Below are 72,089 nucleotides of genomic sequence, written 5' to 3'. Positions count from 1 at the left end.
TTTATGTAATGATGAATAATTATTATTTGTTCCATGGATGATTATTTTACATTGATTATCAAGTACGTGACTTGTTCGTGAAACTCTTTGTTGACAATGATATGATTCTAAATTATCCCTAGTTTGTGTCATTATGTGGGACAACAACGACGTTGAGACTAGCACATGCATTAATTGATGATCATGTTTCACGGATCATGGATATGGAGATATCAGATTAATGATGTGGACACATGTTGGTGAACATGGTGTTGGATTGACCCACTCCAAGACAATGTTGGGATTGTTATTTTGTATGTGCCATCAGTTGTTCTTGAGTGTTATATCTACTGGATCCTTAGACCTGAGATCGCCATTGTTTCTCACTATGTGTAGTGGTGCATCTTGGGGCTGCTAAACACTACTCCATAACTGGGTAGTTACAAAAGTAGCTTACAGGTGTGTCATGAAACATGGAATGGGATGTGAGCGGATCAAGATGGAATTTGCCCCTCCTAGATAACGGGAGAGATATCTCTGGGCCCCTTGAGATAGTTGGATTTGAAAGTGCATGGTCATGCCAAAGTGATTAAAGAGTTAATCATTATGACTAAAGGTTAGTAACTAATAGAATCCACTATTAGATCGAGAGAATGGTCGAGCTATCACAAAGGTGGCACGTATCTCGCCTTGAGCTTGACTGGTATCGTGTGGCAAAGGGATCGGTGTATGAGTATATCTAAGGTTCGGCCGATATGATCTTTATGTGTATTTGTGAGTCACTATGCTCTGCTAGGTGCCGCTATTGACTTGTGATTCGGAAATGATTTTTGATCACGACCACCCACACATGAACCTAACGGGTCACACACTTAAAGGGTTTGGAATGTTGGAAAGCTTGCCTGTATGATTGTCTCTAGTGCAAGTGGGAGATTGTTGGTGACATGCCCAAGAGCCCATCATCACAATACAGTTTAAAGGCCCAAGAGGATATTGATCCAAGAGGGATTAGGGTTACTGATGGGCCTATGAGATAGAAGCCCATTAATACGCCCTATATATACGAGGGAGGGGTTAGGGGGCGACAGACACCTGTGAGCCGCGCCACCTCCCTAGCCGCCACCCCCCGTCTCTCTCGGCCGCCGCCCTTGCCGTGCGTGTGGTGCTAGCACACCGACGCCCGGCATTTCATCCCCGTACGTGTGGATTCCGTGGAGGCGCTGCTGTGACTGCTGCGCTGATCGGCTGCTGGGATCAAGTACGAGGAGCTTGGTTCGTGGGACGTGATCGACTAGTTCCTCTACATCGATGCGCGACTTCTTCCGCTGCGCTGCGCGTCTAGTGGTAACGATCTATGATCTACTCGCAAGTATCTTGGGTATATGCGGTAGTGATGCTAGCGTAGCCTACCCGTTTCCCAACACTTCCTTGATAGCATCACTCGATTAGAAGTATATCGAGCATCCCACTGGAGAAGATAGGTGGTGTCATGGTTCTTCTAATCTTGTTGCCTCCAGCTTTGGTCAACTTCAAATCATCATCTTTTGTGTACACAACCTTCCAATCATCCTTTGACATCATCATCACCTTCTTTGTCGGTTGCTACTGCCTCTGTCCTCGTTGAATTCCCCTTCATCCAGTGCAGAACATGTACCAATCTTCTCCTCCATTGCAAGGTGCATCAAATTATCTTTCCAACAAGTGGTTATTCACCCCAATTAGACTCCGGATAAAGAAGTTATGCTCGTTTTATTAAGGCGCTGCAATCTGTCCAGAAGGATTTCAGAACGCGCAGCGTTGAAAGATTTTACCATAACTCTTCACACCGATCTCCAAAGTTGATGGTTCTTGATCCGTTGGAAAGAAGACTTGATGGATCTTCAAAATAATCTATTATTTGCTCATGTTACTTCTCTGATCTTGGACGAAAAACTCATCACAACAGTAACACTTCATAGATGATGATGATCGCACGATTTTCTTCGCGGGCATGCTTCATACCTATTGCTTGAACAAACAATTCTTCCCAAAAACACCAGTCTTTAAAATCAATTGACACAGCGGCGTACCTTATTTATCATCTTTTGCTTTGGGGAGTGGGGACTCGATAGCGGATGCTGGACCACTAACAAAAGTTAGCACCTACCACTAAAGAGCGAATCTTGATGTTGTTGCCGTCATGTCGATGTGGACATTGTCGATGTTCCATGTCGAGGCTCGTCGATCATCTTGTTGCCGATTGTTGAAATTTGTCGAAGTGGATTATGGACTTCTCAAAGTCCAAGTTTGGTGTCTAACTTTTTCCACCTGCTTTCAAGGACACAAACAAGAAAACAAGGGTATATGCAATAATAAAAATTAGGGTTAGTCCAAAAAACTAGATGGATTGCCCTAGGGTTCGAGTTATTGATCCCCGGCAACGGCGCCAGAAAAGCTTGTTGACACTCCTTAGAGCCCCAATTTACGTACCGCAAGCGCACGGATCATGGTAGCTTTTCCCTTAGAGTACTCCCCCAAGGTTTATCAATCTGTGGATCGGAAGCGAACCGACTAGGGTTTACCATCTAATCTATCGAACCTATCCTAAACATGAAGCGAAGATTGCATATAAACTGAACAATTGATAGATATGAATGAAGCATAAGTGTTCATCACACCCACAACCGAAGATGAGATAACACAACCAAGGAGCTAGGGCCTATCGTCTCTAGGTACAGTTCTAGTCAAAAAGGTGATCAAAACATAGATTGCATCTCAACTAAAGGTACACGAAATCATCTCATCATGTCGTCGCTAGAATTTTTCCCTCCGCCATGCTGTCACCACACCGGGGTAATCAACCAACTAGCTATAACACGCTACCTCAACGTATCCGCAAGATATAGACTAATCACCACGAATAGATCTAATCTTACTGTGAATATATGGATGCATCACATATGAGAAAGAAAGCATGCATTGAAGTAGACCAAAGTTGAGACAACTAGAATAAAGAGTAGATTGATATCACCATTGTGTGTGTACATACCCCGACGAATGTTGGGGGTGACTCCCGAACTCCACCATGGCACAACCTCGCAGGGAGGCCATGGCGGCTAGGGGTGGCCTAAGCCATCTCCTAGGTACCCTCGAAGACTCGCGACGGCCGTCAGCCTCCTCCAGTCTTGGCCCTAGGTTTTCGTCGAGTTCTGGGTGGATTGATGCTCCGAGTTGAATAAGGTGAGAGCTATTTATAAGCCGAGGAAGCCACCGGTCGAAGGAGAGGCCGAACTGCCTCAGAAACAGGCTAGGCCGGCCGGCCCCATGGGCCTAGGCCGGCTAGCCAGCCTACCCCCTTTCGGGCTCGCCTCGATCTCATCTTTTGCGTGTAGACTCCTCGCATCTTCTAGAGTTTATGTCCTTCACGATTGCACCCCTTTGGACGTCGTTATCTTGGAGATATCTTCGAGGAAAGGATAGGATGGGGAATCCTTACTTAAATCTTCATTTGCTTTGCTTAATCCCGAAGTATCTTGATCTCATCTTTGTGGGCTCGGTCCTTTGGGCTCTCTTGGAGGATGGATGTGCTTGAATGGGCTTCGAATCAACATGGGCTTTGGTCCTCCCTTTGGGCTTTGGCCTTCGTCTTTCTCCGTGTTAGCGCTCGATCATGGGCCTCGTCATTTCATGCTCCAAAATAGGCCAAAAACCTGCAAAAACGAAGTTCCTCCAAAATATATGTGCAAACGTGAAAATGACCAATAATTAGGCCAGGGTTAGGACGGTTAGTGATTTTGATATTAAATTCATGCCATTATCAAGGATAAACAAGGGATAAAAGGGGTACTTAAGGAGCGCCAACACCAACACCTCAAGAAATATTTCCTGAGCATGTGGGAAGGCGAATAACAAGAGCCGATGAAATCCATCTGGCTATATTATAAAAGGCCAACACGTTGAGTTGAAATCCATCACCTCCAGGAACAGTGTGGGGAGCTGATATGTTGCCATCACCTCAAGGGACAGTGAGGAAAGCCGATGCGTTTCCATCACCTCTAGGAACAGTAACATTAAGGAAAGCTGATGCGTTGCCATCACCTCCAGCATATAAAAAAGAGCAGGATCTATTCTATCGACCAATTGTTGAGACCATCGGGAAGCTACAGGAGATCACCAACAAATTGCCGATGCCGCCAACACTGCTGATATCGGTATGACGAGCAAACTTTATTTCTTACTGCAAAATACTTGGGAATTTTGAATTTAAATAGCTTAGCTCCTCAGTGATATGCTAAATTCCTACTAGAGCCATATATACACATTAAAAACCTTTATACATATGCTGCTTGTGTTTGCATTGAGCATTGTCAAATTCTTTGTGATCCTTGTGAGATTCGCTTCATATTTTTAAGATCAGGATCACGTACACTCCACATACACTAGAAGTTACGCAAGTATATGCCTTCCATCCATAAAAATGCTCCATTCCTTTTTTGACAGAACTCTTTATATTCATCATGTAGAAAGATTTGGGCTATGTAAAAAAAAAGAAGAAAAAAATATAAATGTCCGTGCCCCAAAAAGCATGAGAAGAAAAAAAGAAGAAAGAAAAATGAAAGACAGCTCATATCTCAGCAAAAGATAAAAGGGAGAGTTCTGCAAAAGGGGGATGCGAGTTCCAGCCACAAAAATTCCACACACATGCACATCTTGATCTGATTGTATGACTTGCTTTCTCTATTGGATCCGGTCTTTGACTTTGCAACATGTGCGGCCCGAGTATGCTACCTCTTCATTCCCTACCCTGAACTCCACAAAAAGCCATACTAGAGATAGGGAGAAAGGAGGCAATATAATGCTTTGGTGAGAAATCATACACATTGAGCGATTTGAGAGAATCATTTGAGGAGTGAACTTATTTTCTATTCAAAAGATCCAAGTTATTTAGCAGGAGGAGTAAAGTCGATTCGTCTCTTTGCGTCGGCTATCAGTAAAGCATCAGCTATCAGAAGAGCAGCATCAGAAGAGCCGAGACGCTGAGTCCATCATGCAGATTGAGGCGTCGACTATGCAAAGTTTCAAAGCATTCATACTTTGAAACATTGGGGGCATGTGTTATCACCATAAATTAACAGGGTTAATTAATGGGCCGCGAGCAAGTTGGGCTTAAAGCAGGAATTAAAGAAGGCTTGTGAATCGGCTCCTGCGTGAGTGTTTGGGCCATGTGGGCCATGTATCTTTTAGTTCAGTTTGGGTTAGAGATAGAGTCCGATTTGGACACGTTGGTTTAGATTATTTTCCAAGTCTCCAGACTATAAATATGTACCCTATGATATTCGAAAAAAAGGGAGAATGTCATCACGTCTCGCAACAACAATTCTCGGCGCACCGCCACCCCTAATCCTAGGGTTTCATCCAAGTAAGCACCATGCTGCCCTGATCACTTCTTGTGATCAGGGCAGCATTGTTCTTACTTTTACCTTTGTATTACTCGTACTAAAGCGTTTTTGATGGAGAGTAGTGCTAGTTATCCTGGTATTCGTAGCATGACCTTTAGTAGATCTATCATTCTCTTGTTGTTTATCATCTATGAATATCATGTTATCTCTGTGTGATCACAGAATTAGTCGCGTAGTGATAACACCCTGCTTCTTTTTTATCAAGTAGATCTAATCTGTTATGGTTTGTTCTTATACTTAAGAATCGGCTTAATATCTGCTAGGTTAGGCCTTGCAAACGGGTTGGACGATCCGGCGACATATTAGATGCTTTGCCTTGATCTTAATAGGGATTGATCCGGAAATCGGCTTTCGCTTATTCTTAGGCCTCTTTTCTGGTTAAAGTTTGGTTATCTATTACGCTCGTTAGGCCTAACTACGTGTAGGATGTTCCGATCTAGCAGTGAAGCTTTTACTATCGTGGATTGGTTTAACTAGATCTAATTGAAGTAGTTTTTGCAGTTATTTGCTTTATCTATTAATATCCAGATATGCAGTTCTGATCTGACACCGGGACTTGATCGGCTCTTTAAAGCCGATGCAAGAGTCTTCCTGGGGAGCCGACCACGGCTCGGACTAATGTTTACACGTGTTTGTGCATGTAGGCAAATCGTCGAAAGCACGTTTGCACCTTCCTAATTGGGTATAGGTCAGGTGGCACACCCTGCATCTCCGGAAGCGTCGGCCCGTGCCAGGATCTGTGCCATTGACCGAGGGACTGGTGCCAGCCAGCGCCCCGGCAGCCTCCCGGCTCTTCGTGTTGCCTGTCGCTACTCGCCGGTGGGTTTTGACCGACAACACATACACATCTCACATTCCATTCAACTAGTTCAACTCAAAATTATATAACATGGCCATTTATTCCAAACTTTATGTTAAGATGGTGTACAGGCTACAAACATCACAACCTGCTCCATGCAGCTGTGCTACAACAAGTGGTGTTCCCTTTCCAGGTGATCTCGCACCACTCTCAGTTTACACAATTCTACTTCTAGAAAGTCAGACCCAAAAGTTTCGACGATCTAAAAATCATCGTGGTTACCAACTGAAGACTCACTACTGAGGAAAAGGTCATTGGTCTAAGCTTCAGGTTTTGGATCTCCATGCTCAGAGTCAAGGTTAGAAACTCCTTCAATTTCTTCTGGATCTTCTTCTTCATTTCCTGCAGGCTAGTTCGGAACATCAGGTGGCATCGGATGTTCTTGGAGGTACTCGATATAAGCATAAGCATCTTCAAGCTCCGAAGTGAGGTCCTGAGCCTGTTCCTGAAGGAACTCTATCACTGTGTTGCGCTGATTGATAACGGCATCACTTTCGACAATTTGATCCTCTCGATGGCCTATCGTCTCCTCATGTTGAGCTATCACCTCGTCCTGATCAGTAACTACTGCCTGAAGCTCTTCCGCCTGAGTGATTTGCCTATCCAACTTGCTATGAGTAACCTGCGCCTCACTAGCCAAGTGGATAAACCGCAGCGCTGTAACTCCTGGTGGCGAAGCTGGGCGTTCATGAATCTGACTATCGTACGCATCGTATCTCCCGCTGAGTCTCCAAGTAGGTGTGCACAATGCTCCACCCTAAAAGACCACTCAGGATTGTAGTAATCTACGGCGGGGAAAAGGCCGATAGGGTACTCTGGCACTTCATTTGGATGCTGCTTGCAAAAAGTGGTGATAGCCTCTAAAGCGGCAGCTTCGATAGTGTCAGTGAAGCGGTACCCATATGCCTCAACCTCTTTGGGCTGCCAGTGAGCTCGGAAACGGTGCTGGGGTATGGTCATATTCACAGTACAATGGGTAACTCCCTCTGCTATGTAAGTGTAGCAGTCGTACTATGGCGGCTCCGTGTAACAAAAGAGCTGGAGAGATTCCCACAAAAGGCGAGGAAAACCCTACCAGTGGAGTCCGTTGGTGTGGATGTGGCCCGCACCATCCGAAAGAGTGCGCAGAACATCAGCCATCTGAAACAAAATTCAAATGGTAAGATGTCGCCAAAAAGGGACACAACAGTTGTAGGGTATGACTCATTGAAACATAAAGTTTCAAAAGAAGCAAAAATGATCAAACTATAAATAAAACTAGTTGATCATTTAAACATTCCTTGAATGAGAATCAAGGATGCAAAACTCGATCTACGCACAAGTGGTTTACCTCTCCTAAAGTCAACTAAATCTAGGTTTTAGAACAAGGCACTCACCAAGTTTTTATCAACTAATCAAAACAAGCACTCTAAAAAGATAACTAGCTCAAAGTTTGCAAGTTTGAAAATAATGCATGCACGAGCTATCGTCCTCACAACCAAAATAACTGCCAAATATCTTTGGCCTTACGTAATTAGTTTCAGTGGCACAAGTACGTCTCTCCCTATATTATCTAGTCGGCAGATCCTAACCGCTCTTAACTTATAGAACTATGGTAAGCATACCTGCAGAAGCACATAGCATATATATAACTAATAGCCACCTTATAATACCCATAAAACATCACCCTAGGGCTTTACGATCTAAGCATAATCCTTAAAAAGTTCAGCATAGTTTTGTAAAAACTTTGTCGAGCACATCTTTTAGTCGAAGTCTTTTTAAGATTGGTTGTATCGTCCTGTGTATACTTGCCTACTCTGATACCAGCTATGGCAGAACCAGCCTGAATTACACTAGATCAAGTGCACTATACATCTTAATCGGTGAAATCCTTGGTCTGTCGGGTAATATCCTGATATAACCACTGAATATCCGATCGAAACACAAGTATATATCCCGCACGAAGGCGAGTTGGAGATACAACAATTCCATAATATTTTACATCACATAGATAAGAGGTGTAATTTACAACAAAGTTTTGAAGCTAGTAAATTAAAGTTCTAGCTTTTTACAACTTATTTGAAAGAAAAGAGATATACTTTAGAAGTTCTACGACAGTAAAGAAGCACAACTATATATAAACATCGAAAAGTAGATGCCATGATAATCGCGATCATGACATCATTCCTCTGAGTCATGGCTGGTCGAAGATGGTTCCCATTCCATAGACTAGCCAGAAGGCAGAACACTAGGCCAAGATAGACTAGTGTTCGGGCCTTCCAAGGTCATCCCTGAAAACAAAATCACCAAAAGCCTGAGTATACTAATACTCAGCAAGACTGACCTGATACAATAGCCCTTTATTTAGATATGCTAGCTCAAAAGGCTCTGGGTTTACTTTTGCTGAAAAGCCACAAAGAGTAGGTCCTTAATTCAAATTTTAGCTTTCAAATTCTAGTTGTTTTATCCATTCTATGTATGCACTTATTTAAGCAATCATGGTAGAAGAATTAACTTCATCCAACCGTATTTAGAATCCATCTTGTTCTTTTTCTTACTCTATGTAGCAAAGGGATTAAGTAGTCTCAATCATCGTGAGAAGCGGTCGATTCTGAATCGAATTCCAACCTTGCAAGGATAAATCTAGCACACACGCTTGGAATACCATCAAGTCACTCCCAAGCAACCATTTACTTCTCATTCCGGTTCATGGATCAAGTCCACTCTCCCCAACTACAGAGAATCCCACATCTTTGTAGTCGCGGTGTTGCAACATAATTTAATATATAAACCTATCTTTAAGAGAGAGTGGAAGGTATGTCCACTTGCCGGGCCGATCAGTTACTAGGCTTGCCGCATACCATATTTACGGCATGTGGCTAGTACTTTCAAACGCTTAACCATCGCTACTACACACTGCTGCCTTAATAATTTATCAACACAGACGGATTACTAATGAAGCGGTTGACCAAATCCGTCCATGGTCCTTATAGTGATTGTAGGAAAGTAAACAGTCAACTCCTATAAATCTTGCGAGTGACAGTAAATCACTCCACTTTTACCGATCCTATTAGCATAGCATCTAGTCGGACTCTGTTTCTAGTGTTCAAACAATAGGTACCTAAGATTATGCATCTAGGTTTTTATTCAACTCCAATAACTTAAATGCACAAATAGATAGTAATAAATTGCATAAAATAATAGGATTATGCACCGGGGCTTGCCTGTATTAATGTCTATAAAGTCAGTAGACTTTGGATCTTCCGAATCTGAGTTCGGGGCTTCAGTTAGTTCAACAATATTAGCCTGGGCTTCAGAAGAATCCCCATCTGGTTCCTGATTGAGTTCGTATGTTCCGTCTGCTAATGGAGTGATCTCTATATGAATGCATTAGTTGGAAACAAAAGTAAGGTACTATACTTGAGTATAGCTTTCCTTCACAAAAAAGATTACAACTTTTCTCAATCAAACAATCCAATTCATCCATGTCAAATACTTTAACATAGCATGGAGAAAGGTTTTTGAAATAAACCAAAGAAAAGATTTGAATAAATAAGAACATAAGCAAAACCTAGTAAAGTGAGTTTTTAGAAACACAAACTAGAACTTACTAAAGGTTTTAGAAAAAAATATATAGAGCTAGACATGGTCTATGGAACACATGGTTCAAGGTTTGCAAAAGGAATAATTCTAAAGCATAAAATAAAAAGAACTAGGTCAAACACCTATTTTTAAAACTTGATACAAAAGGTTTCAAAACAAACCCATAGCACTATCTTGTAGAGCTATTCACAAAGAAACAAACAAAATTGATTTTTCATTTTTTTGATTTTTGTACAATTTACTATGAATTTTTAAAGCTCACAAAGAAAAGAACTTGAATTCTTACAAAAAGGCCCTTGGAAACAATTTAATCATTGCATAAAGGCCCTTGGCCGGCCCAAAACAGGGGAAGGGCATGGGCAGGCGGTGCCGGCGAGATCCCGGCGGCTCCTGTCACTGGCGGTGAGGGCTCAGGTGGGGAAAAGAGAGAGGAGCTCGAACCGCACCTGTAGGTACCTAGGATTGAGGTCGGAGTGGCCGAGAGGTGGGCTGCTGGCGAGGAGGTGCGGGCGGAGGCGGGTGAGCTTGCCGCGAGGATGCTCAGGTGGAGGAACGGTGGGGTTGAAGGCCTGGCGAGCTTCACTAAGGCACGATGAAGGTTGCTAGGGGGTGGTGGGGGTTGGGGCAGTGCTGTAGCAGTGGATCGGGGGTTCGCTGGAGTTGGAGGGGAAGGAGCGGCGGGTATGCCGGAATTGGAGATGGTCGGGGCTATTTATAGCCCGATGTGGAGGGGAATTAGCACGAGAGGAGGTCCAAGAGGTGATCTTGGCCGAGAAAAAGGCAAAATCGGCCACGGCGGCGCACACCCACGGGCAGTCGGCGAGGTAACGGCGTGCGGCGGCGTGGCGCGCATGCGGGAGGCCAGCAAGGTCGGCGCGGATGGCGACCGAGAGCGGTGCTCGATGCGTGGAGCAGCGAGGCGGCTAGAGAAGGCGGCACCAAAAGCAGCGCCGTGGTTTCTAGCTCGCCGGAAATGGGACATCCGGCGGCGGGAGCTCTGGGCGGTGTGGCAGCAGGAGGAAGGGGGTGCGCGGCACTGGGTGGGGTCAGGGAAGGGCAAGAAGACCGATTGGTACTCCAGAGGCGGCGGGGTGAAACTGCTGTAGAAGAAACCGGCAGCGGCAGCCGAGATGGCGGCGACGGGCGGCACTCCCCTGTTTTCTAGTAGAGAAGAGGAAGAAGAAGACTAGCAAGGGTGGTTTTGTAATTTCCAAAATCTCAAGGGCTTATCTGAAAAATAAAATTTTCCACTGATCTAGGGCTCAAATGAAAATGTGCCCAACATGAAAGTTGTTCAATTTTTCAAGATCTAATAGCATATTTGCAAGAAGGCCCTTAACAAAGTTGAAATCACTCCCTAGGTCAGAACCTTTTGCACAGAAGGACTTATAATTTTTCAAAATTACCAAAATACCCTTACTTTGTACTGCAAAATTTTCAACCACCAACAAGAATAAACATATCATTCACACTCCAAACTTTATTTTAATGGCTAGACACCTGAAGTGTCACACAAACTGCCGTTGGGACATCTTATAACGATATAGCGACGACTCGTACTGCCGTTGGGATATCTTTTAACGATATAGTGATGAATCGTACTGCTGTTGGGATATCCTATAAGTATATAGCTGCGACTTCAAGTGATGTTGTGATATCATCCAAGGATATAGCAACAGCTGCAACTGGCATTGTGATAACCACCAATGATATAGCAATAGTTGCAAGTGGTGTTGTGATAACCTCTAAGGATATAGCAACAGCTGCAACTAGCGTTGTGATATCCTCTACAGATATAGCAACTCCGGTTCCTGGCGTTGTTATATCCTCTAAGGGTATAGCGATGACTATAACTGGCATTGTGATAATCTCTATGGATATAACAACCACTCTTCCTGGCGTTGTGATATTGTCTAAGGATATAGCGATGACTAGAACCAGCGTTGTTCTATCCTCTAAGCGTATAGAGACAACTTCAATTGGCGTTGTGACATCCTCTGAGGATATAGCAACGGGTGACAAATCGTTGTTATATCTTTTTTTGACTGAAAAATCGTTGCTATATCTTACAAGGATATTGCAACAACATATGAGTTATTTCCGCACCTGGATATTGCTGCAATATATGCTATTGGATCTGAAATCTTCCATTGCACTAGTGCTTGATTGCATCTAACCTACGTGGTTGCAAAATCAATTATAGCAACCCTCGCACTGGTTAGCGCAACGACCAAGCTTGTTGCTTCAACAACACATTGCCACGCCGAACGTCGTTGCAACAAGCGTGCATTATCCCAACTGAACACAATCCGATGAGATAGGCTATTGCCACTCAAGTATTTGCGACGCCCAGATTCTTTTCCCAACGACCCCAAATTTGTTGCGTTTACTTGATACTGCAACGAAAGTGGGCTTATTACGACAATTTTGGGGCGTTGCCTAACGTGTATTTTCTAGTAGTGCCATGGGATGGCAGGAACAGTAATTCCTGAGAAGTCGCAAGGCCCATCACCGCCCGGGTCAATTGAGCTAGCTCACCAGTCGCGGCCTGGTCACTTAGTCATTTTTTTCAGGGATTCGTCCCAAGAAAAGAGGCATTTCAAAAACCAAGCACAGATCCGAGTGTGCTACGATATCCTTAGAACCTTTTATTTCTTCCAAATTTGGAAAATTTGGATTCAAGGCTCGGGGGCTACTGGGTACATGTCATCAGGGATTTATTTTTCAAAAATATTTTGAAAGGTAATTTGGCTGATTTCAGGAATCCAAAATTGATCCTCAGCCTGATTCTCCGATTCAGCCTAAGGCTTGGGGGCTACTCCATATGGAGTGTGACTACTCGTCGCACCCCATACATAAAGATCTTTGAAGATTTGAAGACCACTCGGGCAGGAGCACCTCGCAGCCTCAGCACAGCTCGTGAAGTACTCGGTGGATGCATGTAACACCCTAATTTAAATGTTAGCATTTATTAATAAATTTAATTGGCTTTAATTAAATTTCTAAGGTTTATTGTGTTTAGATTAGCATTTAATCTAATTTTGTCCCTTAAGTAATTAAAATTTTATCATAGGTTTAAATTTTGGTGTTGCATTCATGCTGGTGCATAGTTTTAATTATTTGAGTGTGGTTTGAATTCAAATTTGTATTTGAATTCAAACTTTGTTTGAATTAGAAATAAAAAAAGGAAAGAAATAGAAGAGAGCCCAGCCCAAAACCCTCTCCAAAACCATAGCCTTCCCCGGCCCACTCTCTTTCCCGCTCGGCCCAGCACACCCCGCGCCGGCCCAGTTCGCAGCCACCCAGCCCGGTCCACCCCGCCTCCCTCCGCAGTCAAGCATCGCTCGGCCCTCCTCGTCACGCCTGGCCCACCTGCCCGTGCCCTGGCTCGCTCGCGCTCGCCTGTCTGCAGCCACATGCTCGCTGACCCGCAGGCCCGCGCGTCAGCATCAGCGCTCCCTCTCCAGCGAGCTCAAGCCGCCCCGACGCCATGACCCCACCTGGCAGGCAGCCGCACGACGCGCACCCCGTCCCTGTCAGTGGCCCCCTCGAGTCAGTCTCATCTCAGCCCGCGCACGTCGCGCGCGTCGCCCTCCATTTCTCTGACCAGACGGGCCCGCTGTCAGCTCTTTCCTCTTCCCCTGCCCGTTTTCCTCGCCGGACTCTCTGCTCCGCCCGCGCCGCGCCTCGCTGCCCCATGGGCCATCCTGGGCCTCGCAGGGCCACTCGCCAGCCGCGCACCCCCTTCTGGAAGCTTCTCCCGAGCTCGGTTCATCCCAAATCGTGGGACGAGATCCGTTTCCCCCGCGCGGTAACAACCCGCCACGATCCTCGCCGGGATCACGCCGCGGGCACGCACGAACAGGCCACGCCGCCGCCCTATAAGTAGGATCCCCGGCCCCTTCCGAACCCTAGTCTCGCCCCGCAGCCACCACCGCACCCTAGCCCCACCTGCGCCGCAACTCCGCCGGAGCAGAACCCTGCGCCGCCGTGGACTCACCACACCGCCGCACCCCAACGCCTGCAAACCACCGCCGCGACTTCACCCATGCACCAGGGAGCTTCTCGCGGCCACCATCGTCGACCACGACCTCTGCAGCGCCGGAATCACACCTGAGAACCGCCGCCGGTGAGCACCTCCGCCACCCCGATTCATCGCCACCAGTGGCTCTCAGCCCATCCTGACCCCCATGACGTCTTCACAGCACGACGCCGCACCTGCCCATGGAGATCCGAAGCCCAGGGCACCCACGCATCGACCCGTCACCGAACGCCGCCGTGACTCGCCGCCGGACCTCCTGCACGACCCCCACGCTCGATTCGAAGCGCACTCGGAGCGCGTATGAACCGACTGATTTTGATCCAACGGCCTAGAAAACACCCGATCCCGAGTCAACTGAGGAAATAACGGTCAGCGCTGCTACTTTTTCATAAGAGCCCCTCAGTTTCTTGGTTTTTAACCCGCCATCCAGTCACTTGCAAAAGTATTTGCATGTAAGCCCAGTTTTTAGCGTTTTAACACCTGAGTTTTCTCAGAATTGAACCCGCAGTCCAGCACTAGTCTTTTCGCGAGTTAGACCCCAGAGCTATCCTTTAATTACGTTTAGACCCTCGGTTTTTGCAGAAAACCCCCTGGAACCTAGTTTTTCTCGCAGATAAGCCCCTAGAACTTGTTTTTAGCCTAGATTATGCGTTTTAGCTCTGTTTTAGACGTTCTTTATGTCCACGCGATCGTTGTAACGCGTAGAATAGTTTTAGACTAGTTTAGTGTGCTGTTTTTATGTATTGATATACTATTTCTTAGTTTTTGTTAGTGTTTGCTTGTATGCTTATTGTTGTGCCTCGTTTTGGCCATGTGTTCGTGAGTAGACATTGAGCTACCGGAGGAGCCCCAGTACCAGTACCCGGAGCAGCCATCTTCTGACCCATTTGAGCAGCAGCAGGAGCAGTATGAGGAAGGCAAGTATAGCATGAACAACCTATCATCTTCAAATACAATTTCATACTGCATTTAATACTGTATGCCTATAAGGACTGTCCTAGCCACTTTATATCCTTTATATATCCCATGGGGTTGCATTTTGTTTAGTTGTGCTAGGTTGCTGTGTAATAACACACTCTGGTCCTTTTTAATTAACTTGATTAATGGTTTATTTGAACTTAATTCTGAGAGTGGCCCTCTGTGCTTCGTGCTTGGGTGGCTCACGTCTCGTTAAAATATGGTTTTGTTAGAAACTTGGTTTAGGGGGCCAGCACGGTGCTTAGTGCTTGGTTGGCCACTCTCCATAAGGACCGGTTCATAGAGCGACAACCTGGGATAACAGCGCTACCACAAGACTGGAATGGGACGGTCTTGGCGTAATAATTAGGTATTTTTGGTTTGGAGTAACTTACCTGCGGGGCAGGGGCGGTAAGCTTCTATGGCCCTCGTGCTGAGTGGCCTCGTCTGTGCTTCGTGTCTTACACCCACTAGACCTGCTCCATAGTCGCCGATCCACCCTCGCGGTTACTCCCTACCAACGAGATTCTTTGTTAAGGCCTCGTAGTGAGTTTGCTAGTCATCTCACCTAAGGAAGTGTGATGAACAACTGGCGTAGCTCACGACTTGTGGGTAAAGATGTGCAACCTCTGCAGAGTGTAAAACTGGTATACTAGCCGTGCTCACGGTTATGAGCGGCCCAGATCCTCCTTTTGATTAGTGGGGTTATCTCCTTCCGACGAGGGAGGTGCCTCTCGGGGTTACCTTTGGTGGTTGTGGTTTGGTTCTCAGTAGTAACATGATTAATTTTGATTAATTACTATGTAACTGGGTTTATGGTAATTCATCAACCTCTTAAAAGCTAATGCAGTTGAGTCAGCCAACCTTAGAGCCTCATAGTTTGTGTTATACTTGTTGAGTACAAGTTGTGTACTCACTCTTGCCTCTTCTCTACTTTTTCCTCTTGGCTACGCTACTGCTGCTCAGTTCCTGCCGACACGAGGGATTTCGCTCAGCGCTACCAGGACTACGAGGACTTCTAGGCGTTCGTCTCCCAGTCGACGTCCCTGTGGCGCCCTGCTCAGCTTCGGAGAGTTTTTATCGTATTTGTACTTCGCTTTCCGCTGTATCAGACATTTTGTCATTAATATAATAAATAACATTTGTATTCACTTTATTATATCTTTTTACATGATATGTGCTATGATATACTGTTCATTCTGTTGTATATACGTGTGACTTGATCCTGGCACGTATATGATTGCTCGGTTTATGTTCTTTTATAAACCGGGTGTTACAGAGTGGTATCAGAGCCGACTCTCGCGGTTTCACGGGCACGTACGGGCGTAAGTGTGGAGGCATGAGCACGGGCACATGGGGGCGCAGATGCCACCGGCATGTGCACGGGCGCGTGGCGGGTCAGTGCGCGGGCATTTGGGATGCGCCGTTGGCACTGGACGCACGGACGTGGCACATGGGCTGCTGGCACTGGACGTACGGGATGTGGCCAAGAGGGGACGTTCCTGGCTTGGGATTGACTGACGAGGACGTCGGTCTCTTAAGGGGGTGAGCATGTGACACCCCGGCCCAGGGCTTAATAGGATTAATAGGATACTCATACCAACAAGTTGCAACTTCTTTTCCGGAAGCCGGTCTCCAAAGAACTCCGAGGTTAAGCGTGCTTGGCCCGGAGCAATTTGGGGATGGGTGACCGACCGGGAAGTTATTCCCGGGTGTGCACGAGTGAGGACAAAGTGTGTAGAAAAGACTGGTGTTGGTCTGTGAGGACGGTCTATGTCCTAGAAAGCAGCCAGATGTAAGCGGGCCCGGCCTCGGGGAGGCGGGACGTTACAATGCAATCCGTGCTCAGCCCCAGGGACTGCTAGACGGCTACCTGCGGCTACTCGATCACGAAGACCTTGTTGGGGGAGCTACCTTCGGGTGATGAGTGAAGGTGCCGCGCCCGAGGGTCTGGAGCCTGAAGTCAAGACGACCGTGCGGTGTCGTGGCGCGAAGGTCACGGAGCGAAGCCTCTCGACGAAGCCCGCGATCGAAGCCCCGCAAAGATTCGAAGGGGAACCTTCCGCAGGACTCGACGCGGGGCGAATCAGGCGAAGACCAGGCGACCAAGGCCCGTGGCCGAAGGTGCGGTACCAAAAGGCGGACGGATGACAGGAGCAACAGTGACTGGGCCCAAAAGTCTGGCGCGAAGTCTGATAGCGAAGGTCGCGGGAATTCGCGGAGGGCCCACTTGCCAGTCCAGCTGTAATCCACTACCACAGTCGTTATTGTAATGTTACCTAAATGCCCACAGAATATTATGAGAATCTAGCAGTCAGGGGGCATTACGGAGAATTTACATCGAAGAGTAGGTGAACCGTTGGCTATAAATACCCGTGTAACTACAGTTGATGGGACATTTAATGCATGGAGTTATTTCTCATGCTTTGATTTTTGTGCCACTGTATTGGTCGCTTTTCACCTTCGAGGTTTTGCCCTGGTCAATTTGAACTGTTGTGATACACCTTCGCTCCAAAGAGTATCCTACACCAACAATTTTGGCGCCCACCCGCGGTTCGGTCCGACACGACCACATGGCAGCGAAGAAAAAGACCAACACGAGTGCTTCGACAGAGCCCCCTGTTTCGGCGAAGGTCCCCGCTCCGGCGAGCGCCATCATTCCAACCAACATCGGCAACAACAACCACGAAGATAACAGCGAAGACACTTCGGTCGATGACCTCGCCGACGGGGAGTTCGAGGTCGAACTCCTCGACATGGGCATCTCAAGAGAAGACATCCAAGCCATGCGAAGATTCGACGCGTGCCTTGTAGAGCGGTCCTGCCATGCTCGGCAAGTAGCAACCCAGGCCGGTCCATCATCCACAGCAGTGACAAGATCGAAGGGCAAGCAGAGGGCACTCACCATCGAAGAGTTGGAAGAGCAGCTCAACAAGCTCGAGGAGGAAGAGCTTCACTGCACAGCTATGCGACAGCAAATCCACGAGCGCATGGCGATGCTGCAACAAGATCAGGCCCCTCGCCTAGAGCCAGCGTCAGCTCCGCACGCCCCTCAGCCTGTAAGGGTTCACCCATGACCTATCATCATCGACGACGAAATGTACTCCGACAAAGAAGAAGGCGAATATAGAATGATGCAGTAGCAGCATCGGCATCACTGAGGAGGCCTCAGCACCCCTCTTTTGGTGAAATTCAAAGAGCTCCAATGGCCGGCACGCTTCAACCCGGCCATCCTCCCACAGTATGACGGAGAATCCGACCCATGAGAATTCCTCCACAAGTACGAAGCGGCAGTCGAAGCAACCGGAGGAGGTGCCTGTAACACCCTAATTCAAATTTCAGTATTTAATAATAAATTTAATTGGTTTTATTTAATTTGCTAAGGTTTTATATGCTTAGACTTGCATTTAAATTAATTTTATCTCACAAGTAATTAAAATTTGGCTAAGTTTAAAATTTGTTGTTGCATTCATGCTGGTGCATTGTTCTCTTTGTTTGAGTGATAGAGTTGAATTCAAATTTGAATTATTTGAATTCAAATATGTTTGAGTTGTTAGAAATAGAAGTAAAAAAAAGGAAAAGAAACTAGAAAAAAAAAACCAAACCCAACCCAGCCAGCCCAAAACACAAATGGCAACCCAACCCAATCCCCAAAACAACCCAGCCCGGCCTGCTTCTTTTTCCCACTCGTGGCCCATTCTCTCCTTCCCTGGTTCGGCCCAGAACGCCGTCGTGGCCCAGTGAGACGTAGCCAGCAGCCCAGTGCACCGCAGCCCGCTCCCCACCTCGGCTCAGCAACTCGCCCGGTCCAGTGCCGCGGCCCAGCTCGCTTCGCCGCTCGCTCTAGCCCGGCTCGCGCACCCCGCGCGCTCGCGCCCGCTCCCACCGACCGCCCCAGGCCCACCTGCCAGCCCCTCTCCGCGCGGAGCGCACGCCACACCGCACGCCCGCTGCGCCCCGGGCCTGCACGTTAGCGCCCGCTGCCGCGACAGCGCGCTCGCCCGCGACCCTCTCCCCGTCTTGCTGACCCGCCGGGCCCGCCTGGCAGGGTCGTCTTCCCCGCGGGACGGCGCGCCGAGATCTCCGGCGAAACCACTGGGGATTCCCTTCCCCAATCGCGCCCGCGATCCCCGGCTCCTCCCTTTAAACACGCCCGTGGCACCTCCTGCACCTCCCCATTCCGCAGCCTCTGCCACCAACCCTAACTCGCCGCGCCGCACAGCTTCGCCACGTAGAGCTCAACGCGCCGTCGTGGAGACGCCGACCCGCCGCCTCCTAGTATCGGCTAACCCCTGCAAAAGCTCCGCCTCTAGCACAGGAGGCTCTCCGAGCTTTTTTCCCTGGCCTCGGACCACGCCATCGCCGGAATCGCTCTGGACATCAACTCCGGTGAGTCTCTGCGCTGCCGATTTTTTCCTCACCGCCGGCCACTCCCGGACCTCCCTGACCATGTGGCACCATCGCAGGAGCACCACTAGCCGACCCACGGAGTCCAGGCGCTCGGAGAACTGCCACCGAACCCCACCCGCGATCACTGCCCCCGCTTCGCCGCCGGTCAGCATCGCCATCGACTTCGCCCGGCCATCTCCTTCGAATCCGAGCTTGGTGAGCACTCTAGAGCCTCATGCCTCCTTTTTGCGCTAGCTATAGAGGCGCCTAGACCCAATCCAAGGCCGGAACGCCGCTCGCCAGCGTGTTCCGCCACGCCAACCCGCCGCCGCTGAAGCCCAGCGCCGCCCAGACACCTGCCGAGCCCAGCTTTTGGCCCAGTTGTATCACGCATGCCGCGGGCTACCTCCCCGGCCAAACCACGGCCCAAACCGAGCCCTAGGGCGCCGCCTTGGCCTTCTCCGGTCACACGCCGCCACGGAAACAGTGAGTTCCGGCGAGCTTCGCCGCCGCCCGCTCCTCCAAACCGTCCTGTCTGCCAGATCTAGAATCAGCGGTCACGATTAGATCCAAGCCCATCAAATCCGAGCCACTCGATCCAGATCCAAGCGCCCAGATCTAAACGTAACGGTTCGCCCTGTCAGTTTTGCTAAAGAGCCCTCCCACTTCCTTGAAAATAACCCGCAGTCCTGGTGTGTTCAAAAGAATTTGCAGTTTGGTCCAGAAATTAACACCCAGACCCCTGAGCTCTTTAGATTTTGAACCCGCCGTCCAGCCCTTGACTTTTTGCGAGTTAGACCCTAGAACTAAGATTTAATTACATTTTAGTCCTCGGTTTTGCCCAGAAACCCCCTGGAACTCTAGTTTTCTTACAAATAAGTCCCTAGAACTTGTTTTTGGCCTAGATTTTGCGTTTTAGCTCCGTTTTAGGCGTTCTTTATGTCCACGGGATCGTTGTAACACGTAGAATAGTTTTACACTTTTTTAGTGTGCTGTTTTTATGTATTGATGTACTGTTTCTTAGTTTTTGCTATTATTTGCATGTATGTTTATGTTGTGTATTGTTTTTGGCCATGTGTTCGTGAGTAGACGTTGATCCATTTGAGGAGCCCCAGTACCAGTACCCGGAGCAGCATTCATTTTCAGATCAGTTTGAGCAGCAGCAGGAACAGTTTGAGGTAGGCAAGTATAACATGAACAACCTATCACTTTTAAATAGACTTTCATACTGCATTTTAATACTGTATGCCTATAAGGATTTCCTAGCCACATTATATCCTTTATACATATTCCTTGGGTTGCATTTTGGTTAGTTGTGCTAGGTGCCGTGCTATAACACATAATGGTCCTTTTTAATTAATTTGATTAATGGTATATGCAACTTAATTCTGAGAGTGGCCCGTTTGAGGGGCTCACATCTCGTTAAAATTGGTTTTTGTTAGAAACATGGTTTAGGGGGCTAGCACGGTGCATACTGCTGGGTTGGCCACTCTCCATAAGGACCGGTTCATAGAGCGACAACCTGGGACAACAGCGCTACCACAAGACTAGAATGGGACGGTCTTGGCGTAATAATTAGGTCTTTTTTGTTTGGAGTAACTTACCTGCGGGGCAAGGGTGGTAAGCTTCTATGTCCCTCGCACTGAGTGGCTTCATCGATGACGCCCACTAGACCTGCTCCATAGTCGCCGATCCAACCCTCGCAGTTACTCCTTACCAACGAGATTCTTTGTAAAGGCCTCGTAGTGAGTTTGCTAGTCATCTCACCTAAGGAAGTGTGATGAACAACTAGCGTAGCTCACTGACTTGTGGGTAAAGATGTGCAACCTCTGCAGAGTGTAAAACTGGTATACTAGCCGTGCTCACTGTCATGAGCGGCCCAGATCCTCCTTTTGATTAGTGGGGTTATCTCCTTTCGACGAGGGGGGTGCCTCTCGGGGTTACCTTGGTGGTTTCGGTTTGGTCCTCAGTAGTAACCTGATTAAATTTTGATTAATTACTATGTAACTGAGTTTATGGTAATTCATCAACTTGTAGTAATTAGCTTTAATAAAATTTTGCCAAGACTTAAAAGCTAATGCAGTTGAGTCAGCCAACCTTAGAGCCTCATAGTTTGTGTTATACTTGTTGAGTACAAGTTGTGTACTCACCCTTGCCTACTCTACTCTTTTTCCTCTTGGGATACTCTACTGCTGCTCAGTTCCTGCCGACACGAGCGAGTTCGCTCAGCGCTACCAGGACTACGAGGACTTCTAGGCATTCGTCTCCCAGTCGACGTCCCTGTGGCGCCCTGCCCTAGTTCCGAGAGACTTCGTATATGTTTTTACGCTTCCGCATACTCTGTACCAGACTTTTGTCACTAATGTAATAAATAACATTCGTATTCGCTTTATTTATATCTTTTTACGTGATATGTGCTATGATATACTGTTCATTCTGTTGTATATACGTGTGACATGATCCTGGCACGTACATGATTGCTCGGTTTATGTCCTTTTATAAACCGGGTGTTACAGAGTGGTATCAGAGCTATATCGACTGTAGGACGAAGCCTAGATAGAATTGGTCGAGTTTTAAGTCTTCTTCTCTCTCAGCCTTGTCTGCTGAAACTATTTTGCTATTATATTCCTTGAATTCCAAGATTTTTACTCGTCTTGCCTTGAATCTTCTCTATAGAATTAGTTTCCGTAGATCTCTGGCCTGAAGTAAGTCGAATGACCATCATAGGTATAAGCTAAATGACCCCTTTATAATAATACGATAGTACGTTCTGCGATGCGTTGTGTTAGTCGAGTTGTGTGTTAAACTCGGCTAAAGTATAAATTTGTATGCTTGTGATTATGCAAATGTTTGATTTGGATTTTTGGTTGATTGCATAGTTTAGTAGTTAAATTTGTTTAATGAAAATCAGTTTTAAGTTAAAGTTAAATTAATTAATAAAATGAGTTAGATCGTTGGGGGTAAAACAATCCACTCTATCCTCTCTACCTTATCATGCCTTGAGTTTTCCCCGGTCTTGTTTGTTGAGAAGAAGGATAATACGAAGAGGATATGATATCTAGGGATTCACTGGCAAGGATGTCACCGACGAGGACGTCGGTTTCTGTAAGGGGGTAGGGATGTGACACCCCGGCCTACAGATAGTACTGCAGGATTTGAGAATCTCTCAGACGAGGCAGAAGAGTTATGCTTTTTCGGATTTATGTAACACCTATCTGGAGTTATCAGCAGTAATGCCTGTGCAGTGTTGTCTAAATAGGATAGAACCTTAAATAATGGAGTTTTTCTCTCTTCCTTGACCTTACCTGTGTTTCCTCTTTACCCAGCTCAGATGTCAGCAGAACAAAACGGCTTTGGAGATAGTGCAATGGGTGATGGTGAGAAAACTTGCCTGTGTTGCCAATTCTATGGCGTTTCTTGTCGTCAAGCTCGTGCGACTAAAGATGAAGCCACAACTAGGAGGAACCAGAGGTTGTTCTCCAGTACAAAGAGGAAGAGGTCTCATCAAGAGCAGCTAGCAGAGGATTCCCTTTTCCTTGACTGTCCATCGGTCGAAGAGCTACTGACCATCCAGAAGAGAAAGGATCATGAGTGCTTTAGAGATACACAGGTCAAGAACCAAGCACTCTATGATTATGTTGATGGGTTGGCTATCACTATGAAGGGGATTTAGCCACGTGGCCGCAAGGAGCCCAAAAGGCAAGCAGCAGAAGTAATGTAAGATGTGATGTTAAGTTCGCAGGGAGGTCAACCAAGTAGTGCCATTCACCTCCACCGCAAGTGCTACAAATGCGGACAAAAAGGTCATTATGCTAAAAGTTGTCCACAGAAGCACCTTTCACCGGCTCCACGGCAGGCAGGACAACAGGGGCGCCCAGCCCAACCCAGAGCGCCACGACAGGGGAAGGTGAACCATGTGACGGCCGAGTCAGCGGCCGAGTCTCCGAACGTGGTTATTGGTACGTCCATGGTCAACTCATATCCAGCTACGATGCTATTCGATACTGGTGCTACGCATTCCTTTATTGCACAGTCTTTTGTCGAGCGTCATGGTATTCGTACTAACACTTTAAAGAAGTGCATGTTAGTATCTTCACCTGGAGGACAATTGAGGTCTCATATCTCCTGCCCCAGAGTCAGTGTTTCCATAGGGAGAGCAAAGTTCAGTACAAATGTGATGGTGATAGACACCAAGGGTATTGATGTGATTCTGGGAATGGATACTCTTGCCAAGTGGGGAGTCAGAATTGATTGTGCTCAGCGGTCAGTTCACTTGTTAGCATCTAATGGCCAAGAGGTGACAGTCAGTGCTACAGAGCCTTCTGGTTTTCTTCATCAGATAGAGGCTAGACCCACGGATGGTATTCGTGTGGCGGCTGGATTCCCGGATGTCTTTTCGGAGGACTTGATAGAAGAAGGAAGAGGAGTTGATGAAGACATATCCTGATCTCTTTGCTAGCCAGCCTAGAATCTTGGGACGAGATTCCTGTAAGGGGGTAGGATTTGTAACACCCTAATTCAAATTTCAGTATTTAATAATAAATTTAATTGTCTTTATTTAATTTGCTAAGGTTTTATATGCTTAGACTTGCATTTAAATTAATTTTATCTCACAAGTAATTAAAATTTGGCTAAGTTTAAAATTTGTTGTTGCATTCATGCTGGTGCATTGTTCTCTTTGTTTGAGTGATAGAGTTGAATTCAAATTTGAATTATTTGAATTCAAATATGTTTGAGTTGTTAGAAATAGAAGTAAAAAAAAGGAAAAGAAACTAGAAAAAAAAACCAAACCCAACCCAGCCAGCCTAAAACCCAAATGGCAACCCAACCCAATCCCCAAAAAAACCCAGCCCGGCCTGCTTCTTTTTCCCACTTGTGGCCCGTTCACTCCTTCCCTAGTTCGGCCCAGAACGCCGCCGTGGCCCAGCGAGATGCAGCCAGTAGCCCAGCGCACCGCAGCCCACTCCCCACCTCGGCCCAGCAACTCGCCCGGTCCAGCGCCGCGGCCCAGCTCGCTTCGCTGCTCGCTCCAGCCCGGCTCGCGCCCGCTCCCACCGACCGCCCCTGGCCCACCTGCCAGCCCTTCTCCGCGCGGAGTGCATGCCACACCGCATGCGCTCGCTTCGCCCACTGCGCCCCGGGCGCGCACGTCAGCGCCTGCTGCCGCGACAGCGCGCTCGCCCGCGACCCTCTCCCCGTCTCACTGACCTGCCGGGCCCGCCTAGCAGGGTCGTCTTCCCCGCGGGACGGCCCGCCGAGATCTCCGGCGAAACCACCGGTGATTCCCTTCCCCAACCGCGCCCGCGATCCCCGGCTCCTCCCTTTAAACACGCCCGTGGCACCTCCTGCACCTCCCCATTCCGCAGCCTCCGCCACCAACCCTAACTCGCCGCGCCACACAGCTCCGCCGCGCAGAGCTCAACGCGCCGTCGTGGAGACGCCGACCCACCGCCTCCCAATCTCGGCTAACCCCCGCAAAAGCTCCGCCTCTAGCCCAGGAGGCTCTCCGAGCATTTTTCCCTGGCCTCGCACCACGCCATCGCTGGAATCGCTCTGGACATCAACTCCGGTGAGTCTCTGCGCCGCCGATTTTTTCCTCGCCGCTGGCCACTCTCGGACCTCCTTGACCACGTGGCACCATCGCAGGAGCACCACTAGCCGACCCGCGGAGTCCATGCGCCCGGAGAACTGCCACTGAACCCCGCCTGTGATCACTGCCCCTGCTCCGCCGCTGGTCAGCATTGCCATCGACTTCACCCGGCCATCTCCTTCGAATCCGAGCTCGGTGAGCACTCCAGAGCCTCATGCCTCCTTTTTGCGCTAGCTATAGAGGCGCCTAGACCCAATCCAAGGCCGGAACGCGAGGGAGTTCGCTCAGTGCTACCAGGACTACGAGGACTTCTAGGCGTTCGTCTCCCAGTCGACGTCCCTGTGGCGCCCTGCCCTGCTTCCGAGAGACTTCGTATATGTTTTTACGCTTCCGCATACTCTGTACCAGACTTTTGTCACTAATGTAATAAATAACATTCGTATTCGCTTTATTTATATCTTTTTACGTGATATGTGCTATGATATACTGTTCATTCTATTGTATATACATGTGACTTGATCCTGGCACGTATATGATTGCTCGGTTTATGTCCTTTTATAAACCGGGTGTTTCAGCACCGCCTTCAAAGTGAAAGCCCTCGTTCTCTCCCTAAGAGGCCTCGCACAACACTAGTACCTGAACCTTCCAAACGGGCACATCCGTGCTTGGGACCAGCTGTGGGCAGAGCTGACCTTTGCGTTTCGGCCGAAGCCTGATGAAATCAATTCATGCGACTTCCATAATCTGAAGCAAGGAGGCTTCACCTTACAAGAGTACCTACACCGCCTCGTCAGGCTTCGTGTAAGGGCTCCGGATGTTGCAAAGAAAACCATCATCGACGCCGCAGTTGCGGGACTAAGCCTCGATCCGTGCAGAGAGTACCTTGAGCGCTGCAAACCAAAGATGATCGACATGCTCTTTGAGATAATGCAAGAATATTGCATCTCGGACAAGGGTAAGCGGTAAGACTCGAAGAGAAGAACGAGCAGCAGGCGCATAACCGCGATCGAGCGAGACCACACAAAGCCGAGCAAGCAAAGACCCCGAAGGCCGTGAATACGGTCTCCGACGACGAAGCACACGACTCCCGGCCTCAAAACAATAGAGGAGAGAGGAGCGACCGAAGCAACGCCAACTGTGGCCGCGGATGCAACACCGGTCGAAGGTAGAAAATTCCATACTGCTGCATCCATGGAAAGGACAAGAGGCATTGGACAAGTGAATGCCCCCTTGTCCAGGAGAAGAAAGTGGAATTTGACCGAAGCACCAAAGCCCAGTTGCCGAAGCCCGTTAATTACACCACCCGAAACAACCAGCCGTGAAGCTTGCCCCCACCCAACCAGTTGCAACCTTTGTATCATCCTCATTGGACTTTGGCGTACCCTACACTCTCTCCATCTTTCCCAACCTTCCAATACAAACCCACACACACAACTCCAGCCCTGCCAGCCCCTTCGGCACCCCAACTCCCACAAACCCCTACCCCTTCGGCGCCACAACAAGCTTGGCAGCAACCACCTACAGCACAAACCCCCACCTACCTTCCCCCACCGCTGAAGCTAGAGCTAGGCCAAGTCCCAGAAAGAGCCAACGATCCCGCCAGAGGCATGGTAAATGTCATTAACGCCATCTCCGCTGGATCAAATGAGCCTGTACACGAGGCAAAGAGGCAGAGGAAAGAATACCTCCGCACAGTCTCACATGTGTGGGAAGGAAAACACTTCCGCACCCCTTGGTCCCATGTTCCAATCACTTTCTCCAAAGCTGACCTCCGGCTTCAGCACTATCCACACAACGACCCCCTCGTCATTCGTGCTAATATTGGCAAAAACTCCATGCACTTTGCAGGAAACGACCTAGGTCGCATCCTCGTTGACAATGGCAGCTTCACAGACATCATAACCTGGCAGTGCTTCATCAAGATGGGGTTGATGAAGCAAAGCCTGCACAAGTTCGAGTACACCCTCATTAGCTTCGGTGGAAACAAAATCGAGACCCTCGGCAAAATCGAACTAAAAGTGACCTTCGGCGAAGGGAACACCCAAAGGACAAAGCTCATAACCTTCGTCGTGGTTGACATCAACTACCTGTACAATGCCATCTTTGGCCACAAACACTATCATCAAGTTTGCGGCAGTCATTCACCAGGCATATCTCTGCATGAAGATGCCAATTGTCGGAGGGGTCATCACGATCCTCGGCAATTAGGTGGAAGCCCGAAGGTGCGAAGATAATGCAATATGTGAAACAAAGAACGTCCATGCAATCGAAGTTGTGAATGCAGAAGAAGAAGATAATGAGCCGGAGTTTTCCAAGCTTAACCAAGCATACAAGCCGGAAGGGGTCATGCCTGGCGAACACACGAAGAAAGTGCCGCTTGCGAAGATGTCCTTGACCGCACAGTAACCATCGGCAAGGGGCTCGACGAAGCCGAGGAAGTCAGATTAATCCAGTTCTTGCGGAATAATCAGGATGTCTTCGCATGATCATCTTCGGACATGCGAGGTGTTAGCCGAGAAATCATGGAGCATTCCTTGCGGGTGGACCCAAAGGTCAAGCCCAGAAAGCAATGCCTTTGGACAATGTCCGAGGACAGAAAGAAAGCTGCCCAAGGCGAGGTTCAGAAGCTACTTGTAACACCCTAATTTAAATTTCAGCATTTATTAATAAATTTAATTGGTTTTACTTAATTTTCTAAGGTTTATTGTGTTTAGTATGGCATTTAATTCAATTTTGTTGCTTAAGTAATTAAAATTTTACCATATGTTTAAATTTTGGTGTTGCATTCATGCTGGTGCATAGTTTTAATTATTTGAGTGTGGTTTGAATTCAAATTTTGATTTGAATTCAAACTTTGTTTGAAGTAGAAATAGAAAAGAGAAAGGAAAATAGAAAACTAACCCGGACCCAAACCCACCTCAGCCCAGTCCAACTCTATCCCGCGGCCCACTTTTCTCAGCTCCAAACCCAGCCCGAACACTCTCTTTCCCGTGGCCCATCCCGCTCACCCGGCCCAGCAGACCACACGGCAGCCAGCGAGCCAGCATGGCCCGCGCACGCCCCCACCCTCTGCCTTGTGGACCCCGCTTGTCAGCAGCACTCCCAGCGCCCCGCGCACCGCACTGTCAGCCAGCGCCCCCCCACGCGGTCCCACAGGCCAGCCCCATGCTCGCAAGCCACCCCGCACGCGCGCTCGCTTCGCCCGCTGCGCCCCGGGCCCTCACGTCAGCACCCGCTGCCGCGACCCCGCACTCGTCCGCGACCCTCTCCCCGTCTCGCTGACCCGCCGGGCCCACCTGGCAGGGTCGTCTTCCCCGCGGGACAGCCCGCCGAGATCTCCGGCGAAACCCCCGGGGATTCCCTTCCCCAACCGAGCCCGCGATCCCCGGCTCCTCCATTTAACTAGCGCCGCAACCCACCCTGCACCCCATCCACTCCTCGCGCCGCCCGCAACCCTAGCGCATCGCCCCGCCTCGCCTCCGCTCGGAGCAGAGCCCCCACGCCACCGGTAAACTCCTCCGCCACTGCATTTCCTCGCCGCCTGGTGACCCCGGAGCCCCCCTGACCCCCGTATCCTTCCCGCAGGGCCGCCTTGGGTCAAGTCGTGCCACCCAGGAGCCCGGAGAGCCCCTGCGCCGACCTCGTCACCGAGTTCCGCCTAGTGCCGCCACCGGTCCTCGCCGTCGTCACGTCTGCGCTGCGATCTCGACCGCCCCGCGCCCTAGGTAAGCACCAGCTCGCCCCCTGGTCGTTTTGCGCTAGAATGGACTAGGCCGTAGCCCATAGAGCCCGTAGGACACCGCACGCCGGCGAGGTGCGCCGCCCAGATACTCCCTCGCCGTCGAGCACCCCGTCCCGCGCCCCAATTCCCTCCCATGAGTGTCCAGGAGGACTACTCATACCCTGGAGATGCTCCTAGGCCGAAGCTGCGTCGAAATCGAGCCCGGGAACCCCAGAATCGCAGCACTCCGGCGAGCCCGAGCCGAGCGCCGCCGCGGTTGCTCTGTTTCCGGCGACCCGCGCCGCCGCCGTTGCCCCTTTCACCCTGAGCCGCTCGATTAGAGCCCAACGGACGCGATTAGAACAAATCCAGCCCAGATCCGAGCCGTCAGATCCAAAACCGGCGGCCAAGATTAGAAGATACCCCTTCGCGTGTTACTTTTGTTAAAGAGGCCCTCAGTTTTTCTTTATTTAACCCGCAGTCCATCTCAGTTGAAAAATAATTCCAAATCTGCCCTTCCTTTTATGTTTTAGACCCTGAGCTTCTTTAAAATAGAACCCGCCGTCCTGCTCTGGTAGATTTGCGAGTTAGACCCTGGGATTAATGTTTATTTACGTTTAGACCCTCGATTTTAGCAGAAAAGTCCCTGGAACCCTGTTTTTATTACAAATAAGCCCCTGAATCTTGTTTTAGGCCTAGTTTACGCATTTTAGCTCCGTTTTTAGCGTTCTTTATATCCACGCGATCTTTGTAACGCGTAGAATAGTTTTAGACTAGTTTAGTGTGCTGTTTTTATGTATTGATGTACTGTTTCTTAGTTTTTGTTAGAGTTTGCTCGTATGCTTATTATTGTGCATTGTTTTGGCCATGTGTTCGTGAGTAGACGTTGATCCATCTGAGGAGCCCCAGTACCAGTACCAGGAGCAGCCGTCTTTCGAGCACTTTGAGCAGCAGCAGGAGCAGTACGAGGAAGGCAAGTATAACATGAACCACCTGTCACTTTAATTACAAATTCATACTGCATTTTAATACTGTATGCCTATAAGGACTTTCCTAGCCACTTTATATCCTTTATATATACCTTTGGGTTGCATTTTGGTTAGTTGTGCTAGGTTGCTGCGCTATAACATACTCTGGTCCTTTTTAATTAATTTGATTAATGGTTTACTTGAACTTAATTCTGAGAGTGGCCCTCTGTGCTTCGTGCTTGAGTGGCTCACGTCTCGTTAAAATATGGTTTTTGTAGAAACATGGTTTAGGGGGCCAGCACGGTGCTTAGTGCTTGGTTGGCCACTCTCCATAAGGACCGGTTCATAGAGCGACAACCTGGGACAATAGCGCTACCACAAGGCTAGAATGGGATAGACTTGGCGTAATAATTAGATCTTTTTGGTTTGGAGTAACTTACCTGCGGGGCAGGGGCGGTAAGCTTCTATGGCCCTCGTGCTGAGTGGCCTCGTCTGTGCTTCGTGTCTTGACGCCCACTAGACCTGCTCCATAGTCGCTGATCCACCCTCGCGGTTACTCCCTACCAACGAGTTTCTTTGTAAAGGCCTCGTAGTGAGTCGCTAGTCATCTCACCTAAGGAAGTGTGATGAACAATTGGCGTAGCTCACGGCTTGTGGGTAAAGATGTGCAACCTCTGCAGAGTGTAAAACTGGTATACTAGCCGTGCTCACGATTATGAGCGGCCCAGATCCTCCTTTTGATTAGTGAAGTTATCTCCTTCCGACGAGGGAGGTGCTTCTCGGGGTTACCTTGGTGGCTTGGTTTTGGTTTGGTTCTCAGTAGTTACATAATTAATTCTGATTAATTACTATGCAATTGGGTTAATGGTAATTCATCAACTCGTAGTAAATAGCTTTAATAAAATTTTGCCAACACTTAAAAGCTAATGCAGTTGAGTCAGCCAACCTTAGAGCCTCATAGTTTGTGTTATACTTGTTGAGTACAAGTTGTGTACTCACTCTTGCCTCTTCTCTACTTTTTCCTCTTGGCTACGCTACTGCTGCTCAGTTCCTGCCGACACGAGGGAGTTCGTCCAGCGCTACCAGGACTACGAGGACTTCTAGGTGTTCGTCTCCCAGTCGACGTCCCTGTGGCGCCCTGCTTCAGCTTCGGAGAGCTTTTATCGTATTTTGTACTTCGCTTCCGCTGTATCAGACATTTTTGTCATTAATGTAATAAATAACATTCGTATTCGCTTTAATATGTCTTTTTACTGTGATATGTGCTATGATATACTGTTCATTCTATTGTATATACGTGTGACTTGATCCTGGCACGTATATGATTGCTCGGTTTATGTCCTTTTATAAACCGGGTGTTACACTACTCGATGCAGGTGTCATTTGCGAAGTACAATACCCCGATTGGCTGGCTAATGTGGTCATGGTTTCGAAGAAAAATGGCAGTTGGAGGATGCGCATCAACTTCACGACCCTCAACAAGTTCTGCCCGAAGGATGAATACCTCCTACCTCGCATTGACACTCTGGTGGATGCAGCAGTAGGTTCGGAGATGTTGAGCATGCTGGATTGCTTTTTGGGTTACTACCAGATCTTTATGAAAAAAACTGATGAAGAGAAGACCAGTTTCACAACACCCTTCGGCCCATATTGTTACATCAGAATGCCTGAGGGGCTTCGCACCGCGGGATGCACTTTTAACATAACCATCGGGGTAGTTCTTGGGACTCAGCTAGACAGAAACATTTCAGCATACGTCGATGACGTTGTCGTGTGGATTAAAAAGCGTGAAGATCACATCTCGGACCTCCGCGAGACCTTCGCCAACCTGCGGAAACATGGACTCAAACTGAACCCGGAGAAATGTGTCTTCAGCGTAAGGCGAGGGAAGGTGCTGGGATTCATGATCACAGAAAGGAGCATCAAGGCTAACCTTGTAAAAATTGAAGCCATAAGAAGAATGTAGCCGCAAATGACGAAGAGGGGGGGTCCAGAAGTTGACATGCAGGCTGGCTTCGCTGAACAGATTTATCTCACGATCAGCAGAGTAGTCGCTCCCCATCTTTAACGTACTCAAGGGCTCTGAAAATTTCCAGTGGGGACTGGAACATGATAAGGCTTTCGAAGACTTCAAGAAATATCTAGAGAACCTCGCATTAATGACAAGCCCTTCGTCGGAGGCAGAGCTATTTCTATACATCGCAACATCGAGCTCTGCGGTGAGTGTAGCACTGGTGGAAGAAAGGATGGCCGAGGGGACACGAAGCAGCTCCTAATTTACTTCGTATCCGAAGCCCTTAGCGGATCGAAGATATTGTACTCGGAGATGGAGAAGATGGCATATGCAGTAGTGATGGCGACCTGGAAACTATGGCATTATTTTCAGAGCTTCAAGATCAAAGTCTCAACCTCTTATCCTCTTCAGGACATGTTTGAGAATAGGGAGGCCTCCAGAAGAATTGGAAAATGGGCAACTCAATTGGCAGCACACACCATCGACTTCGTCCCGCGAAGTGCCATCAAGTCCCAGGTCCTCGCAGACTTTGTTGCCGACTGGACACCACCAACACCCTCGCATGATCCTCCGATGATTGAAGCCATATGGTAATTGGAATGTGATGGAGCATATTGCAAAAACGGCTCTGGGGCTTCGGTAGTTCTCACAGCACCTTCAGGCACCAAATTCAAATACGCAGCCAGGCTCGACTTCGTAGGATGCACAAACAACATGGCCGAGTAGGAATGCCTGCTTCTAGGTCTTCGCAAGGCTCGAGCTATTTTGTCAAGGAGGCTGTCCATCAGATCCGACTCAGAGCTCATCACGAACCACATCTGCAAAACCTACCAAGTGCTCAAGCCTGAGCTCGCGAAGTATCTGGTAGCAGTCCGAAGCATGGAAAAATACTTTATGGGTTTCAACATCCGGAGCTTCCCCAGGTTGTAGAACAAGCAAGTAGATGTCTTAGCCAAGGTTGCAGCAGAAAATGACCCACTACTGTTGGCATTTCTTAGCACAATCACTAGGAACGGGGTTGTTAAGCTTGTCCCAGGCAACGGCGCTATAAATGCTAGATTGGTATGTCTTAACGTTTACAGAAAGATCCGCAAGCACATGAATATACAATTGTAGCATTTCACCCAGAAGTATTCAGGGTATCATTATTTATATTTTCCCAAGGGATGGCGAGGTTGTGTAAAGATATTTACTAGTTACATAACCATGAGTTTATGAAATAAGGTGCATACTGCTGATTATATAGGGGTAAGTGATAAATAAAGGATAATCAGGGGTAATGTGACACACACAGAACAGCCAACTCTCATGAATAAAGAATAAACAAGCACACCTAAGGTTAGTGGGAGCATAGGCATAGATCCTAGTATACTATTCATGTTAGCAGATAAGTTATGTTAGCCACATACTTAGTGCTGCGGGTGCCGGGAAATTAGGGACATCGGGGAGAATGACCCGCACTGGAGAACATCCAGTCTCGTTTCATCTTTGCATGAACTCTTACATGATACCCGAACGTAAGGTAAGCCCGAAAGCACAAAGAACCGATATTCATACCCAGATCATCTGGTCTAAGCAAGCAACTAGTATAACTTGATAAAGCACAGATCAAGGCTAAGCATGCTAAGAACATAGCAAGATAACCAAGAACAAACTCAGTATGAATAGCGGGTCATTGTAACACCCTAATTTAAATTTCAACATTTAATAAGAAATTTAATTGGCTTTATTTAATTTTCTAGGATTTAATATGCTTAGACTTGCATTTAAATTAATTTTCTCTCACAAGTAATTAAAATTTTTCTAGGTTAAACTCATTGTTGCATTCATGCTGGTGCATGTTTTATTTTGCTTGATTCTATAGGGGTTTGAATTCAAATTTCATCTGAATTCAAATAGTTTGAGTTGAGTTTGAAAGGAAATAGGAAATAGAAAAGAGAAGGAAAACGAACTCAACCCAGCCCAACCAAACCCAACCAAACCCAGCATCCAGCCCAAAACCCGAAGCGGCCCAGCCCGCCACCTCCTTTTCTTCCCTTCCCCACGGGCCCAGCGACTCCCCGGCCCACTTTCCTTCCACCGGGCCAAGCCCGACCCCTCCTACCTTCCCACCCCGCGCTCTGCCCAGTACGCTCAGCCCGCGAGCGTGTCGCCCCGCCGCTGACAGCTCGACCGCAATGGTCAGCTTCGCCATCCTCCTCCCGTGATCCTCGCCCGCGTAACGGAATTCGGCCGGATTTCTCGCCGGCCTTCCTTCCGGGGCACGCCCGCCCAAGATGCCCGGGCCTCCTTAAAGTGGCCCTTGCGGCACTCTGCGCCCTTATCCCCCACACTAGCGCCGCGCAAACCCTAGCCGCCGCCTCCACATTGCTCCGCCCGGAGCAGAGCCCCGCGCCGCCGCGGCCACACCGCTCCGCTGCACCGCCTCGCCGCCTGGAGTCTCACCGAAGCATCCTCCCTCGACTGTAGCCCACGTGACGCCAGAATCGGACCCGAAACCCGCCGCCGGTGAGCACCTCCGCCGCCGCGATTTCCTCGCCACCGGTGTTGTTCAGGTCACCCTAACCCCCTGCACACCTCCACAGGCCCCACCAGGACTTCTTCGACGGATCAGCAGGCCCGGAGACGCCGTGCATCGACCACGCCGCCGAGATTCGTCGTGCGCCGCCGCCCGCCGTCGACGCCAACCACCTGCGTTGCAGTTTCGGCTGTGTCCAAGCCTCGGTGAGAATCCCCAGGCCTTCCTTGACCTTATACGCTAGTTATAGTGGCCCGTAGCCCCTAGAACCCTTGGAACATCGCACGACGGCGATGTCCCGTCGCGCACACCCGCCGCCGCAGCTGCTAGCGCCGCCACGGACCTCCCCGACGCCCGCAAAGGCCCTAGGTGGACAACGCATGGTGCGTAGTCCATCCTAGACCAAGAGCCCGGCCGTTTTGACCCCCGGACGGCCAATTTTGGCCATGTCCGACGAGCCCCTGCGCAGCGCCGCCGCCCCACGCGCCCAAGCCATCTTGGCCGCAGGATCCAGATCGGACGGGCCGAGTTAACCCAGGCCCGGAGTCAAACCAGTTAGATAACGGTCAGCGCTGCTGTTTTTGCGTTTAAGTCCCTCGGTTTCTTGAGAATCAACCAGCGGTTTCATGGCTGCTGTTTGTAACGCGTAGAATAGTTCTAGCATAGTTTTGTTTGCTGTTTTCATGTATTGTTGTACTGTTTCTTAGTTTTTGCTATTGTTTGCATGTATGTTTATGTTGTGTATTGTTTTTGGCCATGTGTTCGTGAGTAGACGTTGATCCATCTGAGGAGCCCCAGTACCAGTACCCGGAGTAGCCATCTTCTGAGCAGTTTGAGCAGTTTGGGGAAGGCAAGTATAACATGAACACCACCTATCACTTTAAATACAATTTCATACTTCATTTTAATATTGTATGCCTATAAGGACTTTCCTAGCCACTTTATATCCTTTATATATATCCTTTGGGTTGCATTTTGGTTAGTTGTGCTAGGTGCCGCGCTATAACACACTTGGTCCTTTTTAATTAATTTGATTAATGGTATATGCAACTTAATTCTGAGAGTGGCCCATTTGAGGGGTTCACGTCTCGTTAAATTGGTTTTTGTTAGAAACATGGTTTAGGGGGCCAGCACGGTGCTTACTGCTGGGTTGGCCACTCTCCATAAGGACCGGTTCATAGAGCGACAACCTGGGACAACAATGCTACCACAAGACTGGAATGGGACGGTCTTGGCGTAATAATTAGGTCTTTTTGGTATGGAGTAACTTACCTGCGGGGCAAGGGTGGTAAGCTTCTATGGCCCTCGTACTGAGTGGCCTCGTCTGTGGTATTCTTGACGCCCACTAGACCTGCTCCATAGTCGCCGATCCAACCCTCGCGGTTATTCCTTACCAACGATATTCTTTGTAAAGGCCTCGTAGTGTGCTTGCTAGCCATCTCACCTAAGGAAGTGTGATGAACAACTAGCGTAGCTCACGACTTGTGGGTAAAGATGTGCAACCTCTGCAGAGTGTAAAACTGGTATACTAGCCGTGCTCACGGTCATGAGCGGCCCAGATCCTTCTTTTGATTAGTGGGGTTATCTTCCTTTGGTTAGGAGGGTTTCTCCGGGTGGTTGGTTTGGTTTGGTTCTCAGTAGTTCATAATTAATCTTGATTAATTACTATGTAACTGGGTTTATGGTAATTCATCAACTTGTAGTAAATAGCTTTAATAAAATTTTGCCAAGATTAAAAGCTAATGCAGTTGAGTCAGCCAACCTTAGAGCCTCATAGTTTGTGTTATACTTGTTGAGTACAAGTTGTGTACTCACTCTTGCCTACTCTACTCTTTTTCCTCTTGGGGATACTCTACTGCTGCTCAGTTCCTGCCGACGCGAGGGAGTTCATCCGGAGCTACCAGGAGTACGAGGACTTCTAGGCGTTCGTCTCCCAGTCGACGTCCCTGTGGCGCCCTGCTTCCGAGAGCTTCTTGTATATGTTTTTACGCTTCTGCATACTCTGTATCAGACATTTTGTCAGTATTGTAATAAATAACATTTGTACTCGCTTTATTATATCTTTTTACGTGATATGTGCTGTGATATACTGTTCATTCTGTTGTATATACGTGTGACTTGATCCTGGCACATATATGATTGCTCGGTTTGTGTCCTTTTGTAAACCGGGTGTTACAGAGTGGTATCAGAGCCGTATCGACTGTAGGACGAAAGCCTAGATAGAACTGGTCGAGTTTTAGGTCTTCTTCTCTCTAATCCTTGTCTGCTGAAACTATTTTGCTATTATACCCCTTGAATTATGAGATTTTTTTTACTCGTCTTGCCTTGATTTCTCTCTATAGAATAGTTTCCGTAGATTCTGGCCTAAAGAAAATCGTTTTGACCATCATAGGTATAAGCTAGATGACCCGTTTATAATAATACGATAGCACGTTCTGCGACGCGTTGTGTTAGTCGAGTCGTGAGTTAAACTCGGCTAAGTTGTGAAATTGTATGCTTGTTATTATGCAAATGTTTGATTTGGATTTTTGGTTGATTGCATAGTTTAGTAGTTAAATTTGTTTAATGAAAATCAATTTTAAGTTAAAGTTAATTAATTAATAAAATGAGTTAGATCGTTGGGGGTAAAACCGTCCACTCTATCATGTCTACTTTATCATGCCTAAGTCTTTCTCGCAGACCGTTATCGTATCCATCTGAATTTATTTATGCAATATCTCCGCTCATGAAATCTTTCGTTCAAATCAGATGGTGAGCACCAGGCGTGGTTCTGACCAGCAGCAGGGGCAGAACAACCAGGGTACCGGGATGCCGATGCCTCCACCCTTGACTCCGGAGCAGTTCTTCCAGCTCCAGATGCAGATGATGGCTACCCTGAACAACACTGTTCAGGCACTGCAGCAGGTCCACGCTCAGCCGCCGCCTCCGCCTCCACCACAGCAGCCCTGCGACAGGCGTGCAGAGTTTATGAGGGGTCACCCGCCGATGTTTTCCCACACGTCTGACCCACTCCATGCGGACGACTGGCTTCGTGCAGTGGAGCGTCAGTTGGACATCGCCCAGTGCGATGATCGGGAGCGTGTCTTGTACGCAGCAGGATAGCTGCGAGGGGCAGCTTTGGACTAGTTGGAGTCCCACCCAGTTTAGGATCGCGAGGCTTTCACTTGGATCCAGTTCCGGGAGCAGTTCCGCAGCCACAACGTCCCCGCGGGCGTTATGAAGACAAACAAGAAGGAGTTCCTTGCACTTAAGCAGGTAAACTCAGATATAGTCTTTCAGCATTTTCCTTTTGATCTAGTATCCCCCTTGTTCTATCTTTCTGAAGCATGAGCTAATCATTCATCATACATCCATCCTTTTCACTTCAGGGAACTATGATGGTCACGAAGTATCGTGATCGTTTCCTTCAGCTCGCTCGCTACGCCCCTGCCGAGGTCGCAGATGTTTGCGACAAGCAGGAGCACTTCATGGAGGGACTAGAGGACTACATCCTGTACGCGCTGCTCAACCTCCGCTTCGACGGCTTCAACCATCTGGTTGACAGCGCGCTCAACACTGAGCGCAAGCACCTGGAGATGGAGGATAAGAAGAGGAAGATCACTACCGTTGCTTCCGGCAGCAACACCCATCCTCGACTCCAGCCGCCCCAGCAGTACTAGCAGCAGCAGTACCAGCAGCGGCCATAGCAGTACCCGCCTCGACAGTAGCAGGTAGGTCAGGTCTCGAGATTACCGGCACCTCCGGCTCGTGCCACTCTACCAGCTCCGCCGGCACCTCAGGCTCCACGGCAGGCAGCTCCTCCTGCCGGACAGCAGGCTCCAGCAACTCCTCGCGTGTGCTATCACTGCAGCCAGCCGGGGCACTACGCCAACTCTTGCCCCCGGAAGGCGCAGGCGGGACAGCAGGGGCGCCCAGCTCAGCCTAGGGCACCAGCACAGGGTTGGGTGAACCACGTGACGGCCGAGTCAGCGGCTGAGGCTCCTAACGTGGTTATTGGTACGTTCATGGTCAACTCTCACCCCGCTACAGTGCTTTTCGATACCGGTGCTACTCATTCTTTCATTTCCAAGTCATTTGCCGAGAAGCATGGTATACCAGTTTCTTGTATGAGGACAGCAATGGTAGTTACCTCACCTGGGGGCCAGATACACACATGTTCTATATGCTCCAGAATTAGTATTGTCATAAGGGGGGCAGAGTTTCGAACTGGTTTGATCGTCATTGATTCCTCGGGGATAGATGTGATTTTGGGCATGGAGACCCTTACCAGATGGGGAGTCCGTATTGATTGTGCTCAGCGGACAGTTCACTTGTCAGCATCTGATGGCCAAGAGGTGACAGTCAGTGCTTCAGAGCCCTCAGGATTTCTTCATCAGATGGAGGCTAGACCCACGGATGGTATTCGCGTGGTGTCTGAATTCCCGGATGTCTTTCTGGATGATTTGCCGGGTATGGCGCCCGAACACGACATCGAGTTTTCTATTGATCTCTTGCCTGGCACAGCTCCTATTGCAAAGCGGCCCTACCGCATGGCACCTATAGAGCATGAGGAAGTCAAGAAGACTATTGATGAGTTGCTAGCCAAGGGCTATATCCGTCGCAGCTTCTCTCCTTGGGCTTTTCCATTGTTGGTAGTAGATAAGAAGGATGGCTCGAAGAGAATGTGTGTCGATTATCGGGAGCTGAACGCAGTTACTATCAAGAACAAGCATCCACTGCCCCGTATTGAGGATCTCTTTGATCTGCTTCAAGGTGCTCATGTGTTCTCGAAGATCGATCTGCGTTTGGGTTATTTCAAGCTGAGGATCCGTCCTGAGGATATTCCGAAGACGGCATTTACCTGCAAGTATGGGCTATATGAGTACACGGTCATGTCCTTCAGCTTGACTAATGCCCCGGCTTTCTTCATGCATCTGATGAACATGGTTTTCATGGATTATCTAGATGTCTTCGTGGTGATCTTTATTGATGATATTCTGATCTTCTCCAAGACAGAGGCAGAGCATGAAGAGCATATGAGGCTCGTGTTGCAGAGATTGAGGGAACATCAGCTGTATGCTAAGTTCAGCAAGTGCGAGTTCTGTATTGACGAGGTTCCATTCCTCGGTCATATCATCTCCAAGGGAGGTATTGCAGTTGATCTGAGCAAGGTGAAGGATGTGCTCGAGTGGGAGACACCGCAGACGGTGAAGGAAGTCCGGTCATTCTTGGGCTTAGCAGGATACTATCGGAGATTCATTGAGAATTTCTCTAAGACCGCGAAGCCTTTGACTTCTTTGCTAGAGAAGAATGCATCATTCATATGGACTGATGAGCGTCAGATGGCATTTGACGAGCTGAAGAAGAGGTTGACTACGGTGCCAGTCCTTACTCTGCCAGACTAGAGCAAGAGGTTCACGGTGTATTGTGATGCTTCGAAGGATGGTCTTGGTTGTGTTCTGATGCAGGAGGGCAGAGTGATAGCTTATGCTTCATGACAGTTACGCCGGCATGAGCTAAACTATCCCACTCATGATCTTGAGCTAGCCGCAGTTGTGCATGCTCTAAAGATTTGGAGGCATTACTTGTATGGGCAGCAGTGTGATATCTACACTGATCACAAGAGCCTCAAGTATATTTTCATGCAGAATGAGCTGAACATGCGACAGAGGAGATGGTTAGAGTTGGTCAAGGATTATGACCTGGAGATTCACTATCATCCGGGTAAGGCCAATGTTGTGGCAGATGCTCTGAGCATAAGAAGCTATGTCAACATGGCCGTTGCTTTCCAGATGCCTCAGGAGTTATGTGAGGAGTTTAAGCAGTTGAGTCTGGGTTTCTTGCATCATACTTCGAGTGCAGCATTCGAGGCAGTGCCCACTCTAGAGGCAGAGATCCGGCAGCATCAGAAGGAAGATGAGAAGCTGCAGGAGATTCGTGAGTTGCTCAAGAAAGGCAAGGCTCCTCATTTCAGAGAGGATGATCAGGGTACCTTGTGGTACAAGAACCGGATCTGTGTGCCAGATGTGAAGGATCTCAGAATGTTGATTTTGAGTGAGGCTCATGATACAGCTTACTCTATTCATCCGGGCAGCACGAAGATGTATTATGACCTCAAGGAACGTTTCTGGTGGTATGGGATGAAGCATTTGTTGGAAATTTGTGATCTCAGGATAACAACCTAGATCTGCATGACAAATAATTTCCATAAATTAGAGATAACATACCAAATAAATCATGTACCGTGATTGGCAGGTACACCTAACGTTTCCATCTATAAGTCGGCCCCGGTCCCACAGTGCTGTATATAAATATGAGGTAGAGGGGAACCCTCTCTAACCCTAATCAGCTAATCTCGTGATTAGCAAAACACCAATCAATTAGGGCACTGGAGGGACTGGAAGCGCGACTTCCTCATCTACTTCGTGGCAGGCACCGACAGGAGTTGCTGGTCATCATCGACATCAAGATCTTCATCAACAAGAGATCCAAATCTCTCTAATTGGTGAAGATTAAACTCTACTTCATCTACATCAGCCCTACTACTACAACTACAGAGGCGTTCATGGATTCAAAGATTCTGGTCAGTATTAATCTAATTAATTCTGCATTAAGTAATTAGTGATCATGGTTAGACTAAGCTAAGATCCTATTCATGGATAATTAAATCTAACAATCGGTATCAAGAGCCTTCTTAGTTCTATCATGATCCTAATTCAGAGCCATCAAGTTTTAAGCCTCTGTTAATAGCAGATTAGATCTGTTTTATGTTCATAAATGCAATCAGTGAGATGGTTACTTGTTTATGTGGAATTAGTACTCCGCAGATTAGCTTTTACAAGTTCCATGCGCAAATTAGATCTTTTTGCGCACAACTAAATGATCAGATTAAATGTATATTGGTTTTCACGTGTCTTTAGTCCTAGATTGGATCTGTTGTGCCTAATAAGATGCAGATCAAATCTTTATGTTCATGTGTAACGTGTGCATGACATGTGCCATTAGATCTCTATAGATAAGTTTATGAAAGTTCATCTCTACAGATAAGTTTATGAAAGTTCAAGTACTTGTTCATATGCAATTAATTATGCGCAGAAGTCTTATGTGTAAATCAATTTAAAATATGCCTAACTACGTGTAATTAGCATGTTTAAGAAGGAATTAGCCTTATCCTACTCGGATTAGACCCTGATTAAATGCAAATCTTAATCTGATTGGACTAAGTACCTGATTTAAGATCTAAACAATTATGTTAATGCCAATTCATGTTTAGGCCGAGGTACATTCATTTAATTTGATGATTAAGTTATGTAGTTAGGGTCTAGGGTTTCGGCTACAATTTTTTCTCTCTCCAAAATTTAACTCACTGTATAAGTTAAATTCCGCATAATTGAAGCCAAATCCATGAGATTCGCTGCCTCAGTAAGCAATAAGAAGAAGGGGAATAGTTGATTTTTAGATCGCAAAAAAATCCCCAGACTTCATGAACCCAAACCATAGGTGAGCATCAGTGGCTTACCATCGTCGATGGCAGCGCGCGGCATCATGATATGCCACTCGCGGTCGCCGGCGAAGCACCGGCACGCCAAATGAGGAACCCAGTGGAGCCCCTCGACGGCATGTTGTGCGACTAGCTCACACGGCATGCCGGCGAGAGGGCCCATGGGGCGCCATGGCGGCCGTGTTCCTTGGCTGGCGCATCAGTTGCCGCGGCGGCCGGGGAACGGCGGCACACGCCATGAGAAGGCGCGTCGCTACGGCAGGAGGTGGCAGCTGGCCTTGGCCACGGTGCGTCAGGCGCCTCTGGGCCGGCACACCCACGCAGGCCAGAGGCGGCGACCTGCAGGGCCCGCGCCCCAAGGCGGAGGTCTGCCCGAGCTCATGCCACACATGAGGCAAGCGGCGGCACGCGGGCGGACGCTCGGCACACGCGCTGCGGCCAAGCCTGCTCGGCGCCAGCAGCAGCAGGGTGGGCCTCGCGCGATTCCGGCCTGTAGCTGCGGCCATGTGGAAGGGGCGCCGGTGCAGAGCCCGCGCAGTCGCATGCGCGTGAGGCGGCGGCGCCGGCGGCCAGCCAAGGCAGTGAGCTGCGGCGGCTGCTGATTGAGGAGAGGGGAAAAGAGAGTGAGCCGGTTAGAGTTTTCCGACCGGCTCCGGTGTTATATATCGAATGGCATCAGTTTTCGGCCGTCCGATCATAACGAACGACGGAGATGTGCTCCATATTAGGGTTCGCGGGACGGGCCAAGCTGGGCCAGTGGCGCGCCTAATGGGCCGCGCGCTACTGAGCCGAGCTGAGTGCGCGAATTTGGGCTGCGCATGTGGGGAGTTGACGGGACATTTTAGTTTTTGGACCTGTTTTACGAGTTTTAGCCCAGGTTTACGTTATAAAGCTTTTTTTCTTTACTGTATTTATGTTTTAAACATGATTATGTTGCTGGTTGAGCTTAAAGGCTTTATATAATTTCTTTTGCACTTAAAATTACCAGCTTTGTGTTTACTCAATGCCCATGAGTATTTATTTCATATTTGAGTTATATATTGTTTATGATTTCGCAAATAAGTTTATTGCTTAATTTATTTATGATAGATATTTCTCAATTATGAATAGTGATATTTTCCATAATTCTGATGTTATAAGGTCAATTTAAAAATAATTATGGAAAATCATCATTGATAATGAGTTTATTTTGGGCTATTAATGAGTCTTGTTATTTGAGCACAATTAATTTATAATGTCAGATGTGCTTGTTAAATGAGAAAGAATATATAGATTGATGAGCCTTATATCTATAGATTAATGAGCCTTATCATTTTTAGTGCAATTAAATTTATTGATGTTTTATGCACTAATTATATAAAGCAAAGTTTGAGGTTTATGAGCTTTATATTTACAGTGAAATTTGATCTCTTCATGATTTATGTGTTATTTCACTGTTTAAATTTGAGTTTAAAATTCCAAAATAAGTGTATTTGCCTTAATGTTTCCATTATGCTTTATTGATGAACATTGCATTAGTTCGCATTGTTTAAGCTGAAAAATTATATATTTTCCACCATGTACAATTAAGATGCTCTCTAATCAAATGGAACCATCGAGAAGTTTGATTAGAGTACACTTGTAATTAATTCTGACCATCGTTGTTTTAATTATGAGCTAATGATAAGTTTCGTTTGTTTTCCCCATCGGTGATGCAAATTGAAACTTATGGCATGATTTTAATCAGACCATCGTAGGGTTAATCTTGTGCTTTTATGTGCATCTTATTGTATAAGATTATTGAGACTTCAATTTTATGATTTTTCAGTGGATTATAAGGACTTACTAAGTACCATTGAGCCCTTTTAATGGCACCAACTTTCCTAAGTGGAATAATGAGGTGTGTGCAGTTCTCAGAGTTCTGGACTTTGATTACACACTTTATGAGTATAAACCTGTCAATCCTTCTATAAGTACTGAGAATCATAATGAGCAATTAAGTTGGAGAAATGGTAAAAAATCCAACGAATTTGCAAAATTAGTTATAAAACATTCGATCTCAGATGCCATAAGGGGAGCATTTCCTTATAGGAAGGATGATAGGGAACTAAATGTTAAGGAGTTTATGAACTCCATTAAGGAATGTTATAAAATTAATTATTCCAACTTCCTCATAAATAAGCTGTCTACCTCACGTTATGATGGGCACAATGGACTAAGTATACACATTAAGAGCATGTACAATATGGTTGCTGAGTTGAAAGCACTTGGCAGGTTCATCTCTGATGATCTGCTGGTGTCATATCTTATGGCTTCTCTACTAGAGAATTATAATAAGCGTGCTCAAAATGTGGATACTCCAGTAAGATATAAGTTATGTGAGTCACTTCATCAAGTGCAAAGGAAGGATAATAAAGTTGTCTCATAAGCTCTTTTAAGTTAAAGTTTTCCCTAAATTTTGGTGGATTGATTGAGATGCATTCGCAGTAGGTCATTAAGTCTGACCCATAAGATTAGGGGAGTTCAAGGGGAGCAAAGTTTAATGATGATGATGATGAAGAAGATGTTAAATGCTTCGCATTAGTTTTATATATTTAGCCATATTTGTTTTCAGTAATAAGTGATTCTGAACAATTGTTAAGTTTTGAGATAATAAGTATATCATCATTGTTGATTTTGCTATCTTGTCAAGGAATTATTTTATTTATTTCTTGCATATTGTGTAATGCTTCAATAAGTTGTTTATGAGACCTTGTCGAAATTGTGATATTATTAGTTAAATCACATTTTGAAGGGGAGAATTGGAATGTCTTATCAAGTATAACAGATACTCCAGTTGTAATGTCTCATAAGAATGAGAGATACTCCAGTCATTAGATGTAAGACTATAAAGAGTTATCACCATATTTTATTTGCCCATAAAGATTGATATTCAAAAGGCTGAATTAGAAAATCGGCTCATATAAAGGGTGAATATGATGGAGAACGCTAAAAAAAACCATTGTGACAGGAGAATTACTCCATAAAGCCAATTGTCTCAAATAAAGTTAAGTGTGACTTTATTCTTTATTCTGGCCATCGCTGATTAATGGATACATGTTCACAAAGTTTTGTTGCTCTAGTTCATTTTAGCCATCGCTATTTGACTAGTTCAATGAAGCTCGAGACTTTTGAAGTATGGCTTATATTTATCATTTCTGGCCATCGCTGTTTGGTAAATATTTGACCATAAACTTTGCTGCTCTTGTTCATTTCTAGCCATCGCTGGTGTGAGCTTGATTAGTAAAGGAAATTGATCAATGGTATACTAAAGATAAAGAACTTATGTCATGATGAGCTACCATTTATGGACATCCTAATAAGTCTGAGGGGTACCATTTCTACCACTATAATTGTCTCAACTATTGTGTTTCTAAAGGAATGCAAAGATCAGTTGATTCAACTGTTGTGTTCTTAAAAGAATGCAGAGATTAGTGGGAGTCAGTGGGAGCTCACAAAGGAGGAAGAGATGATTTGGAGAGATGTGGGCTTAGTTACCCCGCATCAATGATTCAAGTAGCAGAATCTCATAATATTTAACTCATGCCATTAGTTAAGTAAACCTCCATCTTAAGCTACCATATATTTTGTTGAGGATTCTCATAAGTTGATTAATCCCAACATGAATATGTGATATATAATAACGGTTGATGTTGGCATAAAAGAATGACCTCATTCGTTTTGAAGGTCACTATAAAGGAGGCCATAAATTGAGTCTATGAGCTTTAGTATAAATTTGTGATGGAATCAAATTAGTATCTTGCCATGATCATGATTCCGAAAGAAAATTAAAAATACTGAGCTTATAGCTTACCATGATTAAATGTTCATGGATAAAGGTATGTACTGAGATTAAGGTGGAAAAGTTACTATCCTAATACTTAAGTGGATGATGCTCTACTAAGTAAAGTGGCGATTAGAATATGCTACTAATATTGTGAGATTTCCTATCATCATTAAATTAAATTTAAAGTAATCTTGGTGAAAGCCTCTTATGTTTTGGGCATCAATGTACACTAAGATTGGACCAAGAAAGTGTTAGGATCATCACTTGAGATGTAAGTTGTCTAAAGTGATACAATAAGAATAAATATTAAGATATGCTGTTCTATTAGCAAATTATGTCTAATACCCTAAGAATAAAGTTGAGATAAAGTTAAGGAAGACGTTCCTTATGCTTCAATCTTTTGAAGCTTATGCATGAGTCTCTAAGTGATTGACTTTGCATTTGTAAGCCGGAAATCCTTATGTGTTTAATATTATCCAAAAGAGGTCCATTGGATAATGTACAAGACATCATAGCATGCTTGTTTATTATAAATTATTTATCTAAGAGTTCTGTAAGAGTGTATGGATGTAAAAGTGCACATTAGATTATGTCCTTCATTCTTGCAGAAAAGAGCAATAATATTGAGAGCTCTAAGCAAACTTGGCATAATGAAAAGTTGAGATTGCATAAGGCATGTTTTAAGTTATCAAGCTTTAGAATTATATTCCGGTGTTAAGTTTATGGACAGCAAATTGATACTGCTATGATTGTGGTATTCATTCGAGTAACAACATAATTATTGATGATGTCTAGACTACTGATGATTAAATATTATGTTGTGAAAGAAAGGTCCCAGGATCAACTTATTAAAGTTAAAGAAATAAGTTGAGTTTATGCTAGCAAATATTATTCAAGACTTGTCACTCATCCCATTTAATTTTTTCGCGAAATTAAATATGAGATTTGTGAACGGTTTTGGACCTGATTATGGATACATGATCATTCCCAAATAAGTAATAAGCGTTCTATCGAGGTATTGCAGTGAACTGTGGGTAATGGAGTCCCGGTAGTGAATTAAATACTACTGACGACGCATTGGTCTGGTCTTACTGTTGTACTGAGTGTGAACATAAGTTTAAAGCGAACCTAAGTTGTTAACCGTTCGATCAAGTGGGAGAATGTTGGAAATTTGTGATCTCAGGATAACAATCTAGATCTGCATGACAAATAATTTCCACAAATTAGAGATAACATACCAAATAAATCATGTACCGTGATTGGCAGGTACACCTAACGTTTCCATCTATAAGTCGGCCCCGGTCCCACAGTGCTGTATATAAATATGAGGTAGAGGGGAACCCTCTCTAACCCTAATCAGCTAATCTCGTGATTAGCAAAACACCAATCAATTAGGGCACTGGAGGGACTGGAAGCGCGACTTCCTCATCTACTTCGTGGCAGGCACCGACAGGAGTTGCTGGTCATCATCGACATCAAGATCTTCATCAACAAGAGATCCAAATCTCTCTAATTGGTGAAGATTAAACTCTACTTCATCTACATCAGCCCTACTACTACAACTACAGAGGCGTTCATGGATTCAAAGATTCTGGTCAGTATTAATCTAATTAATTCTGCATTAAGTAATTAGTGATCATGATTAGACTAAGCTAAGATCCAGTTCATGGATAATTAAATCTAACAGCATTCAGTGGCAGAGTACGTGGCTATTTGTGACACCTGTCAGCGTGTCAAGGCTGAGCACCAGAGGCCAGCAGGTCTATTACAGCCATTGAAGATTCCAGAGTGGAAATGGGAGGAGATCACTATGGACTTCATTGTTGGATTGCCTCGTACTCAGAAAGGGTACAACTCTATATGGGTAGTAGTGGATCGTTTGACGAAGGTTGCTCACTTCATTCTTGTGAACACTACTTACTCCGATGCCAGACTTGGAGAGTTGTACATCTCCCGGATTGTCTGTTTGCATGGTGTGCCCAAGAAGATCATATCGGACAGAGGATCTCAGTTCACTTCACGGTTCTGGGAGCAGCTCCATGATTCGTTGGATACGAAGCTGCGTTTCAGTACCGCCTATCATCCTCAGACAGATGGGCAGACAGAGAGAACCAACCAAGTGTTGGAGGATATGCTGAGAGCTTGTGCTATTCAGTATGGTACCAGTTGGGATAAGTTACTGTCGTACGCTGAGTTCTCAAATAACAACAGCTACCAGGCCAGACTGAAGAAGTCCCCCTTTGAGGCATTGTATGGCAGAAAGTGCAGGACTCCTCTTTATTGGGATCAAATTGGTGAGAAGCAGCTCTTTGGCCCTGACATTATAGAAGATGCAAAGCAGATGGTACAGGCTGTGCGGGAGAATCTGAGGATTGCACAGAATAGGCAAAAGAGCTATGCAGATGGCAAACAGAGAGACCTGACCTTCAGCGTTGATGATTATGTATATCTGAAGGTGTCCCCGATGAGAGGAATCCACAGGTTTAATGTGAAGGGGAAGTTAGCACCTCGGTATATTGGTCCATTCAAGGTGCTAGAGAGGAAAGGCAAAGTCGCTTATCGCCTGGAGTTGCCTACCAACCTCTCCGGAGTTCATGATGTCTTCCATATTTCTCAGCTGAAAAAGTGTCTGCGAGTACCTGAGGAATAGGCACCACTGGATGGATTAGATGTGCAGGAAGATCTGACCTATATTGAGCATCCGGTGAAGATTCTGGAGACATCTGAGAGGGTTACACAGAACAAGCGCATCAAGATGTGCAGAGTTCAGTGGAGTCATCACAGTGAAGCTGAGGCTACATGGGAGCGAGAAGATGAGCTGAGGAAGGCATATCCAGATCTCTTTGCTAGCTAGTCCAGCTGAATCTCGAGGACAAGATTCCTATAATGGGGTAGGGTCTGTAACACCCTAATTTAAATTTCAACATTTAATAATAAATATAATTGGCTTTATTCAATTTTCTAGGATTTAATATGCTTAGACTTGCATTTAAATTAATTTTCTCTTACAAGTAATTAAAATTTTTCTAGGTTAAACTCATTGTTGCATTCATGCTGGTGCATGTTTTATTTTGCTTGATTGTATAGGGTTTGATTCAAATTTCATCTGAATTCAAATAGTTTGAGTTGAGTTTGAAAGGAAATAGGAAATAGAAAAGAGAAGGAAAAGGAACTTCAACCCAGCCCAACCAAACCCAGCATCCAGCCCAAAACCCGAAGCGGCCCAGCCCGGCACCTCCTTTTCTTCCCTTCCCCACGGGCCCAGCGACTCCCCGGCCCACTTTCCTTCCCCCGGGCCCAGCCCGACCCCTCCTCCCTTCCCACCCCGCGCTCGGCCCAGCAGTGTTGCTCCCCCGGCCTGCCTCGCACGCCGCAGCCCAGCGCCCCGCTCTCGCTTCGGCCCGCATGCCGCGCTCTGCCCAGTACGCTCAGCCCGCGAGCGCGTCGCCCCGCCGCTGACAGCTCAACCCCACCGGTCAGCTTCGCCATCCTCCTCCTGCGATCCTCGCCCGCGCAACGGAATCCGGCTGGATTTTTCGCTGGCCTTCCTTCCGGGGCACGGCCGCCCAAGATGCCCGGGCCTCCTTAAAGTGGCCCCTGCGGCCCTCTGCGCCCTTATCCCCCACGCTAGCACCGCGCAAACCCTAGCCGCCGCCTCCACGTTGCTCCGCCCGAAGCAGAGCCCCGCGCCGCCGCGGCCACGCCACTACGTCGCACCAGAGCCCCGGCCAAGCCGTGCAGCAGCACCGCCTCGCCGCCTAGAGTCTAACCGAAGCGTCCTCCCTCGACTCTAGCCCGCGTGGCACCGGAATCGGACCCGAGACCCACCGCCGATGAGCACCTCTGCCACCGCGTTTTCCTTGCCACCGGTGCTGTTCAGGTCGCCCTAACCCCCTGCACAACTCCACAGGCCCCGCCCGGACTTCCTCGACGGAACAGCAGCCCCGGAGACGCCCTGCATCGACCACGCCGCCGAGATTTGTCGTACGCCGCCGCCCGCCGTCGACGCCAACCACCTGCGTTGCAGCTTCGGCTGTGTCCAAGCCTCAGTGAGAATCCCCAGGCCTTCCTTGACCTTATACGCTAGTTATAGTGGCCCGTGGCCCCTGGAACCCTTGGAACATCGCACGCCGGCGATGTCCCATCGCGCACACCTGCGCCGCAGCTGCTAGTGCCGCCACGGACCTTCCAGAGGCCCGCAAAGGCCCCAGGTGGACAACGCATGGTGCGTAGTCCATCCTAGGCCCAGAGCCCGGCCGTTTTGACCCCCGGACGGCCAATTTTGGCCAAGTCCGGCGAGCCCCTGCGCAGCGCCGCCGTAGAAGCGCGTCGGCGCGACCCAGCACCGCCGCCCCACGCGTCCAAGCCATCCTGGCCGCAGGATCCAGATCAGACGGGACGAGTTAACCTGGGCCCGGAGTCAAACCAGTTAGATAACGGTCAGTGCTGCTGTTTTTGCGTTTAAGTCCCTCGGTTTCTTGAGACTCAACCCGCGGTTCTGGTAGTTCAAAAACAATTAGATTTAGGTCCTATTTTTAACACTCAGACCCCTGCGCTTTTCCCTTTTTGAACCCGCCATCCAGCCCCTGTCCTTTTGCATGTTAGACCCCAGATCTAATGTTTAATTACATTTAGGTCCTCGGTTTTTGCCCAGAAACCCCCTGTAGCCCAGTTTTTCTCGCAGATAGGTCCCTAGATCTTGTTTTAGGCCTAGTTTTCGCGTTCTAGCTCCGTTTTAGGCGTTCTTTATGCCCACGCGATCGTTGTAATGCGTAGAATAGTTCTAGCATAGTTTTGTTTTCTGTTTTCATGTATTGCTTTACTGTTTCTTAGTTTTTGCTATTGTTTGCATGTATGTTTATGTTGTGTATTGTTTTTGGCCATGTGTTCATGAGTAGACGTTGACCCATCTGAGAAGCCTCAGTACCAGTACCCGGAGCAGCCATCTTCTGAGTAGTTTGAGCAGCAGGAGCAGTTTGAGGAAGGCAAGTATAACATGAAGACGACCTATCACTTTAAATACAATTTCATACTGCATTTTAATACTGTATGCCAATAAGAACTTTCCTAGCCACTTTATATCCTTTATATATATCCTTTGGGTTGCATTTTGGTTAGTTGTGTTAGGTGCCGCGCTATAACACACTTGGTCCTTTTTAATTAATTTGATTAATTGTATATGCAACTTAATTCTGAGAGTGGCCCGTTTGAGGGGTTCACGTCTCGTTAAATTAGTTTTTGTTAGAAACATGGTTAAGGGGGCCAGCACGGTGCTTACTGCTAGGTTGGCCACTCTCCATAAGGACCGGTTCATAGAGTGACAACCTGGGACAACAGCACTACCCCAAGACTGGAATGGGACGGTCTTGGTAGAATAATTAGGTCTTTTTGGTTTGGAGTAACTTACCTGCGGGGCAAGGGTGGTAAGCTTCTATGGCCCTCGTACTGAGTGGCCTCGTCTGTGGTATTCTTGACGCCACTAGACCTGCTCCATAGTCGCCGATCCAACCCTCGCGGTTATTCCTTACCAACGAGATTCTTTGTAAAGGCCTCATAGTGTGCTTGCTAGCCATCTCACCTAAGGAAGTGTGATGAACAACTAGCGTAGCTCACGATTTGTGGGTAAATATGTGCAACCTCTGCAGAGTGTAAAACTAGTATACTAGCCATGCTCACAGTCATGAGCGGCCCAGATCCTCCTTTTGATTAGTGGGGTTATCTTCCTTTGGTTAGTAGGGTTTCCCTGGGTGGTTGGTTTGGTTTGGTTCTTAGTAGTTCATAATTAATTTTGATTAATTACTATGTAACTGGGTTTATGGTAATTCATCAACTTGTAGTTAATAGCTTTAATAAAATTTTGCCAAGATTAAAAGCTAATGCAGTTGAGTCAGCCAACCTTAGAGCGTCATAGTTTGTATTATACTTGTTGAGTACAAGTTGTGTACTCACTCTTGCCTACTCTACTCTTTTTCCTCTTGGGGATACTCTACTGCTGCTCAGTTCTTGATGACGCGAGGGATCTCAACTGGAGCTACCAGGAGTACGAGGACTTCTAGGCGTTCGTCTCCCAGTCGACGTCCCTGTGGCGCCCTGCTTCCGAGAGCTTCTCGTATATGTTTTTACGCTTCTGCATACTCTGTATCAGACATTTTGTCAGTATTATAGTAAATAACATTCGTACTCGCTTTATTATATCTTTTTACGTGATATGTGATGTGATATACTGTTCATTCTATTGTATATACATGTGACTTGATCCTGGCACGTATATGATTGCTCGGTTTATGTCCTTTTGTAAACCGGGTGTTACAGTCATTCTCCCCGATGTCGGAATACAAAGCCATACCAGAGGCCAAGGATTGCTCGCCAACCCCGAGGACGACTGGATTCGCTAAAGAAGATGAAAGTACTAGCCTGGCTCCACTACCCTAAGGAAGTACAAGTCACAAGAGAGTGTGAGAGAGAGGCCTTCAAGTGGTGTGTGTGGTGAGTGGTATGAGAGGCCTCTTATATAGCTTGTGGAGGTCGGTTCCCACCAAGATTAATATGGAAACACTTGAAACCGCCTTCAGGAGGATCAGAGGAAGCTTCCCACCAAAATGCACCTAGACGGGAGCCAGGGAAGGTTCGACTGAACCATGGGTTTGGCCGACCCCACCTTGGCGCCTCTGGCCACCGCCTTTCTTCGTGTGTCTGCCTGGTGGGCCCTGATGTTGGTACGTCAGTGCCGGGGTCTAGTTGGTTGGTTTGGTCTTGTTTGTAGGCCTCTTTGCATGTGTTACGTAGGATGTGATCTTCTGCGACTTTGTCTGCGTATTTTTCGTGTTTTCTTCTTATTCCGGACTTGTGCTCCTGAAAATATAAATCTCCGAAAACAACTATGGAGCTAGGTTAGTGATACAAATATGTGAGTAAGAGGTATGGTTTTCCTTCTTTTATGAGTATAGTTGACGGTCATATTTCGCACATAACGACCGTCAACACACCCCCAAGCTAGCTTTTTGCTCATCCTGAGCAAAACAGGGTGCTTGTTGTTGATCAGGAGTTGCTACGATGTTGAATTTCCAACTCGTACTTAGGCACAAACAAATGCTTCTTACCTTTATTTTGAATAAGTTGGGCTTTGTTCTTACCTCTTACCTTACTCCGGTGGAGCTTATAGCTTCACCTCATCTTTGGCGGTTGAGAGTCAGAACGGTATCATAGAGTGTTCGTTTTTCTTTCTCTTTGGTCCAACAGTCAATCCGGATGTTTTGTAAAGTTTTTCAAAAGAATATTATAAAGTTCCTCGGATGATCTCTCAGATCGCTCAATGTGTATAATTTCTTACCAAGGCTTTTTATTGTGCCTTTCTTCCTCAAACTATCTGTAATGGCTATTTTTGTGGAGCTGTATGTTGACAGTCCTTAAATGCAAAATATTTGCTGTCAACTCCTGCATAAAGACATGAAAAATGAACATCAACAGTAGTGGTAGGAGTTATTACTAACGAATTCCACGAGTGTTGGTGAATTGTTGATTGCAGGGACACAAGTCGGGAATAATATGAAAACACGCAGAAGACACAACAGAGATACACAAAACATCGCTGCTGTGTTACACATCCAAAAGAGACCCATTTGACATAGAAAACTGACGTACAAAACCCTGGCACCGACATACACAAGTTGGGGGCCCACCTGGCAGTGTCCAGGATGAAAGGCCGCGTGAGGGGCGGCACCCATGGGCCGGCCGAACCACAGGGTCGCCCGGCCCCACTTTGGCGCCAACCGACCTCAACTTTGGCGGGAAGATTGCTCTGATGCACTCCAAGGCGGTTCACTATGTTTCCATATTTATTGAGGGTGGGAACCGACCTATTAGCACTATATAAAGGGCCTCCCTCACCCCCTCTCACACACACCTACACTTGAGTTTCAATTCTCCATCATATCCTTGTTGTAGTGTCCCTCTAGATGTTCTCCACCTAGTTGTACATTTAGAAAAGAGGAGAGTGAGAGTAGAAGAGAGGAGGAGGAGCCGGGCTTGTCGGAGCCTCCTCATCATTTGTACCTCTACGGATCTGCTTCAACTCGAGTTGCATCCAGGTTATCTTTCGATATTTCTGAGCTTATTATTTGACTAAATTCAGTTCTTGCTTTATTTCACTTACGGAAATTCCGCTTGACCGAGTGCTCTAGTCCAGGTATCGGGTTAGAGTAGTAATCATTAGCATATACGTGGTGTCTAGGCTTGTGTTTACCTGAGTTTGCGCCTAACCCCACGGATAGTTGTGGTAGCCCCGGAGGTGTCAGCTCTGACCAGGCCTTTGTATTCCACCACGTTCGGGCTGGTTTTTTCGTAGGGCTGTTGGCGGCCTGACCCTGATCACCTTTTCCCAGTCTTTTCGAGGATCAGAAAGGTATCGTCGCTCTGAAGTAAGTGAAGTTTAGTGAGCCTGAGCCTTTAGCATCTGGTAATCTTAGAAATACCTTAGGAGACCCCCTCTTCCTACAAAAACATTATTTCTACCTTTTCTTTGGATGACCTTGGCCCCTTTCTAGTTCTGTAACACCCGGTTTATAAAAGGACATAAACCGAGCAATCATATACGTGCCAGGATCAAGTCACACGTATATACAACAGAATGAACAATATATCACATCACATATCACATAAAAAGATATAATAAATAGTGTACGAATATTATTTATTACATGAATAACAAAATGTCTGATACAGCGGAAGCTTAAATACATATACGAAAAACTCTCGAAAGCTGGGCGCCACAGGGACGTCGACTGGGAGATGAACGCCTAGAAGTCCTCGTCCTCCTGGTAGCTCTGGGTGAACTCCCTCGCGTCGGCAGGAACTGAGCAGCAGTAGAGCATCCCCAAAAAGAACAAGAGGAAAAGAGCAGAGTAGGAAATTGTGAGTACACAACTAGTACTCAACAAGTATAACACAAACTATGAGGCTCTAAGGTTGGCTGACTCAACTGCATTAGCTTTTAGTCTTGGCAAAGTTTTATTAAAGCTAATTACTACAAGTGGATGAATTACCATAAACCCAGTTACATAGAAATTAATCAAAATTAATTATGAACTACTGAGAACCAAACCAAACCAAACCAGACGGGGAACCCCCCTAATCAAAGGAAGATAACCCCACTAATCAAAAGGAGGATCTGGGCCGCTCATGACCGTGAGCACGGCTAGTATACCAATTTTACACTCTACAGAGGTTGCACATCTTTACCCACAAGTCGTGAGCTACGCTAGTTGTTCATCACACTTCCGTAGGTGAGATGACTAGCAAACTCACTACGAGGCCGTTACAAAGAATCTCGTTGGTAAGGAGTAACCGCATTGGATCAGTGACTATGGAGCAGGTCTAGTGGGCGTCAAGACACAGAGCACAGACGAGGCCACTCAGTACGAGGGCCATGGAAGCTTACCACCCTTGCCCCACAGGTAAGTTACTCCAAACCAAAAAGACCTAATTAGTAAGCCAAGACCGTCCCATTCCAGTCTTGTGGTTGCGCGGTTGTCCCAGGTTGTCGCTCTAATGACGTATGGTCCTTATGGAGAGTAGCTAGCACATAACACAGTGCGAGCCCCCTAAACCAAGTTTCTAGAAAAAAACATGTTTTAAGGAGACGTAAACCACTCAAGTACAGAGCACAGAGGGTAACACTCAGAATTAAGTTGCATAAGACCATTAACAATTTAATTAAAAAGGACCCTGTGTGAGAGCGCAGCACCTAGCACAACTAACCAAAATGCAACCCAAGGGATATATATAAGGTAATAAAGTGGCTAGGATGATCCTTATAGGCATACAGTATTAAGATGCAGTATGAAATTGTATTTAAAAGTGATAGGTGGTGTTCATGTTATACTTGCCTTCCTCAAAGTTCTCCTGCTGCTCAAACTGCTCTGAAGACGGTGGCTGCTCCGGGTACTGGTACTCCTCCGAAGGATCAACGTCTACTCACGATCGCAACGCCAAAACAAGTCCAGCACATACACATACATGCAAAAAGAGAAAACACTAAAAACAGTACAACAATACATAAAAACAGCAAACAAAACTAATCTAAGACTATTCTACGTGTTACAACGATCACGTGGACATAAAGAACACCTAAAACGGAGCTAGAACACGAAAACTAGGCTTAAAACAAGGTCTAGAGGCTTTTCTGCAAGAAAAACTAAGTTTCCAGGGGTTTTCTACAAAAACCAGGGACCTATACATAATTAATGGGTAGGTCCAGGGGCTAACACGCAAAACTACGTTGGCTGGACTGTGGGTTCAAAAAGGGAAAAGAGCAGGGGTCTAAACGTTAAAAACGGGGCCTTTCTAGAAATTCTTTTGAACTGAGAAGGACCGCGGGTTAATTCTGCAAAAGTCTGAGGGCTCTTTAGCAAAATGGCCAGGGTGAAAGGGTATCTTCAGATATGATCTGTTGGATCGAGATCTGAGGGCTCAAGTTTGATTGGATCGGGATGTAATCCTGTGCGTCGGTTCAAGATCTGGCGGCTCTCATGCGACTCGAGTGGGGGGAAGCGGCGAGGGTCGCCGGAGATGAGTTCCCGCGGCGGCGCTTCACCGGGAACTCGTTGGAGTTCGGCATACTGGCATTCTAGGGGTCGATTCGAGCGGGGTTTGGGTCAGGAAGGATCTACGCATCATGCGTGATCCACTAGGGCGCTCAGAACAGGTGCTCAAGGCTCAGACGGGGCTCGCCACGGCAAGGCTGCGGTGTGGGCGGCGGCGGAGCGATGGCGAGCGCCGTTCCAGCCTCGGAAAGGGCCTACGGGCCACTACAACTAGCGCATAAGGACCGGGAAGGCACGGGGGTTCTTACTGAGGGCTCGTGGTGGCCGGAGTAGCAGCGCAGGATCGCCAACGTCGATGGCGAGCAGCGGCGGACGGCACTGCGCACGGAGTCCGGGGGCTGGGGTGGTCCTTCGAGCTTCTGGATCCCACAGGCAGCCTCGCGGGGTTCCTGCGGAGGTACCACAGAAGTCAGAGGTGCCGGAGATCCAACGCCGGCGAGCAATTGCTCGAAGACCGGTTATCTACTCCAGCGGATTCGGGCTGAAATCCGGCGCGTACACGGGCCGGGGTCGGGGATGGTGGCTTCGGGGAGCTTCCTGGTGCCAAGGCGGAACCGCAGCGGGGGTCTGCAGGGCTCGGGGTGCGGCGGAGCAGCGTGGCCGCGGCAGAGCTGAGAGCTTTGCATGGCGGAGCGACGCGGGTGCGGGGTTAGGGTTTCGAGACGGCGGCTGCAGAGCGAGGTGGGGTGCAGGGAGGTCACGGGGGCGTTTAATGGAGGGCGCCGAGGATCTCGGCGTGCGCGCTTGGAACGGAAGGCCGACGGAAATCACGGTCGAGGATCTCGGCTTGGCTGTTGCGCGAGCGGAGGGCACGGGAGGAGGGAGATGGGGCTGACATGTGGGCTAGGCATGTTAGTGGGGGAAAGGGCGACACGCGCGTGGCTGAGGCATGTGGGAGTCGGGCTGTGGGGCGCGTGGAGCGGGCTGAGCGGGGAAAGAAAGGAGCTGGGCCGCGGCGCGCGGTGCTTGGGCCGGTGCGGGAAAGGGAAGGAGAAGGAAAAGGCTGGGCCGCCTGTGGTTTGGGCTGGGCCGACTGGTTTCTAGTTTCTTTTTCTTTCTCCTTTTCTATTTCCTTTTCTTTTTCTCAAACTAACTCAAATCTATTTGAATTCAAACCCTATGCATTCAAACAAAATAAAACCATGCACCAGCATGAATGCAACAACAAGTTTAAACCTAGAAAAATTTTAATTACTTGTGAAACTAAATTAGATTAAATGCAGGACTAAGCATATAAAACCTTAGAAAATTAAATAAAGCCAATTAAATTTATTATTAAATGCTGAAATTTAAATTAGGGTGTTACAAGTTCACTTCTCGTTCTCCATGGAAATCGATACCTTGGAATACTCCGGGTGAAAACAACAATGATATTTGTGCGCTTGCGGATTTATCTATTTGTGTTAACAAATACCAACAAGCTTTCTGGCACCGTTGCCGGGGGACCGGTAGCTATTCTAGAATCGAACCAAGTCATCCGCGTATCCTTTTTCATTTTACAACCACCAGTTTCACCACAATTATCAACCACCCACCACATGGATTCCACTCCTATTCATCAGTTCTCCGCACCAAAGGGCGAGTTCTTAGAGCCACCACAGTCGTCAAAGCCAATCACATCTCCTGGCTATGAACTCCGTCCTGGCTTTATAGCCTTGGTTCGGGACCAATCCTTTTTTGGGCACGAAGATGAAAATCCTTATACCCATCTTCGGGAATTTGAGCATTTGTGTTCTTGCCTTCATATTGAGGGTATGGAACATGAGACCATTAAATGGATGTTGTTTCCATTCTCCCTTTTGGAAGAGCGAAGAAATGGTATGCTCATACCATTGGTGGACTTAATGGAAATTGGGACGAACTATGAGACAAATTTTGTCTCGCTTTCTTCCCCGATTTCCGAGTTGGTGCCCTTCGTATAGAAATTCTCACCTTCTGACAGAAAGAGAAGGAGACTCTAGGAGAAGCCTGGGCTAAGTTCACAGACATTATAAATACCGGCCCAAACCTTTCTTTGCCTGACCACATTCTTTTGAATCACTTCCATCTTGGTCTAAGCAAAGAGGCTGCTGTTTACCTAGATATTTCTTCTGGCGGCTCGTTCAAACACATGACCAATAGTGAAAGGAAGGCCATTCTTAAAAAGATCCTTGAGAATACCCCTTACACTGACATATATGACGAGTCCCCTAAAGAAATAGTGGAGTCAAGTCCCGACCAAGAAGAGGAGGCACTAGCAACCATTTCTGAAATTCCTTTGAATCCTTTCCATGAACCGGTTGCTGATGAACCTCCCATTAAGGGAATGCACCAAACTCAAGAGGATGATGAACCTCATCCCTCTTCTTTTCTCTTTGAATTCGAGGAAGATCTTTTTGAAGATTTTGGAAATGCCTCGAATTTACCAATACAAGTGAGACCACTCATGCACTCTGCACCAACTGATGATGATGGTTCGCACATTGAGCTATTCCATTTAGAACATATCAAAGGACTCTCGGCCATCATGAGTCGTGAATGGTCGGCAGAAGCAGAGTTATCCACCGAGGTAGCCCGAATCATTGCTCCATCTGGTATTCTACCTTGCGTCCTTAGAGAAAACATCTTAGAGGCTCACTACTCTTCGACCGTTGGGATGAATATTATTCCAAAAGTCTTAGCTGAAATGCTTTGCCCCAACGAGTCTGTGATCCCATCTCATAAGCTTTTAAAAATTCCTACGGGAGTTATTCTTGAAAGCTATGGGATCATAAGGTCTATTCCCTTGCGCATAAGAGATTCTGAGTATCGTCTGGATTTTCATATCTATGACATCTCGGAAATGTCCCTCATGATTGGTTTACCCTTAGGGACAATCTTTCAGGAAAGACCAAAACAAGGTCTCTTGAAGGCGAAATTGGGAAGTTCTCCTATCGCTGTCCCACTTTCATGCTCAAATAATGCGATAATGGAGCCAAAACCCAAATGAGACCCTATGGAGAATGTCATGATGGCTTACCTAGAAAACATGACCAAACCAGCTCTAGAGGTTGAAAACTTCATTGAAGAAGAAGAAGAGTTGGCATAACCCATTGAGCTAGATCAAACCGAGGTGCCATCAAACCCTCAATCGAGCTCAAACCCCTTCCTTCCAGCCTAAGATATGTCTTTCTAGATGATAACCGTGAAACCCCTATCATCATAAGTGACAAGCTCTCCCAAGAAGAAACTCAAAAACTTGTCGCTGTCCTAGAAAGACATAAAGCGGTCATAGGCTACTCGCTCCAAGACCTCAAAGGGATTAGTCCCACTCTCTGCACCCATAGAATCCCTATCGATCCTGATTCTTCACCATCAAGGGAACCACAAAGAAGACTTAACAACGCTATGCGCGAGGTTGTTAAGAAAGAGGTCATGAAACCCTTGCGCACTGGGTTTATCTATCCCGTGCCTCATAGCGAGTGGGTTTGCCCGGTCCAAGTTGTACCGAAGAAAGGAGGTATGACAGTCGTTGAGAATGAAAAGAATGAACTTATCCCTCAACGGACTGTCACGGGGTGGCGGATATGTATCGATTACCGGAAACACAACATGGCCACTAAGAAGGATCATTTCCCATTGCCGTTCATTAACGAAATGTTAGAACATCTCGCGAACCACTCCTTCTTTTTTTCCCTGACGGGTACTCCGGGTATCATCAAATCCCGATCCACCCCAACGACCAAAGTAAGACTACACTTACATGCCCGTATGGAACTTACGCATATCGACGCATGTCGTTCGGATTATGCAATGCTCCAGCTTCCTTCCAACTTTGCATGATGTCTATCTTCTCCGACATGATCGAGAAAATCATGGAGGTGTTCATGGACGATTTTACCGTCTATGGCAAAACCTTCACAGATTGTCTGGAGAATTTAGAGAAAGTCTTACAATGATGCGAAGAAAAGCACTTAGTCCTGAACTGGGAGAAATGCCATTTCATGGTTCAGGAAGGGATAGTGCTTGGACACAAGGTGTCCGCTCGTGGGATAGAGGTGGAAAAAGAAAAAATTGAGGTCATTCAACAACTTCCACCTCCCACAAATGTGAAAGGCATTCGTAGATTTTTAGGCCATGCAGGGTTTTATAGGCGTTTCATCAAAGACTTTTCTCAAATCGCTAGTCCCCTGATAAGCCTTTTGCCTAAAGATGCACCTTTCATCTTTAACAATGAGTGCCATGAAGCCTTTCAAATCTTGAAAAAGGCACTCATTACAGCCCCAATGATCGAGCCACCTGACTGGAAGTTGCCCTTTGAAATCATGTGCGATCCTAGCGACTTTGCTATCGGGGCTGTTTTAGGCCAAACAAAGGATAAAAAGCATTACGCTATATCCTACGCTAGCAACACTTTATCCGGGGCACAGCTAAACTATGCCACAACTGAAAAGGAGTTGTTGGCAGTGGTCTTTGCAATAGACAAGTTTAGATCTTACTTGGTGGGGGCAAAGTGTAACACCCGGTTTATAAAAGAACATAAACCGAGCAAACATATACGTGCCAGGATCAAGTCACACGTATATACAACAGAATGAACAGTATATCACAGCACATATCACGAATAAGACAAAATAAATCGAAATACGAATGTTATTTATTACATTTATGACGAAATGTCTGATACAGCGGAAGCGAAGTACAAAATACGGTAAAAGCTCTCCGAAGCTGAGCAAGGCACCACAGGGACGTCGACTGGGAGACGAACACCTAGAAGTCCTCGTAGTCCTGGTAGCGCTGAGCGAACTCCCTCGTGTCGGCAGGAACTGAGCAGCAGTAGCGTAGCCAAGAGGAAAAAGTAGAGAAGAGGCAAGAGTGAGTACACAACTTGTACTCAACAAGTATAACACAAACTATGAGGCTCTAAGGTTGGCTGACTCAACTGCATTAGCTTTTAAGTCTTGGCAAAATTTTATTAAAACTAATTACTACAAGTTGATGAATTACCATTAACCCAGTTACATAGTAATTAATCAGAATTAATTCAGAAACTACTGAGAACCATACCAAACCAAACCAAGGTAACCCCGAGAGGCACCTCCCTCGTCGGAAGGAGACAACCCCACTAATCAAAAGGAGGATCTGGGCCGCTCATGACCGTGAGCACGGCTAGTATACCAGTTTTACACTCTGCAGAGGTTGCACATCTTTACCCACAAGTCGTGAGCTACGCCAGTTGTTCATCACACTTCCTTAGGTGAGATGACTAGCGACTCACTACGAGGCCTTTACAAAGAATCTCGTTGGTAGGGAGTAACCGCGAGGGTGGATCGGCGACTATGGAGTAGGTCTAGTGGGCGTCAAGACACGAAGCACAGACGAGGCCACTCAGCACGAGGGCCATAGAAGCTTACCGCCCCTGCCCCGCAGGTAAGTTACTCCAAACCAAAAAGATCTAATTATTACGCCAAGTCTATCCCATTCTAGCCTTGTGGTAGCGCTGTTGTCCCAGGTTGTCGCTCTATGAACTGGTCCTTATGGAGAGTGGCCAACCAAGCACTAAGCACCATGCTGGCCCCCTAAACCATGTTTCTACAAAAACCATATTTTAACGAGACGTGAGCCACCCAAGCACGAAGCACAGAGGGCCACTCTCAGAATTAAGTTCAAGTAAACCATTAATCAAATTAATTAAAAAGGATTAGAGTGTGTTATAGCGCAGCACCTAGCACAACTAACCAAAATGCAACCCAAAGGATACATATAAAGGATATAAAGAGGCTAGGACAGTCCTTATAGGCATACAGTATTAAATGCAGTATGAAAATGTATTTAAAGTGATAGGTTGTTCATGTTATACTTGCCTTCCTCGTACTGCTCCTGCTGCTGCTCAAAGTGCTCGGAAGACGGCTGCTCCGGGTTCTGGTACTGGGGCTCCTCCGGTAACTCAGCGTCTACTCACGAACACATGGCCAAAACAATGCACAATAATAAGCATACAAGCAAACACTAGCAAAAACTAAGAAACAGTACATCAATACATAAAAACAGCACACTAAACTAGTCTAAAACTATTCTATGCGTTACAACGATCGCATGGACAAAAAGAACGCTAAAAACGGAGTTAAAACGCATAATCTAGGCCAAAAACAAGTCCTAGGGGCTTTTCTGCGAGAAAAACTAAGTTCCAAGGGGTTTTCTGCAAAAACCGAGGGCTTAAACATAATTAAACCTTAGTTTCAGGGGCTAAACTGCAAAACCAACGGCTCTGGACGGCGGGTTCAATTTTAAAGAAGCTCAGGGGTTACAACGTTAAAAACAGGACCTAAGTGGATTTATTTTTGACTAACTCTGGACCGCGGGTTGATATTAACAAAAGGAAAGGGCTCTTTAGCAAAAACTCTAGGCCGAAGCGGTATCTTCGGATCTAGGCCGTTGGATCGCGATCGCGTGGCTCAGGGCAAAGCGTTGCGCCGATCTAATCCCGGCCGCCGGTTTCGGATTGGACGGCTTAGGACGTTTGGGCGCACGGGCGGCGGCGGGACATCGCCGGGGATGGCTTCCCGCGGCGGGGCTCGCCGGACTTGGCCTAAATCGGCCGCTCCGGGCTTGATTCGATGTGGCTTCGGGTCTAGGACGGACTACGCGCCATGCGTAGTCCACCTATGGCCTAAGCGGGTCATGGGGAGGCTCGAGGCGGCGCGTGCATCGGCGACGGCGGGCCTGCGCGGCAAGAGCTTGCCGGCGTGTGCAAGCTAGACCGTTATGGGGATCGAAATTGGGGCTGTGGCTTCTGCGTGCGTGCGCCGAGCTAGTGCAGGCTATGGCAAGGTTCGTGCGGGGCTAAATCGTCCTGCAGCAGAGCCCGCCATGGCGGCTTGCGGCGAGAGTCGCCGAGGACCGGCGTCAAGCCACTGGAATGGCTTACGTGCCTAGGTATCGGACGCATAAGGTAGAGGGGGCGGAGGAGATGCTCACCGAGGCTTGAATCGGGTTGGAACGCGGTTCCGAGTCGTCGGCGTCGAGCTCCTACGGCGGCGCACGGCGCTGAGAACAGGGCGGGTCGATAGAGAGCTCCTCCAGGCTTGCAGATCCACTGATGAAGTCCGGATGGGTCCTGTGAAGGTGTGCCTGGGGTCAGTTCAGCTCGAATTACGCCGACGGCGAGTAATTACGGCAGCAGGTCGACTCACCCGCGGCGGAAACCCATAAGAAATTCTCGTGCGTGCGGCCTCAGAGTCACGAGCAAAGGCCCGGTGTGCTTCGGGGTGTCAAGGCGAATCCACGGAGGCGGTTTGCAAGGGTTGGGGCGCGGTGGTGCGGTGTGGCTGCGTTAAAGCAGCGGCTCTGCTCCGGCGGCAATGGCGGTCGTGGCGTGTTAGGGTTAGGGGCGGCGATAGCGTGGGGGATGGGACTCCTGGTGCGACGTGGGTGGTTAAAAAGACAGAGCCGGAGATCTCGGCGGGCGGGCCAGCAAGGAAAGCTCGCCGGAGATCTCGGCGAGATGGATGCGGGTGTTGCGCAGAGCGGATGGCTTGGGAGGAAGGGGACTCTGACATGCGGGCCAGCGCTGGTCAGCAGGGAACGCGTGCGCAGCGTGCGGGGTAGGCCGAGCGGGCTGAGCACGAGCGTGCGGGCTAGGCCGAGCGGGCTGAGCGCGGGTGTGTGCTGGGCCGAACGGAGCAGGCCACGCGGAAAGGAAAGAGGAGCTGGGCCGAGCGGGGTGAGGAACGCCGGGCTGGCCCGAGTGGGAGGGCGTGGGGGAGAAGTGGGCCGCGCGGGGGAGGTGGTCCGGGCTGCTAGTGGGCTTGGGCTGAGTGGGAAAGGAAAAGGGGAGGTGGGCCTGCTGGGTTTGGAAACTTTGGGCTGGGTTTTGGGTTTGAGTTTGGGTTTTGGGTTTTGGGTTTTCTCTTTCTATTTCTTTTCCTTTCTAATGCTAATTCTAATTCAAACTCAAGGCAAATGAATTCAAATTCGAATTTGGAATTCACACAAGCACTCAACAAATAAAACAATGCTCCAGCATGATGCAACAACAAAAATTAAACCTATGATAAATTTTAATTACTTGAGGATCAAAATTAGATTAAATGAAAGTCTAAACACAATAAATCTTAGAAAATTAAATAAAGCCAATTAAATTTATTATTAAAAACTGAAATTTAGATTAGGGTGTTACAAATCCTACCCCCTTACAGGAATCTCGTCCCGAGATTCTGGGCTGGCTAGCAAAGAGATCAGGATATGTCTTCATCAACTTCTCTTCCTTCTTCTGGCAAGTCCTCCGGAAAGGCATCCGGAAAGTCAGGCACCACGCGAATACCATCCGTGGGTCTAGTCTCTATCTGATGACGAAAACCAGAAGGCTCTGTAGCACTGACTGTCACCTCTTGGCCATGATGCTGACAAGTGAACTGTCCGCTGAGCACAATCAATACGGACTCCCCATCTGGTAAGGGTCTCCATGCCCAAAATCACATCTATCCCTGAGGAATCAATGACGATCAAACTAGTGCGGAATTCTGCCTCCATTATGACAATACTAACTCTGGAGCATATAGAGCATGTGTGTATCTGGCCCCCAGGTGAGGTAACTACCATAGCTGACCTCAGACACGAATCTGGAATACGATGCTGCTCGGCAAATGACTTGGAAATGAAAGAATGAGTAGCACCGGTATCGAAAAGCACCGTAGCTGGATAAGAGTTGACCATGAATGTACCAATAACCACATTAGGAGCCTCAGCAGCTGACTTGGCCGTCACGTGGTTCACCTTCCCCTGTCGTGGCGCCCTGGGTTGGGCTGGGCGCCCCTATTGTCCTGCCTGCCGTGGATTCTGAGGTGCTGGACAGCTTTTGGCATAATGACCTTTTTGCCCGCATTTGTAGCACATGCGGTGGTGGTGAATGGCGTTACTTGGTTGTCCTCCTTGTGAACTTATCGTCACATCTTGCATTATTTCTGCTGCTTGCTCTTTGGACTCCTTGTGACCATGTGGCTGAATCACATTCATAGTGATAGTCAACCCATCAACATAATCATAGAGCGCTTGGTTCTTGACCTGTGTATCTGCAGAGCACTCAGGGTCCTTTCTTTTCTAGATAGTCTGTAGCTCATCGACTGATGGACCATCGAGGAAACGGAAATCCTCTGCCAGCTGCTCTTGATGAGACCTCTTTCTCTTTGTACCGGAGAACAACCTCTGGTTCCTCCTAGTTGTGGCTTCATCTTCAGTCGCACGAACTTGACGACAAGGAACGCCATAGAATTGGCAACAGGGACAAGCTTTCTCACCATCACCCATTGCACTGCCTCCAAGGTCTTTTTGTTCCGCTGACATCTGAGCTGGGGCAAAGAGGAAACACAGATTGGTAAGGTCAAGGAAGAGAGAAAAACTTCATTATCTAAGGTTCTATGTTATTTAGACAACATTGCGCAGGCATCACTGCTGCTAACTCCAGATAGATGTCACATAAACCCGCAAAAGAGAACTATAGAATAACTCTTCTGCCTTATCTGAGAGATTCTCAAATTCTCCAGTGCTATCTGTAGGCCGGGATGTCACATCCCTACCCCCTTACAGAAACCGACGTCCTCGTCGGTGAGTCTCTGGATATCACCTTCTCTTCGCGCTATCCTTCTTCTCAACAAGACAGAAACCCAAAGCATGATAAGGTAGAGAGGATAGAGTGGATGGTTTTACCCCCAACGATCTAACTCGGTTTTATTAATTATTCAACTTTAACTTAGGAATGTTTTTCAATAAACAAATTTAACAACTAAACTATGCAATCAACCAAAAATCCAAATCACACATTTGCATAATAACAAGCATTCAAAAGTTCATAACTTAGCCGAGTTTAACATACGACTCGACTAACACAATGCGTCGCAGAACGTACTACCATATTATTATAAAAGGTCACCTAGCTAATACTCATGGTAGTCAGATGACTGATTCAGGTCAAAATCTACGAAAACTATTCTTTAGAGAGAGAAATCAAGGCAAGACGGGTAAAAGCCATAGAATTCAAGGGGTATAATAGTAAAATAGTTTCAGCAGGCAAGGATTGGAGAGAAGAAGTCCTACAACTCGACCAGTTCTATCTAGGCTTCGTCCTACAGTCGATACGGCTCTGATACCACTTTGTAACACCCGGTTTATAAAAGAACATAAACCGAGCAAACATATACGTGCCAGGATCAAGTCACACGTATATACAACAGAATGAACAGTATATCACAGCACATATCACGAATAAGACATAATAAATCGAAATACGAATGTTATTTATTACATTTATGACAAAATGTCTGATACAGCGGAAGCGAAGTACAAAATACGGTAAAAGCTCTCCGAAGCTGAGCAGGGCACCACAGGGACGTCGACTGGGAGACGAACACCTAGAAGTCCTCATAGTCCTGGTAGCGCTGAGCGAACTCCCTCGTGTCGGCAGGAATTGAGCAGCAGTAGCGTAGCCAAGAGGAAAAAGTAGAGAAGAGGCAAGAGTGAGTACACAACTTGTACTCAACAAGTATAACACAAACTATGAGGCTCTAAGGTTGGCTGACTCAACTGCATTAGCTTTTAAGTCTTGGCAAAATTTTATTAAAACTAATTACTACAAGTTGATGAATTACCATTAACCCAGTTACAAAGTAATTAATCAGAATTAATTCAGAAACTACTGAGAACCATACCAAACCAAACCAAGGTAACCCCGAGAGGCACCTCCCTCGTCGGAAGGAGACAACCCCACTAATCAAAAGGAGGATCTAGGCCGCTCATGACCGTGAGCACGGCTAGTATACCAGTTTTACACTCTGCAGAGGTTGCACATCTTTACCCACAAGTCGTGAGCTATGCCAGTTGTTCATCACACTTCCTTAGGTGAGATGACTAGCGACTCACTACGAGGCCTTTACAAAGAATCTCGTTGGTAGGGAGTAACCGCGAGGGTGGATCGGCGACTATGGAGCAGGTCTAGTGGGCGTCAAGACACGAAGCACAGACGAGGCCACTCAGCACGAGGGCCATAGAAGCTTACCGCCCCTGCCCCGCAGGTAAGTTACTCCAAACCAAAAAGATCTAATTATTACGCCAAGTCTATCCCATTCTAGCCTTGTGGTAGCGCTGTTGTCCCAGGTTGTCGCTCTATGAACCAGGTCCTTATGGAGAGTGGCCAACCAAGCACTAAGCACCGTGCTGGCCCCCTAAACCATGTTTCTACAAAAACCATATTTTAACGAGACGTGAGCCACCCAAGCACGAAGCACAGAGGGCCACTCTCAGAATTAAGTTCAAGTAAACCATTAATCAAATTAATTAAAAAGGACCAGAGTGTGTTATAGCGCGGCACCTAGCACAACTAACCAAAATGCAACCCAAAGGATACATATAAAGGATATAAAGTGGCTAGGACAGTCCTTATAGGCATACAGTATTAAATGCAGTATGAAAATGTATTTAAAGTGATAGGTTGTTCATGTTATACTTTCCTTCCTCGTACTACTCCTACTGCTGCTCAAAGTGCTCGGAAGACGGCTGCTCCGGGTACTGGTACTGGGGCTCCTCCGGTAACTCAGCGTCTACTCACGAACACATGGCCAAAACAATGCACAATAATAAGCATACAAGCAAACACTAGCAAAAACTAAGAAATAGTACATCAATACATAAAAATAGCACACTAAACTAGTCTAAAACTATTCTACGCGTTACAACGATCGCGTGGACAAAAAGAACGCTAAAAACGGAGCTAAAACGCATAATCTAGGCCAAAAACAAGTCCTAGGGGCTTTTCTGCGAGAAAAACTAAGTTCCAGGGGGTTTTCTGCAAAAACTGAGGGCTTAAACGTAATTAAACCTTAGTTTCAGGGGCTAAACTGCAAAACCGACGGCTCTGGACGGCGGGTTCAATTTTAAAGAAGCTCAGGGGTTAAAACGTTAAAAACAGGACCTAAGTGGATTTATTTTTGACTAACTCTGGACCGCGGGTTGATATTAACAAAAGGAAAGGGCTCTTTAGCAAAAACTCTAGGACGAAGCGGTATCTTCAGATCTAGGCCATTGGATCGCGATCGCGTGGCTCAGGGCAAAGCGTTGCGCCGATCTAATCCCGGCCGCCGGTTTCGGATTGGACGGCTTAGGACGTTTGGGCGCACGGGCGGCGGCGGGACATCGCCGGGGATGGCTTCCCGCGGCGGGGCTCGCCGGACTTGGCCTAAATCGGCCGCTCTGGGCTCGATTCGACGCGGCTTCAGGTCTAGGACGGACTACGCGCCATGCGTAGTCCACCTATGGCCTAAGCGGGTCATGGGGAGGCTCGAGGCGGCGCGTGCATCGGCGACGGCGGGCCTGCGCGGCAAGAGCTTGCCGGCGTGCGCAAGCTAGACCGTTATGGGGATCGAAACTGGGGATGTGGCTTCTGCGTGCGTGCGCCGAGCTAGTGCAGGCTATGGCAAGGTTCGTGCGGGGCTAAATCGTCCTGCAGCAGAGCCCGCCATGGCGGCTTGCGGCGAGGGTCGCCGAGGACCGGCGTCTAGCCACTGGAATGGCTTGCGTGCCTAGGTATCAGATGCATAAGATAGAGGGGGCGGAGGAGATGCTCGCCGAGGCTTGAATCGGGTTGGAATGCGGTTCCGAGTTGTCGGCGTCGAGCTCCTGCGGCGGCGCACGGCGCTGAGAATAGGGCGGGTCGATAGAGAGCTCCTCCGGGCTTGCAGATCCGCTGATGAAGTCCGGATGGGTCCTGTGAAGGTGTGCCTGGGGTCAGTTCGGCTCGAATTACGCCGACGGCGAGTAATTACGGCAGCGGGTCGACTCACCCGCAGTGGAAACCCATAAGAAATTCTCGTGCGTGCGGCCTCAGAGTCACGAGCAAAGGCCCGGTGTGCTTCGGGGTGTCAAGGCGAATCCACGGAGGCGGTTTGCAAGGGTTGGGGCGCGGTGGTGCGGTGTGGCCGCGGTAGAGCAGCGGCTCTGCTCCGGCGGCAATGGCGGCCGTGGCGTGTTAGGGTTAGGGGCGGCGATAGCGTGGGGGATGGGACTCCTGGTGCGACGTGGGTGGTTAAAAAGACAGAGCCGGAGATCTCGGCGGGCGGGCCAGCAAGGAAAGCTCGCCGGAGATCTCGGTGAGATGGATGCGGGTGTTGCGCAGAGCGGATGGCGCGGGAGGAAGGGGACTCTGACATGCGGGCCAGCGCTGGTCAGCGGGGAATGTGTGCGCAGCGTGCGGGGTAGGCCGAGCGGGCTGAGCGCGAGCGTGCGGGGTAGGCCGAGCGGGCTGAGCGCGGGTGTGCGCTGGGCCGAACGGAGCAGGCCACGCGGAAAGGAAAGAGGAGCTGGGCCGAGCGGGGTGAGGAACGCTGGGCTGGCCCGAGCGGGAGGGCGTGGGGGAGAAGTGGGCCGCGCGGGGGAGGTGGTCCGGGCTGCTGGTGGGCTTGGGCTGAGTGGGAAAGGAAAAGGGGAGGTGGGCCTGCTGGGTTTGGAAACTTTGGGCTGGGTTTTGGGTTTGAGTTTGGGTTTTGGGTTTTGGGTTTTCTCTTTCTATTTCTTTTCCTTTCTAATGCTAATTCTAATTCAAACTCAAGGCAAATGAATTCAAATTCGAATTTGGAATTCACACAAGCACTCAACAAATAAAACAATGCTCCAGCATGATGCAACAACAAAAATTAAACCTATGATAAATTTCTTGAGGATCAAAATTAGATTAAATGAAAGTCTAAACACAATAAACCTTAGAAAATTAAATAAAGCCAATTAAATTTATTATTAAAAACTGAAATTTAGATTAGGGTGTTACACAAAGCTAATTGTGTATACAGACCATGCTGCACTCAAATGCCTCCTCACTTAGAAAGACGCTAAACCTTAGCTCATCCGATGGATTCTTCTACTCCAAGAGTTTGACATAGAAATAAGAGATAAGAAAGGAGTAGAGAACTCGGTAGCTGATCACTTTTCTAGGCTTCATCTTACCCATTAATGATTATCTTAGGGATGACACTCTCCTCAAGGTAACGGACTCGAATCCGTGGTATGCAAATATTGTCAACTATATGGTTGCAAGATATGTTGCACCAGGGGAGGGCAAGAGGAAGCTCAAGCATCTAAGCCGTTCCCACCTATGGGATGACCCGTACTTCTATAGAGTCTGTGCTGATGGGCTGTTGAGATGTGTCCCAACGGTTGAAGCCACAAAGATCATAGAAAGATGTCATGCATCGCCCTATGGAGGACACTACGGAGCATTCCGTACACATGCCAAGATCTGGTAGAGTGGATTCTTCTGGCCAATGATGTATCAAGATGCAAAGAAATTTTTTAGAAGATGTGCTAGATGCCAGAAACATGGAAGCATCAATGCACGAGATGCAATGCCGCTCATGAACAACCTCCAAGTGGAGTTGTTTGATGTCTGCGGGATAGACTTCATGGGACTATTCCCAAAGTCTGGAGATGCTGAATATATTTTGGTAGCAGTGGACTATGTGTCCAAATGTGTTGAAGCACTTCCTTGCCGATCTAACGATGCCAAGCACTCCAAAAAGATGTTGCAAGAAGTGATATTCCCGAGATTTGGAACACCCCGAATGGTCATCAATGACGGAGGGTCACACTTCATCGACAATACCTTTTGGCAGTTCCTGGCCGAACATGGAGTTAAGCACAATGTTGCAACTCCATACCATCCCCAGACAAACAGTCAAGCGGAAACATCAAACAAACAGATAAAGAACATTCTGCAGAAGACCGTGGATGAGATGGGGAAGAATTGGAAGAATAAGATGCATGATGCACTATAGGCATATCGAACAGCTTACAAGACGCCCATAGGCATGTCACCATACTAGCTGGTATATGGAAAAACATGCCATCTACACGTGGAGTTGGAGTTCAGAGCCCATTGGGCCATCAAGAAGTGGAATATGGATCTCCATCTAGCTGGAGGGAAGAGAATGCAAATATCTGAGCTAGAGGAATGGAGAGAAAAAGCATACCACAGCTCCAAGATCTATAAAGAAAGAACAAAGAGGTGGCATGACAAGAGAATCAAACACAAAGAGTTCAAACCGGGAGATAAGGTTTTGATGTTCAATTCAAGGGTGAAACTCTTTGGTCAAGGTAAACTTCGAAGTAAATGGGAAGGGCCATTCAAGGTAATCGGGACCTGTTCACATGGTGCCATCACGCTCCAAAGTGATGACGGTAATATATTCAAGGTAAATGGCCAACATTTAAAAATTTTCTTGAACCAAAAAAAATTGAAGAAATTGACACGATTGAATTTCTGCAATTTAATGATTCAATTTTAAATATTCAATCTTGTTGGAAAAGAAAAACAAATAAAATAATAAAAAAAATTATAAATTTCGAGTCCAATAAATTTGACACTCTGGTGTTTCCCACCAGAAGAATCCCTGTTATTTTCACCTGTTTCTGTCTTTGAATAAAAAGCAGGTATAACTCGAAAGAAGTGTGGGGTGTGCAACACCTCCATTGAAGAACAAAAGGCACCGAACCACATCTTGAACTAGTGGAGGAGAATGTACACAACTTGGTTTGATCATTTCTTTCCCACCTTTTCATATGCATGCTCCTAGTTCTATACTTACTCTGCAAAAATTTAAAAAGAACCAAAGTCCACACTTAGATTTAAAATCTGAAAGTACATTTGGATATAGCTCTTTAAGTATGGGCTTCATAAATTTTGTTCCTTTCATATCCTTAGTGCTTGTGGGAAAAACATATAGGAAAAACATATTGCCTAAGTTGTTGTGAAGTGAGATATGGCTTCGGCATGTAAATCCTTCCTTTTCTATTCAAAGTACTTGGAGAATTTTCTTTTGCTTAAATAAAAAAAAATCCATAGTCTCACATACTCCTCAATGGTAACAGAAATTCTTACCAAGGCCAATCATATTACATTTTGAAACCCTTCTACTTTTGTTGCTTGTTATTGCATTGAGCTTTGTTGACCCATGTCAAGAAATTTATAATGCTTTTAAAATCAAGATCATGTACACGCCATCAAATATTTGCACTACTCCTATAGGCGCAAGACATACATTCCACTTAGGATCCACCAAAAAAAATTTCTACTCCTACATTGGGAGCGGACAAAAATATCTTTGTTAGACTCTACCAAAATAAATGCTCCAAATATGTCTGATCTCTCTC

General features: G+C 47.3%; 1 protein-coding gene across 1 annotated transcript; it reads left to right on the top strand.

The window, feature by feature from the left end:
• Positions 1 to 26,443: 26,443 nt before the first annotated feature.
• Positions 26,444 to 31,491, top strand: LOC120662520. Its single transcript, XM_039941653.1, has 3 exons — positions 26,444 to 26,925; positions 28,422 to 28,561; positions 30,902 to 31,491. Exons 1-3 carry the CDS (start codon positions 26,444 to 26,446, stop codon positions 31,489 to 31,491), a joined length of 1,212 nt encoding a protein of 403 aa, XP_039797587.1.
• The last annotated feature ends 40,598 nt before the right edge of the window (positions 31,492 to 72,089 follow it).

This window comes from Panicum virgatum, chromosome 2N, assembly GCF_016808335.1.
Source record: "Panicum virgatum strain AP13 chromosome 2N, P.virgatum_v5, whole genome shotgun sequence".
NCBI lineage: Eukaryota > Viridiplantae > Streptophyta > Magnoliopsida > Poales > Poaceae > Panicum > Panicum virgatum.
Note: the sequence above shows the minus strand (reverse complement) of the source record. Positions and strands in the feature narration are given on the sequence as shown.

Excerpts from the sequence above, each read along its gene's own strand:
- LOC120662520 (XM_039941653.1), top strand. The coding sequence starts at position 26,444 with ATGGTAAATGTCATTAACGCCATCTCCGCTGGATCAAATGAGCCTGTA. Across the intron at positions 26,926-28,421 it reads GTGGTTGACATCAACTACCT|GGCCGCCTTGGGTCAAGTCG; the intron begins GTACAATGCCAT and ends TCCTTCCCGCAG. Across the intron at positions 28,562-30,901 it reads TCGACCGCCCCGCGCCCTAG|GTGTCATTTGCGAAGTACAA; the intron begins GTAAGCACCAGC and ends TACTCGATGCAG.